General features: G+C 36.8%; 5 protein-coding genes and 1 non-coding gene across 7 annotated transcripts in view; 3 read left to right on the top strand and 3 right to left on the bottom strand.

Moving 5' to 3' along the window:
- The window catches only part of LOC132635781 (probable 1-deoxy-D-xylulose-5-phosphate synthase, chloroplastic), a 14556-nt gene extending 518 nt beyond the window's left edge, over positions 1–14038 (top strand). Inside the window, exons 2-10 of one of the 2 annotated variants that reach the window (XM_060352306.1) lie at positions 937–1056; positions 1138–1302; positions 1462–1594; positions 2103–2371; positions 4404–4680; positions 10380–10666; positions 12019–12297; positions 12996–13286; positions 13599–14038. In XM_060352306.1, coding sequence (XP_060208289.1) covers positions 937–1056; positions 1138–1302; positions 1462–1594; positions 2103–2371; positions 4404–4680; positions 10380–10666; positions 12019–12297; positions 12996–13286; positions 13599–13748 — 1971 coding nt within the window. In that variant the 3' untranslated portion in view covers positions 13749–14038. The remainder of the gene's footprint in view (positions 1–936; positions 1057–1137; positions 1303–1461; positions 1595–2102; positions 2372–4403; positions 4681–10379; positions 10667–12018; positions 12298–12995; positions 13287–13598) is intronic. The other variant, XM_060352307.1, reaches the window with a different exon arrangement.
- Positions 14039–18679: 4641 nt separating this feature from the next.
- LOC132637368 (uncharacterized) lies at positions 18680–20347 on the bottom strand. The gene is made up of 2 exons (XM_060354465.1): positions 19405–20347; positions 18680–19203 (listed from the first exon to the last, which is right to left on the bottom strand). The coding sequence occupies exons 1-2, from the start codon at positions 20345–20347 to the stop codon at positions 18680–18682; spliced, it is 1467 nt and encodes a 488-aa protein (XP_060210448.1).
- A 221-nt stretch (positions 20348–20568) lies between these two features.
- Positions 20569–21813, bottom strand: LOC132637367 (uncharacterized). The gene has a single exon (XM_060354464.1). The coding sequence runs from the start codon at positions 21811–21813 to the stop codon at positions 20569–20571; it is 1245 nt and encodes a 414-aa protein (XP_060210447.1).
- A 12656-nt stretch (positions 21814–34469) lies between these two features.
- TRNAR-CCU (transfer RNA arginine (anticodon CCU)) lies at positions 34470–34542 on the top strand. The gene has a single exon. It is a non-coding gene; the product is annotated as a tRNA-Arg (tRNA).
- A 568-nt stretch (positions 34543–35110) lies between these two features.
- On the bottom strand, positions 35111–37620 carry LOC132637365 (uncharacterized). Its single transcript, XM_060354463.1, has 3 exons — positions 36383–37620; positions 36210–36287; positions 35111–36092 (listed from the first exon to the last, which is right to left on the bottom strand). The coding sequence occupies exons 1-3, from the start codon at positions 37618–37620 to the stop codon at positions 35111–35113; spliced, it is 2298 nt and encodes a 765-aa protein (XP_060210446.1).
- A 17600-nt stretch (positions 37621–55220) lies between these two features.
- Positions 55221–61133, top strand: LOC132638338 (probable boron transporter 7). Its single transcript, XM_060355264.1, has 14 exons — positions 55221–55402; positions 55937–56048; positions 56154–56236; positions 56860–57052; positions 57141–57279; positions 57409–57574; positions 57670–57836; positions 58292–58465; positions 58566–58661; positions 58748–58864; positions 59299–59618; positions 59961–60216; positions 60518–60643; positions 60734–61133. The coding sequence occupies exons 2-14, from the start codon at positions 55945–55947 to the stop codon at positions 60761–60763; spliced, it is 1971 nt and encodes a 656-aa protein (XP_060211247.1). The 5' UTR covers positions 55221–55402; positions 55937–55944; the 3' UTR covers positions 60764–61133.
- Positions 61134–72089: the final 10956 nt, after the last annotated feature.

Genomic DNA, 72089 nt, shown 5'->3' with positions numbered 1-72089 from the left:
GAGTAATTGAGTGGAAGAGTATTATTTAGTATCTGATGGAAAATGGTGGTGTAAGAAGTTGGGTGGTTGAAAACATTTTTTTTTTTTAGACTCTAGTGTCCAAGTAAGCTCGACTGTTCCATCGGGTACTGTTGCCTCCTATCGGAGCAGGTACCAGGTAAATCTGTCCATCAAGGCTTAGTCAGAATGCGAGAACATCACCTAACGTCTTTTGCCTCTACTGGGGTTTTAATCCTTGTCTCCTATGATTTTCAATTAACCGCTAGGCCACACTCTTGGGTGCTGCTGCGGTTGAAACATTATAGAAAAGGATTTATATCTTTGACGGACAGGTCACATTTTGGTCTTAGAGTGGGAATGCATCTACAAGTTCTTGTTCTTATAGCCCTAGGCTCTTAGTTGTTAGCCTTAGCCTCAAGCTTAAATGTATCTCGTTGTATGATTCAAGTGGGATATCTCTAGGTTGGGTAGTATATTTGCATAGTTATGTGTGGGAAGACTTCTCAAGTAAGCATGATGAGGCTTCAATAAGAATGAGGATGAGTACTTAGTTAAGTGAAGTGATGGATATCTTGGTTGGATGCCAGTATAGATCAAAGTGGTTGGTGATTGTAGTCATGAATCAGAGCATAGAATCCTGATCGGTGGCATGCTTTAACCATATCATAATTGAGAAATTTTGTCAAAAAAGATAAAGAAGTTAGTACATATAGTGTGTCCTTGGAGAGGTATTTTATTCTACATTTCATGTATTGGATTTTCTAGGACTCAATGAAAATCTGTCGGTGTCTCTAATGCTAATGTTTGCAACACAATAATAACAGTCATCTGCGAATGCCTATGCCGATGCAATTTTAATACTCAATGTCATTGCTTGTCTGTATGCCAAAAGCTTTTGAATAACTGTTGGGTGGTCTTCAACTTTGCTTATTGCAGGATCATGTTGCTCAAGTACATTCTTTACCACATGCCGGTGATTTCACTGGTGAAAATGAGCCAACACCAGTTCTTGATGCAATTGAAAGTCCCATGAACCTAAAGAATTTATCAACTAAGGTCAAATAATTAGCATTTCTCCTCATTTGAGCCTTGAAAATTGAGGGGCCATATTGGCTGACTACGACCAACTTGATGCAGGAACTGAATCAACTAGCTGATGAAGTTCGATCGGAATTATCGTTTATCATGGCAAAAGCTCAAAGACCTTCCAGATCCAGTCTGGCTGTGGTGGAGCTGTCTGTTGCTATTCACCATGTATTTCATGCTCCTGTGGACAAAATATTGTGGGATGTGGCTGAACAAGTAAGATCCACTTGGTAATATACCAGAAAATGGTAGAGTTATACTAAACAACATGTGAAGCTTGGATGCTATGCAACTCCTAACAATTAAGCATTGTTTAGGCTCCAATTTGAGAAAGTTTTCTCATGGTAAAAATTTCTATTTTGACATTTTGGACAGACATATGCACATAAACTTCTCACTGGAAGGAGGCAAGTAATGCAAACACTTGGAGAACCAACACCAGATTTTGAGAGTGAATTTGACCCCTTCAAAGCAGGGCATGGTTGCAACAGCATATCTGCTGGACTTGGTAATATCCATGCTTCTGCTTTTCCTTTTCTCAGCTGAAAATATCCTACTTTTGCTTGTTTAATTATTAATCAAAATTCCTGACCACTGAAGGTTACTATAGGAAGTGGTTACTTGTTTTATACTGCCCCTGTCCCAATTTATGTGACACTCTCTCCTTTTTAGTCAATCCAAAAAGAGTGACACCTTTCTATGTTTAGTAACAGTTTAACTTTAAACTTCCCCATTTTATCCCTAATGAGATGATTTACCGCCACACAAATATCTAGGCCTTGTTTTGGACCATTAGTTTCAAAAGTCTTTCTTTCATTCTTAAACTCCGTGCTCAGTCAAACACCTTCACATAAATCGGGACAGCGGGAGTAATTTAATTCCTGTTACAAATTGTTCCACAAAAGTTGCCTGCTAAATCCATCAAAGCTTTAAAATGTTTGTCCAGTCTAGATTCGTATAATATTTTCATAAATCATGTAATATAGATACTTAGACTGGAGTGTCACCTTCAATAGGAATGGCTGTTGCCCGAGATTTTAAGGGGAAGCGTGATCGTGTAGTGGCAGTGATCAACAATGAAACAACTATGGCCGGCCAAGTTTATGAGGCAATGAGCAATGCAGGCTATTTAGACTCAAATATGATTGTGATATTAAATGATAGTCAGCATTCTTTACACCCAAAGCTTGAGGAGGCATCTAAAACACCTATTAATGCTTTGTCAAAAACTCTCAGCAAGCTTCAGTCAAGTAAACTGTTCCGGAGATTTAGAGAACTTGCTAAGGTATGTTCCTGTTATTTACAGAAGTAACAAAATACTCCTATCCATATTAACCAGAAAAGAGTTGGTTCAAATGCAAAATTTGGTATGCATGTTGCGCAAGTATTATGCCTTTTTCAAGCACCAAAAATAATAATTCAGGAATTAAATAGAACAGAAAGGCTATGTTCTGCTTTTCTTCATCAAATTTATTTTTCAAAAAGAGAGCCAGATAAACCTACTGTGGCTTGCAGTTAAGGTTATTAAGATAGGTTATACATAATAATCCAAAAAAAGACAAGGTTATACATCTCTTGAACTCACAAAATCTACAGAAAAGTTTTTCCATTTCCACCTCTTTTCCGTTTAGCAGTTCTACGCTAAAGCAATGTCAATCTTGCAGTTCTGTGCAAATGAGAGTTGATGGTAGTTATATTGATCTACTGATTCTGACAGAACATTTTCTCGGGGTTTTTCTTTTTGGTGACCGAGCAATCCGTTTGGAGCTTGCTCGAGAACATTCAATTCAGTTTCTCCTTTTTTTCTCTGTAACTTAAAGATGGTAATTGATCTCACATACTTATCAGAATAACTTAAAGATGGTAATTGGCTTGCAGTTTCTTTTTGAACGTAAATTGTCTACATATGCCCACTGTGATAGACCTTTCAGGAAGTGTCTGGTAGTTTTTTGGACAGTTGTGCTTGCTATTTATGTGTGGTATATTAATGAGATGATTTGAAACATAATTTATGTAACTTCATTGAGAAATTTTCTAGGTGTTCAACTGGTTGTCCTTATAGTTCTGTTTATTGCTACGTTACAAGGATTTTTCGTTCGTTTTATGTACCAATGTTGAACTGTGCAATAGTATTTCTTGCGGAATTTTTGAAAATACACTAAAAATTAGCAAAAAAGTAGATGTACCTGTATGGTTACTTACACATATACCAGCTAAGTATGTGTAGACGAGTCTCTTGGACATTGGTTATTATTATTGTTGCAAATAGAGATAATTTTTTGGCCAAATATATATGCAGCCCCTCAAACTTGTCCATATTTTTCATTGAGACACCTGACCGAAGCCTTGTTCCTATTGAACCCCTGAACCTATCCCCGAGTGTCCCTATTGAACACAGATCTCACAATTCTAAATAGGCTAAGGTGCGTGAGTCTCACTTCCTATGATCTGGCAAATATAACCAGTAAAAAACAGACACGTCGTTGAAGAGAAATGCCAAAATTAGAAGGCAAAAGAAAAAGAAAAAAAGGAGAAAGTGGATGAGTATGCCGGAAAAGGATTCCGGCATTTCCGGCAAGGTAGAGGAGAATTTGACCGGAAAAGAAAATCATATCTCAAAAATTTTCCGGCAAGGTTGGCGCTCGAATCTGAAGAAAAATCAGATTTTGGTCATCGGATTGGGGTCTCAAAGCGTCAGATCACCCAATGCACCATCCGACTAACCACTTCAAGATTTGCTCTCTGGTTCTTCTTCTCTACTTCTCCTACCAACATTTCAATTTAATTATCCTCGTAATTTTAGGCATTCTTGTCGCCTCACCTTAGCTTCCACGCCCCTTTGTTGCCCACAGAAGATAATTTTTTCTTTGCTATGGGTTTTTTGGCTTAAAAGAGAAAAGGAAGTCCAGGCGAGTTGAACACTGATTTGGCAGGTGATTGAGGCTTTGAAGAAGAAGAAATTGGCTGGAAATATGGAGAAGAACGGAGTTGAAAAACAAAGAGGCCGGAGATGAACTTTTCCAGTGAAGCTTTATCTCTTTGGCCATTTACGCGCCCAAGGTCATGTGGAAGACACACTGCTTTCCATGTCATCAAGATATGTCTATTAAATACACTTTGAGTATAAATTAAGAGTTCAATAGGAACAAGACTTAGTTTAGGTGGTGTCTAAATGGAAAAAAGGGGCAAGTTTGAGGGGCCGCCTATGTATTAGGCCTAAATTTTTCTTGTCTGTGATAAGGTTATAGTAGTAAAGTTCTTGTCTTGTCGTGTATTTCTACTAATGTCATTTTCCGAATATCCACTGCTTTTTATAGGTATTGACTAAGAAAATTGGGAAAGGCATGTATGAATGGGCAGCCAAGGTTGATGAGTATGCACGCGGTATGATTGGCCCGCCAGGATCAACCCTTTTTGAAGAGCTTGGCCTTTACTACATTGGGCCTGTTGATGGACACAATATTGAAGATCTAGTATCTGTTCTGAATGAAGTGGCATCTTTGGATTCAATGGGTCCTGTTTTAGTTCATGTTATAACCAAGGAAGAGCTGCAAGTAGCAGACAATCAAATGAATGCAAATAAAATTATGGAAGGTTTAATCCTGATCTCCTATTTTCCTTTCATTCACACTAAGGGATCGTTTGGTAGGGTATATTAGGTAGAATAGTGCTTGTATTAAATTTAGTACAATGTTTGGTTGCAAATCTAAGTCTAGTATAACTAATACCAGTATTACTTATACACCATGGCATTAACAATACCAGTACTGTTCTTATACGTATACACTCTATTCAGTACTACTCCCTCCGCCCCATAATAAGTGCCAGCTTAGGCAAAAAAATTTGTCCCATAATAAGTGTCACCTTAGGAAACCAAGACATAAATTGGCTAGTGTTTTCCAACTCTATCCTTAGACAAAAATTGACAAGTTAAAGTAACATCTAAATGATGATTGGAAAAGCCATATAGTAACTTGGGATTGTTGGATTCCCAATGTCAAAAAGGATTACTACTTGTGCATGCTCTAATCAAGACGAAAAAGTAATTTATTTTTATTATATAGGGGTAATTTAGTAAACTTCACATTGCATTATTGGTTTCTTAATATGCGTGTTTTTGGCGAAGGTGACACTTATTATGGGACGGATGGAGTATTTAGAAATTATGCGACGCATTATTTTTAATACACGAACCAAAGAGCCATAAAAGAATGCCAGCATAACTAATGCCAGCATTACTAATACACCCTCTTTATTGTTATATACCCTACCAAACGACCCCTAAGGAACCTGCTGGGGAACTCCTTTAATGCAGATGTAGTGGGAGAAAAATTGATTTAAGTTTTGAAGTTAGAAGTTATGTGTTCTTTTGGATAACTTTTGATCCAAAAGGTGCTTAGGTTTAGATTGAGTTCTACTCGAAGGGTAAACGTAATGAGCTCAATTAAGATTTGGGTTTGCTCTTAAAAGTTCTCCATGCATATTTCATATTTTATGGCTTTATATGCATATACATATCTCATTCATCAATTGTCTTGTATTATACTATTTTAATACTAAATAATTTAGAAGACATATATGAACTTAAGTGGATGGCATGGTCACTGAGGATTCATATAGCCGACTCCAACTTGCTTGGGATTGAGGCATAGTTGTATAATTTAAAATCATCATTCGGTCTGGCTTTTAAAAAATAATTTTGATCAATTGATTTTCGAAATAAGGGTTGAATATAATCCTGATTATCATCACCATTCAGGTCCATGTCACAGTAGATTTCTAGTAAAGGTCAGGTAAGATCTAATCCTGATAAACCTGACCCTTGTTTCTATCAAAAGTAACTTGAATTTCTACCTTTCCGTATATTTGAAATTGTATGTGAGTATTGTCAGGTGATGCTATAACGCTTAATGGCTACTAGCTGCCCTACCTTGACCTTTCAATAAGTCTTGCTTCTCCAAGTGACTAAGTTCCCTCCCACAAGTGTGCAATAACCAGTTGTAGACCTCCTATCATCTAGAGATCCAGCCCAATCAGCATCTGTAAAAGCTTCTATATGGAGGTGACCATGTTTGGTGAAAAGAAGACCTTTTCCAGGAGCAGATTTCAAATATCGCAGAATGCCAAAGACAGCCTGCATGTGAGAATCACGAGGATCATGCATGAACTGCTTACCATGCTAACTGCATATGCTATGTTAGGTCTAGTGTGAAAGATAAATGAGTCTTCCAACCAATCTCTGATATCTTTGTTTATCAACCGACTCTCCTATCCCTGCTTGTAGCTTATGGTTGCTCTCAATTGGTGTTCCTGCTGGTTTACAACCCAACATACCTGTTTCTTCCTAGAGATCTAGAATATATTTCCTCTGAGAAATGAAGATTCCTTTTCCTGATCTAGCCATTTCAATTCCCAAGAAATATTGCAGCTTCCCTAGATCCTTGATATCAAACTCGTGAGCCAAAAGCTTCTTTAGCCGACCCATCTCTTCTTTGCCATCACCTGTCATCACTATATCATCAACATAAACTATTAAAAGAGTGATCTTACCCTTGTGATGTCTTATAAAGAGAGTATGATCAGCATTGCTTTGTTGATAACCAAAAGAAAACATGGCTTTGCTGAATCTGTTGAACCATGCTCTGGGAGATTGTTTTAGCCCGTATAAAGCTTTCTTCAATCTACACACCTTTCCTTGACTTGTTTCATTATCAAATCCAGGAGGAAACTCCATATACACTTCTTCTTCCAAGTCACCGTGTAAGAATGCATTTTTTACATCAAACTGCTGCAATTCCCAGTCGAGGTTGACTGCACAAGATAACAAGATTCTGATTGTGTTCATCTTTGCAACAGGAGCAAATGTTTCTTGGTAGTCCACTCCATATGTTTGAGTGAATCCCTTAGCTACCAATCTGGCCTTGAACCTCTCAATCGAACCATTGGCTTTATGTTTCACAGTGAACACCCACTTGCAGCCGACTAACTTCTTGTCTGGTGGAGGAACAACTAATTCCCAAGTCTTATTTTTTGCTAGAGCCTTCATTTCTTCAAACATTGCTTCTTTCCACTTGGGATCCTTGAAAGCTTCCTTCCAATCCTGTGGAATAGACACAGAGGAAATGGACAAGGCAAAGGCTCTATAGGAAGGGGACAAGGAATCATAGGACACAAAGTTAGAAATAGGATGTTTGGTACAGGATCTGACCCCTTTTCTTTGAGCAATAGGTCTATCTAAATCATCAGAAGAATCAGAAATTAAAGAAGACTCACCAGAAGAGAAGGATTCTTGGCAGGGAGTAGGTTGCATGATGGCTTCTTGTCTCTTGTTTCTCCTTGAATATCTCATCAAATCAGGTTTGTCCAGACGCCCAATAGTCTCTTCGTGAACAATAGTCTCCCCCTGAGCAGTACGTCTTACATCCTCCTGAACACTCTCTATGATGGAACTCTCACCTAGAGTAATGTCATCAAGAAATCCAGAACTAGGTATCACCTCTTCTTTTTCATTATTCTCCCCCTGAAGAGGTGATTGGGTTCCATTGAAGTAAGGTTCAGATTCTCTAAAAGTAACATCCATACTTACAAAATACTTCCTTGATGAAGGATAGTAACACCGATAACCTTTCTGTGTTGGAGAATACCCAACAAACACACATTTAAGGGCCCTCGGATCTAGTTTTCCTGCATTCCTACTATGAACAAAACAAACACACCCAAACACCTTTGGAGGAACAGTATAGACATTATTCCCTCGTAAAATCTCTAAAAGACTCTTAAAATTGAGTGCTTTGAGAGGCATTCTATTGATAAGATAAGATGCTGCTAGAATTGCATCTCCCCAGTAAGGTTTTGGGAGATTCATGGTGAACATGAGGGATCTAGCACCTTCCAACAAATGTCTATTTTTCCGTTCAGCCACTCCATTTTGTTTACTAGTGTAAGGACAACTAGTTTGGTGGATGATCCCGTTAGACTCCAAATAAGTACCAAATCGACTATCCGTGTATTCAGTGCCATTATCAGTTCTCAAATTTTTTATCTTAGTTTCAAACTGAGTGCAAACCATCTTATGAAAAGATTGAAAGCAAGAAAATACATCACTTTTTGCTTTTATCAAGTAAACCCAAGTCATTCTAGTGCAACAATCAATAAAAGTGACAAACCATCGATTACCGGACAGAGAGGCTGTCTGAGTAGGCCCCCAAACATCAGAATGGATAGTCATGAAAGGAACTGTGCTTTTATTATTACTTGACGGATAAGAGTTTCTAGTATGTTTGGCATACTCACAAGCGTCACAAAACAAAGCTTCAACCTGAATCCTAGAAAACAAACTAGGATATAGTTTTTCTAAAATAAAGAAGGATGGATGCCCCAACTGCCTATGCCACCGTATTATTTCTTCATTGGCATTCTTATTTTCTCTAAAAAAGCCTTGACCTAGAACATCACTTTGATTCCTCTCCAACATATATAAGCCATCATGCACTCTACCACTGCCAATCCTCTTCCCTGTTTGAAGATCCTGAAAGACACAGTGATCAGGAAAAAACTCAATTTTGCAGTTTAGAGCTTTGGTGGTGGCGCTTACTGATAAAAGGTTAACTAGAAACTGAGGTACATGAAGTACAGAAGATAGCTGAATATTGGGAGCACAAAAAACAGAACCTGTTCCAGCTATCGGGGAAAGAGAACCATCGGCTATTCTAACATTGTCTGTTTTTAGACATGGAGAGTAGTTAAGAAGTTCTTTAGAGGAGCCTGTCATGTGTCTATTCGCACCAGAATCAATAATCCATGAATTAAGATGAGCAGTAAAAGTAGTACCTGACTTCACCAAATTAGATGTTGCACTGGAGGAAGAGTCAAGTTGTGACAAAAAGGACTTGAGATACTTGAGTTCACTAGGAGAGAAAAATTCACCAGACGTTGTCTCCTTAGATGACTACTGTCTCTGACAAATTTGCTTGAGCTCTCATTGAGTTGACTCGTTTTCATCCACGGCCTCTAGAGGGTCGACCATGTAACTTCCAGCAAGTTTCCTTGGTATGGCGTGGCTTCCCACAATAATCACAATGTAAGTGATCTTTATCATAATTGGTAGCCTTTATGTGCTCCCGAGAATCACTAGCGTTCGATCCAGACTTCTCAATTAGTATTGTGTAATCACTAGCAGTCAACCCAGACTTCTCTATTGGTGTTGTGTAGAGCATAGCACTCCTTCTGCTTTCTTCTTGCTGGACATAGGAATAGGCTTCCTCAAGAGAAGGAAAAGGGGTTTTACCAAGTACTTGAACCCTTATCTGATCAAATTCGTGGTTCAACCCGGCCAAGAAATCATAGATCCGCTCATTTTCAACAAGTTTCTGGAACTTTACTGCATCCTGAGTACAATCTGCTTGGAAGTCTTGATAATAATCTAGCTCTTGCCACAAACCACTCAATTCAGAAAAATACTGAGAAATTGACATCTCACCTTGCTTTGTGCCATGGACTTTGTTACGGATCTCAAAGATCTGAGCATCATTCCCCATGCGTGAGTAGGTGAGCTTAGTTGCATTCCAGATTTTTTCAGCAGTGTCTAGCAATAGATATTGTCGGGTAATCTGGGGTTGCATAGAGTTGATAAGCCATGACATGACAAGCGAATTCTCTGAGTCCCACTGGCTGTAGGTGGGATCAGAGGAAGCTGGTTTTTTCTTATCCCCATTAATGTACCCCTGCAACTTTCTAGCTTTGATAAATAATAAACTGGATCTAGACCAAGCGAGGTAAGTGGTACTACCATCAAGTTTCACAGGGCTAATCTGTAGGTGTGGATTAGTTTCTGACATGGTGGCAAGAAAAAGACTAGAACAGGAGAAAACAAAAGGAAAATCAGAGAATTTTTTTACAATGGCTCAATAGTGCGGGAGAGAGGAAACTCTATCTCCTAAAAAGGCACGAGCTCTGATACCATGAAGACTTTGAAAAAAGAGATTTTATTAATTCTCAAGTGTGTCTATACAACCAATTACAGAGGTATTTATACACAAAACTGAAGCCTAACTAGGAAATATACAATTAAGGAAACAAGATAAAATCTCTATAATAATGGAAACTAAATCAGATAATAATCTGTCTAATTATGATTTAGAATCTGATCATATCAAAATCATATCAGGATCTGATCCAATCTTAATAGAATCAGATTTATCAACAATTAGCAATTTTTTTTCTGAATGAAAGTTATGTATTATTTATTACTATAATTGCTGCAAATGGTTCAATTTTTTTAATGGTGAAAGCAGGTGCATCAAGCTCAGACACTATTCCGTGTGGCACTCGAACATATAGTGATTGCTTTGTAGAGGCCTTGATATCAGCGGCAGAGAGACACAAAGATATTGTAGCTGTTCATGCAGGCATGGGAATGGAGCCATCACTTCACCTGCTGAAGAATGTCTTTGCAGAGAAGTTCTTTGATGTTGGGATGGCCGAACAACATGCGGTGACATTTGCAGCTGGATTGGCCCGTGGAGGACTGAAACCATTCTGCATAATTCCTTCAGCTTTCCTGCAAAGAGCCTATGACCAGGTCTCTCTCTCTCTCTCACTCTCTCTCACATGCACACACACAGAGACGCAGAGGATAAGAAAATACACAAGGTAGCTAGTGCAAATGTCATAATAAATGACCTGGTTCTTTCCCCACCTCCCACGAACTAAGAGAAAGGAAAACGCATCAACAACCAACTATCACTTTTATTTGGCTGGGCACCTTTTTAGCTAAGGGTGTGTTCAGTATGAAGGAAAATGTTTTCCATGGAAAATTAGTGGGTTTCTTATTTTCTTGTGTGCGGTACGTAAACAAAAAAATATTATCCTAAAAGCATTAGTATATATCTAGACAAATACTATTGTTGGGGGGGGGGGGGGGGGGGGGCGGTAAAGGTGGGTGGAAGATGAGGTGTGTTGTAGGGTGGGGAGGACACAATCAATATGGAATGCCACTTGTGAAACTTGTTCTACCTACTTCACCTAGGGAAGTCATTTTCCTCATTTTTAAGGAAATTGTTTTCCTAGAGAATGTTTTCCAAAAATTTTGACCATGGGAAAATTGGAAAACATTTTCTGGAAAATGTAGGTCTAGTCATCGAATTGTAGGTCTCGTCATTGATTCATAGAGTTCACAATTCTCATTTTTTTTTTAAAATTTTAATTGACGCTTCCTATTATTGGAAGAGGAAGAGGAGAATTAAATAATGGTACTAACAAGCTAGTCCATAGGAAAAAACTTCACCCAGACATTTTTATTGAAGTTTCACATATATCATACTGAAGGGGGGTGGTTTATGCCCTCTTCTGGGAAGGGTTACCATTTCTTTACTATAAGCAGGACTTTGGTTTCCTAATGGTGATTGCAGTTTACCTTATAATTCTCTTTCAGTATTCGTGATATCTTTCTGGTCCTTCTGTTTATATGACTTAGAAATTTAATTGGAGATCAAGAAATGAGCAACTGAAGTAAGATCTTTGGTTGCGTTTGCAAATATTTCTTGCAAGTATTCGAAAATCTCAAGCAAATGCAGCCTACAAGTTCTGAACATCTAAAAATATGATTAGTTTACTTTTCCTTACTTATGTCAGATTGGTTGTGTTGTTTCTGTCCTGCATCGTTGACTTCCATGCATCATGTTCTTTAGTATTTGACGTATGTCCAGAAGAGTAACCTAAGACCGTCACTGCTATCTGGTAAAATTGATTCTGTTTTCTACGTGCCTACAGGTTGATAGCTTCCAACTTTAATTTTGTCCAGGCACATTAAATAGACAACTTTTATTTGGGGTTTCTAAGATATCTTGTACTGAAGAAATGTTTTCAATTTGAGCATCAGAGTGTTAAGATGAAGCACAATTTTCTAAAGTTATTTGTTACCGGCATGCTCAGGTCATCCATGATGTAGATCGCCAGAAGGTTCCGGTGCGTTTCATTATTACAAGTGCCGGATTAGTAGGATCTGATGGTCCTACACAATGTGGGGCATTTGATATAGCATTTATGTCCTGTTTGCCAAACATGATTGTGATGGCTCCTTCTGATGAAGTTGAGCTTTCTCATATGGTTGCTACTGCCGCCCTTATTGACGACAGGCCTGTTTGCTTCCGCTACCCTCGGGGCGCCCTTTCAGTGATGGAGCAATCATTTGGCAGTGGAATTCCCATTGAGGTAATAGTTTAGCAAAGAGATCTAGAAAGGTTCTGATGCATTCATGATAATGGTAATCAATAGTTTAGAACAGGTTTTGTTTGAATTATCACGTAATAGCGTCAGTTTCTTTTACTAAATCGATTTTGTGATTTATAATTGGCATTTCGTGTTTATTTTATAAAGATTATGAATTATTGCCCATATATTACTTTAAGGGATGTGATATATTTAAATAGTTTATCTGACATTCAATTGTTAGATGACGTGATTGGTCTACATAACACAATCAAAAGCCCTTCATATTTGAATTCTATTTCTATTAGTTAGAGGTGTAGCCTTGCTTGAATAGGTTTGAACCTAATTTGCATTTATACACTAAACTATCACCATTTTGCGAGTTTCATGGTAGTTTAGGGGGTTCTGTGAACACCCAATAGTTTAGGGTATGTAACTCACAAAACGGTGATAGTTTTGGAGGGGTTTTAACCCTTTCACTCAAAAAAACCCACGTGCACTGCCACTTGGAACTCTTTATAGGAGCTTTTGGAGCATGATGTTCATGTAGCATGTCATATTCCTCCAGGGGGTATTTTAATATGAGTTCATGGTAGTTCAGGGGGTTCTGTGAACACCCAATAGTTCAGGTATGAAACTCGCAAAACGGTGAAAATTTAGGGGGTCTTAAGCTATTCACTCTCTTTTATTTTGTTGTGGAGGAGCAGGTTGGCAAAGGGAGAATACTTAGAGAGGGTAAAGACATTGCTTTACTTGGGTATGGCTCCATGGTACAAAATTGTCTAAGAGCTCAATCTCTTCTTTCAAAGCTTGGTGTTGAAGTTACTGTAGCTGATGCACGATTCTGCAAGCCGCTCGACATAAAACTTCTTCAGGACTTATGCAAGAGCCATTCCTTTCTAGTTACAGTCGAGGAAGGCTCTATAGGAGGATTTGCATCACATGTAGCACAGTTCCTCTCACTCAATGGCCAGCTTGATGCAGGAATTAAGGTAATTTTCAAATCATTTCCGAATCATTTTGGCAAGATATATGTCACATTTCCACATTATATAAGCATGAGCTGTTTTCCTTTAACTCTTCTGAGTCGTGATTTAGTAACTTTCGATAGGGTGTTGACCTTAGATATCTCCTTCTCGTCTCCCCCTTTACCCAGCGCACTCTTTCCATACACTAAATTTGAATGGACATCTTCGACTTGGAATCTGTTTTCAAACTTCTATATCATCTTAAATATTATTTCATCTATTATAATATGGTCTGAGAGTAAAGCTTAAACTTCTTTTTTGATGATCTGTTGTTAGTGGAGACCAATCACTTTGCCGGATAACTATATCGAGCAAGCATCACCAAAGGAGCAGCTTGCTGTTGCAGGGTTGACTGGAAATCACATAGCTGCAACTGCATTGAGTCTGCTTGGCCGTACTCGAGAAGCTCTTCTTTTGATGTGCTAAATTTCATTTCTTTGTTGCTGTAAAGTGTAAATATCTAAGGCTACTAGGAAAAATACAGAAGGTAGGAGAAAGGGGGAAAAGAAGAAAATGAATGGAGGATGAGAAAGTTCATGACAGGAAAGAAGCAGTCTGTATTTCTGCAAATAGGTGCAACAATGTGCCATAGCCAGAAAATGTGATCCACTAAATATGTTCACAACACCCCCTGTCACCTTTGCACCTCTAATACTCCTGAAGTTTTTAGTGACAAATGGCCAATTGCTTAAAATGGTATAGTTTGCTTGTGTTTCTATCATGCCAGAAAGAAGATGGTAAAAGGAAAAGAAAATTGACGAAGCTACTGCCATAACAATGATCTCTTGTGGTAGGGCATTCTTGATAAAGTTATTGTCACTGAGACATTGGGAGGTTAAAATAAGAGCATCCGTCAAGTAATTTTCTAGGATAATTTTAAGTTAGTGTCCCTTGAGATTTTATACACGGAGCAAAACCATAAAATAAGTTTCATAAAATGTCCTCAACTAAGGTTAGGGGTGTATATGGATTGGGTTGGTTCGGATTTTTCAATTACCAAATCAAACCATTTGTGTCAGGTTTTTAAATCTATAAATCAAACCAAATCAATAAAAGTCGGATTTTTCAATATCGGTTTTTCTTGGGTTTTTCATTGTATTTAATGAAAAGCACCCTACAACATCTGCTTGATAATTTGCAAACTTCCCTCTCAAAACTACTTTCTTTGGATACAGAATATTCATATCAAAATAGTTTTTAAATCATTCAGGTCATTTGGATTAATATAATATCATGCTATATAATAAACTTGAAGTAAAAACTTGGCCAGTGGCCTTGTGAATATTCAAATATTAACTACATTCATATGAGCTCTGTGCAAGTACCCTTAAGAACTCAACATTTGCCTAAAACACCTTCTCAAAGTGCAGAATAATCTTGTTTTCAATCTCTACACCTAGTTCATTGATGGTAGCCTCCTTCCATTCAAGTAATTTGGGTTCAAACTTGATCTGATTCGATTTTAAAACACCAAGAGAAACAACAATAACTGCAGCATCAGCTACAAAAGTTCTCCTCACCCCAATGGCACCAGATGTTCTATCAAACAAAAACTAATGTAGTTTCTTCCATAAAATTAAAGCAACTACAGTTTTAGACAAAATGGAATGTTGTAAAAACAAAAATCCACATTAGAGTTTGAGTATACTCTAAATCATCTAGACTATTACAACTGAAGTTGTCTCAACTCTCAAGTAAACACAAGACAAATGTAACTACACACCCACCTTTTCATTTAGTTTCTTATTGGGTTTTCTGTGTATTCTTTATATGAGCTTCAAATATGGACCATTTCACAAATTAAGTCCAAATCTGAATGTAAAAATATAGAATTATGAAAAAATTTAAGATAATATTAATAAATTACATTCTATTCAATAGTTTTATGTATAAAATAATTTAAAAGTAGTATACATATAATCGGGTCGGTTTGGGTTCAGTTTGACTTTTTTTAGTTAAAACCAAACCAACCCTATAATGGTCGGGTTTTTTTTTTCTAACACCAAATCAAATCAAACCAAACCACTAGTCGGGTTTTTTTCCCGATTTGGTTTGGTTTGTCGGTTTGGTGCGGTTTATCAGTTTGGTTTGTACAGCCCTAACTAAGGTAAGGAAAGTTGTCTCTGTTCTCTACCAAAAAAAGAATTGTAATGTAAATAAGTTCCTGCCCAAGCCTTAGAAGGAGCTCAGGGTTCGTCTATTGTCCGGTCTGGTGCGTGCACATTCATGGACTGGGGCCATTTTTACCCCCATTGGTTCGAGACCGGTCAATTGGTCTAGGGAGCATTCCACCCCTTTTTTTTCTTTTGGGGGCCCACATCGGATCTGGCCTGGGCTTGGCTCTAATACCATATCAAATTAAGCATTTGGCCTAACTCACACCGCAAAAGCTAGCTCAAAGGGAGGAGGATTGCCCAAGCCTTATAAGGAGCCCACGGTTCTCGTCCGTCACTAATGTGGTATATTCTCTTCAGTTGTCTTGTAATTATATTCTTGAAATTATTGAACTCTTTTTGGTTTCTTGAAAAAACTGCAGTTTTATTATGCCATCAGTTTCTGGTTGTTTACCTTGAATACCTTTAAGAATGCCACAATCCATAGTTCCTTATTGGACTGAGTAATATTATAAGGTATAAATGTACAAAGGATGTGACTTCAATTCTGTGACAAAATCGAAATCCAACTAAGTGGAATAACATAGATGATGACACTGCGCGCATCATTGAGCATGACTCCTTAGATTTTATTATTCTCCAAACATGGCAACGACAGTACATAACAGACAAATATGATTACAACTTGAAACTTAGAATTCTTTGTGTCTTAGAACTCCTTGTGTGTCTGTCTTGAAGTTTGGAGTTCTTAACTGCAACTCCAGAACTGCCCTGACGTTCAATCTTTCCACAACTAAACTTCAGGACAATGTCTAGGAGTTTGAGAACCAGGAGGAGTCTAACAACTCTTTCTTTGTGTCTTAAAACTCCTTGTGTGTGTCCTAAAGTTCAATCTTTCCACAATTAAACTTCAGGACAATGTCATGAAGTTCGAGAACGAGAAGGAGACGGAGAAATACTTTTGTTTAAATCTGAGTTGTGCACTAAATTTAGGTTATTTGTGCTTGGAAAAATACTCCTTCCATCCCAATTTATATGTGGGTTGACCTTTGGAGAGTCTAACAGCTCTTTCTTTGACTACAATTTTAAACATAGATTTTTCGAGTATTTTATAATAAAATTTATATATTTGAGAACTACATAAAAAGTATTATAAGTCTACATAATAAATAATTCACAATATATGAAAAGAGTTGGAGAAAATCGTAGTCAAAGAAAGAGGTGCTTTGACTTCCCAAATAAGTCAACCCTCATATACATTGGGACGGAGGAAATATATTTTAGTTTATGGGCAAATAGCGATTTTAGTTCTTTAGTTAATGTGTAATTGTGGTTTTGATCCTTGTATTATCTGACTAATTAGCATTTTAAATCTTCAATTAAATCAAACATGTGATTTTGATCCTTGAGATTAACCGATGTTAAATAAACCTTTTGCTCAATAAATCCTGTAATTTCTCCTTCAACTACTTCAATTCGGCTTGTGAGAAATGAGCTTAAGGTGTAAAGTTCATTAGCTTGATAAATAAAATTTTCATGAAAAAGTATACAAAGTATTTAAAATTATTAATATATTGTATATATATAATTATATATATATATATATATTTTTTGGTAACAAATGTAAATATTACCATTAACATCAAAAACATTACACCTAAAGAGCACCTAATCCTATTAACCACCTTCCAGGAAGGGTGTTAATAGCACTAAGCCTCCAACAAACCATCTAATTACAAGAAAAACTTTTGAATCAATGTCCCGCAACTTCTAGCCTTTCTTGAATACCTCACTGTATCTAGTCTAGTTACAAAATCTTGTTTTATTTGTGTGATCACTGCTTCTGTATTCACAGGTGTTCCCCTATAGAGTTTCAAGTTCCTAGCCTGCCATATATTATATAGCATTGCACCCCAAAGTGTTGCTATAACTTCCTTGTAGAATTTCCTCCATCTCTTCTTTCTGATCCTTACTATTACCTGTTTTACATCTCCAACTGGCATTTGCACTCCAGTCCATTGTTTCATAGCATCTAATACTTGTTTAGTCCACCTACACTCAGCAAATATATGCATTTGTGTCTCTCTGGCCTGTTCATCACATAGACAACAGTCTAAATTGTTTACTGGAATTTGCAACCTTTGCAGCCTCACTTTTGTTAATAATCTCTCTTTAACAGCAAGCCAAGCAATAAGTCTATGCTTTGGTTGTAAGATTCTGCTCCAAATCAGCTCAGCCCCTCTCTATCTTCTCTGATCTCCCAACATTTGTGTATAGCTTGCTGATATAGAGTAGTTCCCATTTGATTTAAGTCTATATATCCCTTGTTGTGAGTACCAGTTCTTCATGTCCACTTTTAGAGCATTTAGTTTTCTCCAGTACCAACTACTATCCTGTGGAGGTAGATGATCCCATATATTATCATTATTCCGCATATACACACCATGTACCCATATGACCCAGAGTAAGTCTTTTTTACTTGCCAATTACCATAGAAGCTTACCTACTGATGCAATACTCCACAACTGGCAACCTTTGATGTTAAGTCCTCCAACTTTCTTTGGCACGCACACACTATCCCAAGCCACAAGTGCTATCTTTCTTTTTTCCTCTGTAGTGCCCCACAAATACTCTCTGCACTTTTTGTCCACTTCTTTGATCACACTTTGGGGCAGAATAAATACTGATCCCCAAAAACTATGAATTGAGAACAACACTGATATAATAATTTGCAGTCTACCTGCATAGGATAATTGCTTTGAATATACCTGAGTGATTCTGTGTGTGATTTTCTCTGTAAGTTGGCGGCACTCCATTTTGCTCCACTTTTTTTATGAGAGTGGAAGACCAAGATATCTTATAGGAAGAGAGCCAAGAGTGAATCCTGTTTCCTACAACAATTGAGCTTTAGTATTGTCATCCACCCCAACCAAGAATATACTGGATTTTTCCATGTTTGCCACTAAACCTGTGACCTTGCTGAAATGCGTCAAAGCTTCCATTACTCTAGTTACTGAGTGCATGTTTCCCTTACAGAATATCATCAAGTCATCCGCAAAAATTAAGTGGGTTAATTGGACATGTTTACACATGGGGTGGTATTTGAAGTCTGGTAACCAGCTCATGCATTTCAAGGTTCTGGATAGGTATTCCATCACCAGGACAAAAATGAGAGGAGACATGGGATCACCCTGTCTTAATCCTCTTTTCCCTGTAAAAAAATCCATGACCCTCTCCATTTACTCATACTGTAAACATTGGTGATGAAATACAATTCATCACTAACTCAATAAATCTCCTTGGAAACCCATACCCATTCAAAGCCTCCTCCACAAATTCCCAGCTTACCATATCATAAGCCTTCCTCAAGTCTATTTTCATCAAGCATCTAGGTGTTGTCTGCCTATTATAATGCCTCAGCAAATCATGACATATCAGAACATTATGCAACATAAATCTACCTTGGACAAAGGCAGACTGATTATCAGCTACAAAGTGGTCTACAACTGATTTCAACCTCATACAAATCATCTTTGTGATACATTTATACAGCACATTGCAGCATGATATTGGTCTAAACTGGCTAGCAAACTCTGGGCCTGGTATCTTGGGAATCAGAGCAATATTTGTAGTGTTGAGTTGCTTTAATAACTTGTCATTTCTAAAAAAGTCAAGCACTGCTTCTATAACATCCTTTCCTATTATCTCCCAAGCAGCTTTGAAAAACCCACTACTATATCCATCTGGCCCTGGACTCTTGTTGATATCTATATGGAAGATAGCTTATTTAACCTCCTGGCCTGTGTACTCTTGTAATAATGTAATTTGTTGGTCTGCTGTAAGAGTAGGCCCATTATTAAAAAAATATTTATGTCCAGTTATTCTTGTTTCAGCTTTCTTCCCTAATAAATCCATATAGTACTCCACAAAGATTTGTGCAATGGCCTCAGGTTCATACTGCCAGTTACCTTGATCATCCTTCAGCTGAGTGATTGCCTGTTGAAGCCTTCTATGCCTGATAACAGCAAAGAAATACTTGGTGCAATCATCCCCAAGCTTTAACCATGTTGCTTTACTTTGTTGTTGTAGAAACATCTCTGCCATATAAGAAGTGTGCCTATATTTTGTGTATTGTGCTCTCTCCTCCTGCTGAAGTAACATATTTAGAGGGTCAGCTTGTAGTTTCTCCTGAGCTTTGTCCAGTGCTATTTTATCTTCTACAGCTTCAGTCACTATATTTCTAAAATCCTGTGTATTCAGCTCCTTCAGGCTCTTTTTCAACAATTTCAATTTCCTTACTACTTTCCACATTTTGCAACCTTCAATTTGGGTGTTCCAGACTGTTTGCACCTTATCTTTGAACTGGGGGTGTTGGGACCATACATTACAATACTGGAATGCTCTCTTGACTCTAGTAGCCTGTTTGCGTAAGGATATTCTAGCAGGGAAGTGGTCGCTTATACCTTCTGCTAGATAAACAGCTCTACAAGATGGCATAGTGTTTAGCCACTCAGCATTAATAAACATCCAGTCTATCTTTGAAAATATTCTCCTATCACTGCTCCTATCATTCCATGTATACTTCTGCCCTTGGTGGGGTACTTCCAGCAATCCACTTGTATTAATACAATTCTGAAAATCAGTAACTTTAGGCAATGTCACTGGATTCCCTCCCAATCTATCATCCATATGCAACACAGAATTAAAATCTCCTAATAACAACCAAGGTTTCAGACAAGCAATACTTTGCATCTCTATTTCATCCCATAACTCCCGTCTCTCCTCCCTAGTATTATATGCATACACTATTGACACCCTAAAGGACAACTGAAGTGGAATGTATACCACATCACATGTGATCATCTGGGCAGAACTCGATACCACATCCACTCTATAATAGTCTGCCTTCATCCTACCACTATCCTACCACTATCCTACCATTGTAATGTGTTCCTAGATTGGTGGTGTATTGCCAACCTCCAAACATTTTATTCATTACTTAATTTATATTTGTACTCTTCACCTTTGTTTCTACCAATCCCACTAATCCAACTTGTTCTTTTTTGCAGAGGGCCATTACATCCCGCTGCTTATTAGGGCCATTAAGCCCCCGGACATTCCAGCATAAGAGATTAACCATTCCCAAGTGGAGGAATGGTGTGGCCTTCCACACTCTGGCCAGCATTTTTCACTACACCCTTATTACCATCAACCTTAGTCAAAGCTTGAAAGGAGTTTCTACTCACTCCCGTATTCTGTTTCAACTGCAATGAAGGACTTGTCCCTCTCATAGGAGTTATCCACAATGAACAAGTTGCAGCCTTCTGTTGCACTTGTTGTGGCTTCTTTACCTGCACTACTTGTTTATCACCTGGTTGAGTTGCTACAGGAGCTGCTACAGGATTTGCTACAGGAGCTGCTACAGGAGCTGGTTGCATCTGTTGAACAGACTTAGGCACTGGATTCTTCTTCCTGCATTCCTCTATAGAATGACCATACTTATCACGGTAACTACACAACGTTGGCTTCCAGTCATATATAACTTTCTGCTCTACCACATTGCCCCTTTCATTTCTAAATAACACAAGATCTGGCAGTTTCGCATCCATATTCACCTCCACCAGGATTCTAGCAAAGTTTAGCCCCTGTTTCTTCTCTGTATTCCTGTCCGCCATGAGAGGTTTCCCAATCAAGCTACCAATGTTACTCAGTCCTGCTGAGCTCCAATATTTAAAATCCAATCCAGGGAGCTTAATCCAAATAGGGACTGAGTACAATTCTGCCCTAGTGAATTCCATCTCCAGATCCCATGCCTTAACAATGAATGGTTTGTTATCAAAATGGTATATCCCCCCTTGCAACACTTCGTTCTTCCCCTCTATTGTATCAAATCGAACTAATACTACCCCATTTTTCATCATTGCAACTTTATTTAACCCATGTTTTGCCCACATTCGTTGTATGTATCCATTAATCACAGTGAAAGGAGGGTGTGCACCCAGTACATAGCACACTATCGTTGTTTTCCAGTAAATGATTTCAGATTCAATATCCTCTAAATCTATGTCAGTTATTGTAGACTCACCATACTTTCCTGGTTTAATATAGTCCAGTTTGAATCCAGCGCTCGATATCTTGGATATATGAAAGTTGTCCCAAATCAAACTTCTCTTTTCCGGCTGCTCTCTCTCCTCTTCTACCTCGTCCGCCCACGATTTCAGTCCGCTACCGGAAGTTGTGTTGCCCGAATTTACTGGGGAATTTACCTCTGCCCATTGCAATTGAGCTATATTTTCCTTCTCTTTAGCTTGTTTAGCTAGTAATTGCGCCTCTTGAGCTGCTTCCTTAGCCTTTTGAGCAAAATTTTGAACTGCCATGGTCGTTGCTTGCTGTCGAACTACTGCACTGTGAGGTTCGATCCGACTTGAATCGCTTCCTGTATCTCTAGTTGCTTCGTTTTCCTACCTCGAGTTGCCTGCGGTGCTCCGGCTTGTGCCATTTTCGCCTTCTCTGATGGGATTCGAGCTCTCTTCCCCATGGCCAGCGCACGTTAGTAACCTGCGCCTAGAGAGAAGAAAACCATCGAGAGTTTTTTATGTCATAAGTTAATGCATTATAATAATAATAATTATTATTATTATTATATTTTAAAAAAATATAATTTATCGGGTTTTTTCGATTTTTCCTCAATTTGTTTTTAATAAAACCAAACCAAACTAAATAGTATCGATCTTTTAAAATTTAAATCGAAACCAAACCAAAATAAAAAACAAAACTCGCTTTATTTAATTTGTTTGGTTCGATTTTCTATTTGGATCAGTTTAACCAAATCATGAACACTCCTAAACACCATCGGTTTAAAGTGAGAGAAATTGTGTTATGTTTTCCTATAAAACTGTATAATTGGTAATAAATGGGGCAAACCTAGAACAATTTGGCTATAAAAAGGTTAATCTAAGTCATTTATATTTTATTGTACACGTGGCTGTAATCCCAAGGACCATTGAACATTACCGGAAGGTTGATCACTAAAGGTGATCTCGACCCATACCAACGTTATTTTTCCTTAAGTAATCTCCTTATTACGATGAATAATTGGTAAGTTTCTATAGTTTTCTCCTAATTTGTGATAAATAAGTTTTAACAGGGAGCATTATGTATCTTCCCGATAGTACGTAACTTGTACTTTTACCATCTTTTAAAATTGAAAAGACAAATCAAATACTACTTGACAAATAAAACCTCATTGACTCATTTTTGGTAAGCAATCACATATATAGTATTATGGTAGTTGTGTCATATAGTGTTCTAAAAGATTAAATGCATGAATTGACCACTCTTTTAAGGTAAGAATTACAATTGTTTCAACTGTATTAACATATTATGTCTAATAAGACAAATAATATATATTAAGGCAAGAGAAGAACAATTATATGGAAGGAAATTTCAAAGGAATACCTAAATTGATTAAGTTACCAAAGTTAGAGATACACAACAACATAGCAATGATTAAACTACTTGTTTGTATTATAAATACTACGAGACAAAGGCAATTTCTTCTCCCTTTCTTGCAATTGTAGTCTTTTATTTTGTTGAATTGATACATACAATACAATGTCAACATCATCAGGAGAGTGGATGAGAGTGATAAAAGAAGGGCAAGCTTCTCGGGTTGTCCTGTCTTATGAGTTCATTGATAAGTTAAAGAAATTGAATTGGAATGATGTTTTGAAATGTGACTCCAATCTGATTCCTCCACATGAAAATAAACTTGAGCAGTTGCAGAACACATTCCATGTTATTAGTGACAGTGGAGATGATTTGTGTGGATCCCAACAAAAGAATACCCCAAAACCAGCTCATCAAGAGAACTGACCTTAAATAGAACTTTTCCAGTTTTTGTTTATATGTCAGATCCAACATTGGAAGTTGTCATTTAGAATTGCATTAACGTTATATATTTGTTGATTCATTGTTTTTAAGTCTATGAGAAAGTTCTTAAGTTTACTTCAATTATTTTTAAACGTGTGTAGGGCGCTGACCATAACTATCTCATGATTTAATTGATGTTGCAGTAATCAAACTACAATTATTTTAAATCACACACAACTTAAGTAGCAATTCTTTTCATTACTAGTACGGACCAAGCTGGTGCAATGAATATGATACCGAAATTCACACAATCTAAATGTACTTACCAACTCACCAAAGCTCATTTAGCATTATTAATGTTTACTAGTGCCGATATTCATTCCAAATTTGTATATCTAACTGCGTACTTTTCCTTGATTACTCATGTCACATGCATAAAAAGCAAAGTAACAGATTATAATACTCCCATGTAATGGTATGTTTCTTCTTACATAATAAAGTCATAAAACTAAACCTACCACATGAAGTATTGGAAACAACAAATCACATGCAGTAACCGTACTTAGTTCTCTTCACATCGAATGATCAAACCATGACGTTCATGCATGAAAAAGCAAGATTTGGATTGACCTTTTTCCTCATTAATCAGAGGCCAATTCAGGAATTAAAATTTATGCGTTCTTATAACGATCTCAAGTTAATATATAATAACACCTGCGACGTTCATAGTCAAGTATGCATAACGATAAGTGATACATATACTGAATCTGAACAAAAATTATTGGTTTCCATAAGCTCATATACTCTCCTTCCCTATTTTCTTTTCCTCTCTATACTTTAGTCTTTTATAATATTATTGTTAAACAATCTTTCCACTTCCCTATATATTTTCTTATCGAGTCCTGAGCCTTGCAAAGTGCAAACCATATTTCAAATTCTAATTTTCATGTTTAATTTAGAAACAGAATATTTACCCTTCAGTATTTTGTACCAAGGACTAAAAGGCTGAAGCTGAATAATAGTTTCATCTTCATATATCTCTTCCTTCCTGAAAAATAATTACTTACTAAATATATATTGCTTGCGTGTGTAATCTTATATACATCTTTAAAGCACATTGGGCAACTTGCACTATGTTCATGTAAATTGGATTTGGTAAAATGAGTTATAATTAAGTAGAAGAGAAAAGAAAAAAAAATAGAATGATCACTTTATGTACAAAATATTAAAAAATTGTAAATTCTCTCACCTAACACATTTGACTAGTAAAACATGCGTGAGTTCCTGGAGTATGTTTGGTTTGTTGGAGACACAAAGATGATTCATGTGATCGAACATTTCCTTGTCCAATCTATATTATATTCTTACTGTATTTAATGTGTTTTTATATAATTTTTCCTTAGAATTTGTTAATTAACTAATTAAGATCATGTTTTCAGCTTGAGTAACAATTTTCTTGTCTTCTCCCTGGAGTTTGCTCTCCTTTTTTAGCCTTCCATGAATGTAGTTACCACTACGACGGATATCGGGTGAGATTGTTTAATTTCCCCGAATTCTTTTCCTCATCTATTGCATAAATAGTAAGTTCTAGATCTGTAAGTACTTACTAATATTCTATGCATGCTTAGTAAGTTCTAGACCGGTAGATACTTACTTATATTCGGCGTTACGTAGAACTAAGCAATTTAATTTTAGCGGTTAGTATTTAAAGTGATACTCCCTTTGATCCTTGAATTTGGTGTTTTTATCTTTTCATTTTAATTCAAAATAAGTTGTGTTTTACATAATTAAGAAGATATTAATTTTATTTTTGTAAATTTACTCTTATTTACACATTTCAAATAAGTATTTTTTAGTTAAATTTTCTGTGAGTACAATTAAATAGATACTTTTACTGTTTCTTCAAAGAAATTTAATATGCACATAATATTATATCATATTGTTTCACACTAGATATGCGCGTTTGCTTAGTGTATGTGTTTATCATATATGCCTCAAATCTATATGCTATTTGTTCTTAAGATGCAAATTTTATTATGGGTAATTTAGTCAAATCCTTCTTAATTTTTAGGAGTAAGTTGTTTCTTAAGGGGTATGTCAAAAGGCAAAAACATCAAACACTACGGACTGGAGGAAGTAATATATATGATCAATTAATCACGATTAAGCGATAAATGCGTGGAAAAAAAATATGTCTTACGTTCGTTGATTTAAGGAATAATAGCAGTTTTGGTCCTTGGTTATTGGTAAATTCTGATTTTAGTCCTTATGATATTTGACTAAGCACATTCAACCTTTAATCAATTCAATTTTTCACTTTTGATCCTTTTGCGGGTGAACATTCACAATTTTTTTCATAATTATTAACCGCTCCACCATTGAAATTATTCATTGTTATGTTAAGTCTCTATTGTTAATTCATATTTGACGGTAATATTGTTCTATTACTAGTCAAATATAACATATTTTCTACCTGAAGAGACCAAAAACACACATTTTAATTAATTGAAGATTAAATATGCTTTCACAAGGACCAAAAGCTGAATTTACCAATAACTTAGGAACCTAAATGATATCATCCCTTGATTTAGTATACACACGAAATTCGAGTATATTTTTATCGCTTTAGGCTTGGGGTTTAACCGCCTGTTTGTCGCTATGTAACATGTTGATTACTAGTATTTTCAAATGCACAAAGAGGGACTAATTATATACTACTAGTATTCGTATTCGCGCGATGCGCGGACAAAATTAAAGAATATTAATCATATTAAAATGTGATATATGAGATACTTTTCACTTTTCGAGAGTCAATTTGATTAAATTTTGAAGCTAAATTGGAATAAATTAACTCAATATTTGAAAATTAATATTTTATTTGAAAACTACATGAAAAATAAGTTATAACTTTTATCATATCAATTTGGTAAGAAAATATATCTCAAGATGATGATCAAAATTCACGCAATTTGAATGTTGGGAAGCGAAAACTATACATAAATTGAGATAGAGGAAATATAAACTTTTGTATCCAAATCAAACATTCACCAGACTTACAAACTATCAACACTATGAATAATTCAAATCATTCGCGACAAATAATTTTCTTGTTCCAAACATATGTTGTGAATTTAGCGTTCAACCTCCATTAACTCTTATTTTGAATTAGTGATGTCCTTGAGAAAACTTCTCATCAACATTCTTAATCTCCTACTCTACCAAAACCTGGTGTTGAAAGGATAAAAAAGAAAAAGATCAAGAAAGTCAATCAACTTTATATCATAATTATGCAAAACAACATCAAATCAAGAAACTACACATGTAATACAAATTATAAACACTGAAAATTTTAAGCAATGAAAAGCAGAGAGGATGTTTGGAGAGTTGGTTGATGGCATAAATAGAATGACTCCAGAAATTTATCACCCCCATTTTGCTCAATAATTTGCACAAAAATAAATATACCATAATTATGTATCATTATAGATTGATATTCTATTATTTCATACCTTATTTATGTGCCCGCTTCATCATTTTTGTAACTTCCACTCAAATCCTTCTTAATGAAGTTCTCCTTAAATCTCTCTTAATTTTATGTAACTGATTACTTAATTATCTCCACAAATTTCGAGAAGATTTTCTGGACTCATATAAGGCATCGATTGTTTTTTCTAATTAGTGATTTTTTTTAATTATTTATTTAAATAATATATAGCATATTAATAAGAGGGAATGCAAAATAAAAATATATATAAATAGAGAAAAGCCGAAAAAGGAGATAGTTTTTTAACCATTTTTCCACAGAAATATATGGCTAACTACTTCAAATTTAGAATTTGAATTAAACATTTTAGAATTTATAATCAGTTATCAGTTTAAATATTTGTATTAGAATATTTTCTTTACATAGAAAGAGAAATATAGAAAAGGAAATCGATATTTATTTATAAAATTTAGTTCATCAGAGCCATAAAACTTGTCAATTTGATTCTGTTACTACCCTCGCTTGAAAGAAAATCTTCTTCTTAAAAGGAAGTACAAAAAAAACTTTGATGTGTTCCATTTTTTTGCTTTTAGGAAGGATAGTCATTTGATTAGTTTAAAAAAGGTAATTGTCTTTCAATTTAATTCAAATCCTATTTTTTATTTATTTATTTTAAGTTTAAATTGTTTTACATCTATATATAGTATGAACTTGGTTTAAAATTCAAAGTAGCATTATATTTTTTTTCCTGCTAATTATGCTAATATTGATTCGTTCTATTATTAATAAGAAAGGTGATAAAATCTAATTGTTGATATCTCAATTTCGTTTAGACTTATCATTTTCTATATTCCTAATAGATTACTTACACGGTAACATTTTAAAGTGAAAATATTAAACAATTGAATTTCAATCATGATTTTTTGATATATTTTAATTTTGATATTGCATTCAATTTAATAGTACGGGTACTCTTCATATGGGCTTGAATTTATCTTAATTGCAGAAAGTAATAAAGGACAATATTATATCTTACCATTTAAAGGAGCATTGTTGACTATAAATTAGAATCCAAGAATATCAATTAATAATTTTCTCCAATCAATACACCAAATTAGGTAAGTTCATTTAATAATGTCAATTAATTTCTTTTTAGAATTGATACAAAGTGGCTTGTTCATATTACGCCACTTGGCTTAATATTAAGCCAGACTGCCCTCCTTTTATTATAATATAGATATTATTATTATTATTATTATTATTATTATTATTATAATATTAACAACTCTACTACTATGTGTTGATAATATCGTATGAGTATATTACGTGAGTTCATTATTATTTTCATTATTATTATTAACAACTACTACTACTATGTGTTGATAATATCGTATGAGTATATTACGTAAGTTCATTGTTATTATTAGTATTACTAATTATTATTATTATTATTATTATTAAATTAGGTAATATTTTGAACTACAATTAATAACTTCTTTAATAATTAATGCAAATAGAATTTGTTGCCAAGTGGCTTGTTCATATTACGCCACTTGATTTAATATTAAGCTAGACTACTCTCCTTTTATACATATATAGATATAGATATTAATAGTAGTAGATTATTAAATTAGGTAATATTTTGAACTACAATTAATAACCTCTTTTATAATTAATGCAAATAGAATTTGTTGTCAAGTGACTTATTCATATTACGCCACTTGACTTAAAATTAAGCTAGACTACTCTCCTTTTATATATGTAGAGATAATAATATTAACAACTCTACTACTATGTGTTGATAGTATCGTATGAGTATATTAGGCGAGTTCATTATTATTTTCATTATTATTGTTAACAACAACTGCTACTATGTGTTGATAATATCGTATGAGTATATTACGTGAGTTCATTATTATTATTAGTATTATTAATTATTATTATTATTATTAGTAGTAGTAGTAGTAGTAGTAGATTATTAAATTAGGTAATATTTTGAACTACAATTAATAGTTTCTTTAATAATTAATGCAAATAGAATTTGTTGCCAAGTGACTTGTTCATATTACGCCACTTGATTTAATATTAAGCTAGACTACTCTCCTTCTCTCTCTCTCTCTCTCTCTCTCTCTCTATATATATATATATATATATATATATATATATATATATATATATATTAGTAGTAGTAGATTATTAAATTAGGTAATATTTTGAACTACAATTAATAACTTCTTTTATAATTAATGCAAATAGAATTTGTTGCCAAGTGACTTGTTCATATTACGCGACTTGGTTTAAGATTAAGCTAGACTACTCTCCTTATTACTATATTATATAAGAGCAAATGTGAGGACTTTTGTAGTCCTCACAATAATTTCCCACTTTTTTAAAAACTTTTTAATTAATTACTTTTATGTCCTAATCTTATTTATTTAAGTCAATTTTTTTGTTTTTTGTTTTTAAGGTCTACTTTTCAAAAGCTATCGAACCTGGGGACTTTTGTAGTCCTCACAATAATTTTCAATTTTTTAAAAAACTTTTTAATTAATTACTTTTAGGTCCTAATCTTATTTATTTAAGTCAATTTTTTTGTTTTTTGTTTTTAAAGTCTACTTTTCAAAAGCTATCGAACCTCCTACCTCATTTTTCATGTTCTTTGATTTTCTGATTGATGCTCGATATTCGCATTTGAGCCCAATTAATCCAGATAATTCACATTTATCGCGCCTATTCGGGGGGAGCGCTTCCTCCAAAGATTTTTTTTCCATATCCATGTTCGAACCCCTAATCCCTAATTAAGAGAGGAGCAGCTCCATCCGCTGCACAAGTTAAATTATGTATTTGTCTTAAAAGTTCATTAACTATGTATAGATTATTTATTTAGAACTAAATAACTTCAGAAAATTAGGATACATAAGTTATAAATGTCAAATTCTGGCTCCACATTTGATTTGAAGTAAATAATTTCATCAAAATGGAAGTTAAAATATTAAAGGAGTGAAATGAAAATTTTGCTTTCATATAACTACCCTTGTGGGACTACAATGGGTATATGGTTGTTGTTGTTGTTGTACACTTGTACTAACACAAATTATATTTCTTTAGTTAAAATATCTACTTTTATATCTTGAGTTTGATAGCCCGGGCCTCACATAACTAGTATATATATAGATATAGATATAGACTAGTTGGTATGGAAGACTAATGTATGTACAAAGAGAGACTAATATATACCACCAATACTACCATCGGTAAAGGGACAATGAAAAGAATTTATCTGAAAGGAATTTGACTTTTTTTTCCTTTTGAGGAAACTAATAAGTTCATTTGGCAATACCTTAATTAATGAATGAAAATCCACAATCCACGTCCCAATGGTCCCAATGAGTGCAACTTTTTGACCTTCATCTATTAGTTCATGAACATTCTCTTATGCAAACATGCATATCATATCCGAATGAAGCTAAAATCATTTAAATAATTTCCCTTTTCCAAGAAAATCATTGATTTTTCATTCATGAACCTCCTTATGAAGGTTAGATACCCAAAAGCAGCAATTGATCATGAATTTCTTTATAGGAGTACCCATCATTATTAAATGTAGTACTAACTGTAAATATAGGTTATGTTAAGATAGGAGAACTAGCTAGCTGATTTATTTCCTTAAATGAAGTATCTATTTTCACTCTAGCTGTTGTTGTTTGGCGCAGCTCAAAAGGAAAGTAAATCAGAGAACTTCAATAAGAGGACCCTAAAACTTCGAAATTGGGTGGATGGTTTCTTCACAAAGAAGTGAACGCTCCATTAGGTGCAGTGAATCAGTGACGGAGCCAGGATTTCACTAATTCAAAATATAAAGAAGTAAATATACAAACTAATTAAAAAGATTTAACATTTACTATATATACATGAAAAATAAATTTTAATTTTGTATATATGTACAATATAAATTTTCGAGGAAGGGGATTCGGATGAATCACCTTGCGATACCTTAGCTTCGCCCATCGTCAGTTGTTGTGCTGAATCATGATGCCCTTCACGCAGGGCCGACCCAAGGCCAAAGCCACCCCCAAATCTTTGGGGCCTCATTTTTTATTGAGTATTATGCTAATTTGTTTAAAAAATTATTGTGACTTATGGTGCTTTTATATAGCTTATAAATATATAAATTATTTTTCAGAAAACTTAAAGATTGTATATCTGAATTCACGATAAAATAAAGAAGTTGGACTCTTCAAATCCAAATTGTGTCACATAAACTGAGACAGAGGGAGTGCACAATATTTATGAAAGAAAAAAAGAGAAGAATTTTGTTTAGTCGCGTGATTGATTAGCTATATTGTCAGTTGAATTTTTTTCGAATAAATTGATTTGAAAAAATTGTTAACAACTTTGCATTGTGTTTGACTATTAAAACAGTAATTAATGACTTCGCACCTAAAAAAATAGAAAAATAGACTTTAAATAAAAATATATATGTCGATCTTTCTTTTTTTTTAAAAAAAAAAAACTAGGGCCTCTCTATGATGTTTGGTTTTAGGCCTCCAATCTTGTTGAGACGACCCTGCTTTCACACGCAGCGGGCAATACACATATATTGAACCTCAATGGAATGCAAATTCAGGATTTAATTTACAGCTCATAACTACCTCTAAGACTTATTTATTAGTAATAACTACCTTTTTCTAAAATTATTTTTGGTAGCTTAATTATTTATCAAATTACCATCTATACCTTGTTTTTGTAACTGCAGTGTATTTCCCTAAAAATAAGGTACCTCTCTCCCACTTACCCACAATCTCTCTTTTTTTTACTAATATTTTTCTCTCACATCTTCAATTCACAATCGTATTTTACTCCCATTATTCTTTACCATAATTAGCATGATTTCTTCTTCTTCTTCTTCTTCCTTATCAGTTACACAATCTCTATAGGTAACTAATTTTCGTTATGTTATTTGTTGTATTTCTCTTCAATTGTTCATAAATTTCATCGTCTTTACCTTCACTTTTCATTCAATTTTTTTATTTATTTATATTTTCAGTCATTGTTAGAGTATCTTCAACAAACTCTAACTCTCCATTTTAATGGCGGATGCTATACTCTAAGCAAAAATAAACCAGTGGCAACAAGAAAAGCAGTGGGGGGTCTCCAGCCAATGGTCGAAGCTCAACCATAACAATTCGTTTGCTAAATCTCCATGGATAGGCCGAAATAAGAGGAAAATCCTTCTTATGTTTGTTAATCATGTGGTGTTGTTTATCTTATGAGTGATGAAGAATAGTATTGATTATAGCAATATGATATTGTAACATCATCTAGGAGCAAGAGAATAGGTTGTTGTTGTAGAAACACCACTGATGAGAGTTGTGGAGCTTCATGCCCACCAAGTGTTTGATAAAATGTTTCAGTATATTTCAGTGTATTTCTGTGTATCAACAAACAGTATATCTAATTTTTCAGTATATTTCAGTGTATTATTTCGCTGTATTTAAATGTATTTATCTTGTTTTTGCTGTAAAGCCTATTTTTACTCCACTTTGTTTTCACGATTTTTGTATTTCGCTGTAGTTCAATGTATTTCTGCATTTTGTATTTCTAATTTATGAAATAGTTTCTGATATATTTCATTGTATTCCATTGTATATACGCATACTACAACTTTATATTTTTTAAACAATCAACCATATTTCATTGTATTCCAGCATATATTTTTTCATATTTGGAAGTTTTCAGATCTTTAGTGGTTTTTGAATTCAAAAAGTTTTGATTGTGATAAAAGTTGAGAGAGATTCGTGAGCTGTTATGGAATGCGTGAAATATGGTTGATTTAATTTAACTTACCATTTAAAAAGAAAAAGAAGAATCTGTTAAAAAAATATAGCCTATTTTTACTCAACCCGATTTTGTATTTCCGTATATTTAACTATATTTCAAAAAATCTGTTCCATAAATAGCTCCTGATTTCACTGGAGCGTGTTTACTGTTCATTGTATTTCTCTATATTTCAAAAAAAAATAAAAATACACGCGCTTTTAAAGAAAAGTAGTTACGCTTGGTAATTTTACATTTTATAGTTATATCTAGTTAGAAGCCAATAAAAGATAGTCATTTATGTAAATTTCACATTTAAAATTATTGATTCGAGTTCGAAATTTAAGTAAAACTTACTTGGTCCAAATGATTTTAGCTAATTAATGTCCTTCTATGATGAAAAATAATAATTAATGTCCTTTCTATCACTCGCAAGTGAGCGTCAGCCATTCCTGGGAGGCGTGATAGCACAAGATCATAGTCCCTTCATTTGAACTTGGATGGGACGTCTATTGGAGAAAGTGTGAGGAGTGACAGACCACTTCTAATTATTAACATTTGGATATCACATGACTAATTAAGCAATAAGGACATTTTTGGAAAGCCACCTGGTAATTGGAATTGGTGTAATTACCAGGGTAGTATGCAAGATCTGTTTGTTTGTCATAATGTAATTATAATGTAATTACAAGCGTGATGTTTGATTGCACAAGTGTAATTACACAGTTAGTTTAATTTAAAAATAAAGTTTAATTATAAAAAATTTAAAATTAATATTTAAAAAATATTTACCTTTATAAATGATATTAAATTAGTTATTTAATAACACATTGTTTCTTGAAAATATATTAATTAATAATCATATATTTGTAACTAATATTGTAAAAAATAATTGATATATATTTTTAAAATTAATAATATTTAATTTTAATTAATTATAAAACTTAAAAGAAGACTTTTTTTGTGAGAATGTTATGGATTGGATGTTTGATAAAAAAATAATAGTTATAAATATAATGCTATAACATTATTCAAATGTTTGACACAAAAAATCTATCAAATGTAAATGAAAAATAAACAACATGCAATGTGAGAGTAAATAACTTAAAATTGAAAATATAACCTAAATTCAAAATCCAAATGAAAAAGTTTAACATAATACTCTTATGTCAAATTCCAACATTACGTAAGTAAGTTCCAACGTAACTTAAGTGAATAATTCAAAAGAAAGAGAAAATATAAGTCTATAACCTCATTCACAACGAAATTCTACTTTAATAACGCCACTCGTTATATGCCAAGTTTTTTAATGACTCATTCTTTTCAATATTAAGAGGTGTAGTTTCAAAAATTAGAATAATAACACGGTTATGCTAAATGAATAAAATAAAATTAAAATAAAAAATACAAGCAATCACATGGAACCACAAGAAATAATGGTTGGGAATGACAAGAATGGAAATGAAAGGTAAATAATATAAAAAGAAAAATACATTTTAAAAATAAAAATAATTAAAAAGTAAAAATAAAAAGAAAAATAATAGAATAAAAAATAAATTAAAAATCAAAAGAAATTAAAATAATAGAAATAAAAAATAAAAAAAAATAATAAAAAAAAAAATAAATAAAAAGAAACAAACTAACACCCAATTCCAATTACCTGGGTGCCTTTCCAAACAGGCCCTAAACGTATCCAATCTTTCCTAGGGACTAAGTGACAAGGTTTATATATTGTTGGTGGATTATGAGAAGTAAAAGAAAACATGATGAAGAGAATGTTCCAATATCTTTGACTTGTTTTGTAGATTGAGACGTTATTAGTAGCTTTTCTTCAGTATTATAATCCAAATAAATAACAATGCGCCTGTAGCTCAGTGGATAGAGCGTCTGTTTCCTAAGCAGAAAGTCGTAGGTTCGACCCCTACCTGGCGCGCGATTAGAGCTTGTATTTTTTTTTCCCTGACCAAAACAAAAAATATCATGTCAAATTAAATCGGAAGCCTCCATTGCAGAATGATGGAATAATGTTCTCAAATAAATTTTGCACATATAAAAGGTACTATAAATTTTACTCAAGTTACAATTCTTTTTATCATGGACAACGTCTGTTTCCTAAGCATAAAGTCGTAGGTTCGACCCCTACCTGGCGCACGATTAGAGCTTGTATTAACAAAAAATATCATGTCAAGTTAAATCGGAAGCCTCCATCTGCAGAATGATGGAATATTGTTCTCAAATAAATTTTGCACATATAAAAGGTACTATAAATTTTACTCAAGTTACAATTCTTTTTATCATGGACAAAGAGAAAGAACCTTTTTTTTTTTTGGTAAATAAAAGATTTCATTACCAAAATTGATAGACAGTACATAACAATGATCTAACTGAGTACTGGACATTGCCCCAATACTTCAGCCATACTACCATACTTTTAGACTATACTAAACGATTACAAAATAATGCACCATACATTCTACTAACTTTCCTCCTCTGCCAGGCAACTAAACAGGATAGAAGTCGAGTCTGGTTAGCCATTGAGCAACTGTTGGTTTCCTGTTCCCCCTGAAGTGTATTTCTTGAATAACCATCCTTACCAAATTATCCACCGACTGTTTTTTGTTTTGAAAGCATCTCAAGTTGCGTTCCTTCCAAATATGGTCCACAGCAGCAGCAATAGTCATCCTATACACTTCATCTCTAGCAGTCTTTCCTTTGGCATGTTGAGTAGCTAATGCAAGTTCTGCTTCCCAGTTCAAACTGCTCCTCTGTATGCCTTGCCAACACAAAAGTTTCTGCCATAGTTGACTAGAGTATCCACATACAAAAAATAGATGAGAGTGGGATTCATCCATATGTTCACATAGGGGACAAGCTGTAGCATTTGTGATTCCCCACTTGTGTAGTCTATCTCTTGTGTATAAATTCCCGTGTGCTGCCAATCTAAAACTGAATACCCATCTGGGAAGTCCCATATTATTACATACTAGTTTTCTCCACCCAACTTTTGGAAAGACACCTCTGATTCTTTGATAGAATTGCTTTGTAGGGAACCTAGTCATTTGTTGGAGTTCTTGCACTGTATAGCTTGCTGCATTCACATGTTTGCTAGCCTTCAATATTTTTTGCATGATCCATGATGCCTGCTTTGGTATGTCCTCAAGTATGTTCCTTCTGTTCCCATAGTAGCAGTGGAGCCATTTGATCCACAGTTTGTCATTTTTATGGCAAATATTGCACAGTAGCTTGCTAATAGTTACCTTATTCCAAGAGCTGATGTCTATTACGTTCAACCCACCAGCAGTTTCAGGCTGGCATACCCTACTCCATGCTAGAAGTGCCTTCTTTGATAATTCTGCTCCCCCAGTCCAAAGGAAACTCCTACATGTTGCCTCAATGGTTTTAATCACTTTCTTGGGCAAGATGAATACTTGGGCCCAAAACACTTGGATTGAGAATAGGACTGCTTTGATTAATTGAATTTTGCTGGCATAAGATAAAAAAATTGTGGTCCAAGACTTAATCCTGTTAAGGATCTTGTCTATTAGGGGCTGACACTGACTATAGGACACTCTCTTCGTACTCAATGGAACACCTAGATACCTTATACCCTTTGTGAAGCCAAGTAGCTCTAGGATTTCACTTTCTTCATCACTGGACATGCCTCCAAAATATACTGAGCTGCATTGGCAATTAGGCCTGAAGCTAAGGAAAAGCTTTGAAATTGTTCAAACAGTATCTGGACAGACCCAACATCCCCCCTACAAAACAATAACAGGTCATCTGCAAATCCAAGGTGAATCAAGCTTAATCTGTCACACTTTGGATGGAAATTGAAGTTGGGATTTTTACCAAGCTGTTTTAGTGGTCTACTCAAATACTCCATTACTATGACAAACAATAAGGGGGACATAGAGTCCCCTTGTCTTAGCCCTTTCCTTGCTTCAAAGGGTGTTGTTGGTGTCCCATTTACAATGATTGAATAGGAAACTATCCTAAGGCATGCCATTATCCAGTTCACAAACATTTTGGGGAAATTCAGTCCACCTAGTACTTGTTCTACAAACACCCATTCTACTGAATCATATGCCTTTTGCATATCGATTTTGAGCATACATCTTGGGGATAGATTTTTCCTACCATAGCCTTTAACTAGTTCATAACTCAGCAGTATGTTATCAGTTATGACCCTCCATAGTACAAAGGTTGCTTGACTTTGGTCTATCAAGTAGTGCATAACATGTTGCATTCTCCTTGTAATTACTTTAGTTATAATCTTGTATAACATAGTACAACAAGAAATGGGTCTAAATTCTTTAATAGAGTTAGGAGATCGTACCTTAGGAATCAGGGTGATAGTAGTGCAGTTAATAGCTTTATACATCCAGTTCGTTTGAAAGAATTGTTGCACTGCCTTTGTAACGTCATCACCAATGATGGGCCATGCCTTTTTGAAGAAGCAGGCATTAAAACCATCACACCCTGGTGCTTTTGAATCATCTATACCCTTCAGTGCCTGCTGCACTTCCTCCTTTGTGACAAGTGTGATGAGGGATAATTGTTGTTCTCTATTGAGCACTGGTCCATCAGCTATGACACTTGGGTTTATAGCAGGTACAACATCAGCACTACTCCCCAGCAGTCTCTTGTAGAAACCAGTTATATCTTCTTCCAGCCCACTTTCAGAGTTAATGACTACACCCCTCTCACTGGATAATCTTCTAATTGTATTCTGAGCAATTCTATTTTTGAGGCAGGCATGAAAGTAGGCTGAGTTAGTGTCCCCAAGTGTCATCCATTTAACTCTGGATATTTGCTTGAGTATACTATCCTCCACCAATATCCATTTTTCTAAAGCCAATTTGAGTTCCTTTTCTGTTGCATACAGGTCTGGATCATCATAACATTCCTTTAGCTTTTCCTGCACCTCACTTAGCTGTTGTCTAGACATCTGAATTCTTTGCTCCACATGTGAAAATTCATGGTTGTTCAGCTTCTTCATCTCTTTCTTCATTAACTTAAGTTTGTTCCATGTACTAATCATGTCCTTCCCTTACACTGGTGTCTCCCACACTACTTGTACTGCTTCTAGAAACCTTTGATGTGTGGTTAGATGGTTTAGGAACCTAAATGGGGTATTCATTCTCCTCTGGTCACTGGAAAATGTAATAGAAAGCATAGAGTGATCAGAGATGTATGGGTTTGTGGCTTCAGCTTCTAGGTGTGGCCAACTACTTATCCAAGCAGGATTGACTAGTGCTCTATCAATCCTGCTATGAATGTAAGAGTTAGTCCATGTATAAAATCTCCTCATGGTCTTCAGTACTGCTAGGTTTGTGCACTCCAGCAGATGCTCAAAATCTACTATTTCTGCATCATGCAACGGACTACCTCCTCTTCTATCATCAGCTTGCAAAATGGCATTAAAATCACCCATCACCACCCAGGGTAGTTGTATCCCAGGTGCTAGACTTTGAATACCTTGCCACATGCTCTTCCTATCAGTAATGGTATGAAGCCCATAAATTGCAGTAAATTCAAATTTGATATCACTATTACTCTCTTGAACATGACAATATAGCATCTGGCTGGTGGCATGAGTTACATGAATGTCTACAGTCCCACTATCCTAAACTAACCAAATTATTCCCCTTCTATCTGATGTGTAGTTGCTCTGCCAGCTCCAGTTTGGAAATACTTTCTTGATAATATGTGGTGCTTTACTTTCAGATACCCTATGTTCTATGATGGCTAATACTACTATCTTTTCTTTCTTTATTATTCTACTCAACTCCTTATGCTTATGAAGCTTATTGAATCCCCTTACGTTCCAAGTTGCAACCTTCATTTGGACTTTGTGTTTGGATCAGGAGGTCTGGCCCCCCTCCCCCCCCGGCTTGTACTGCTTTGGCTCCTCTGTACTAAGTTGAAAGCAGCTTCAAACACCTGCTAGAAATTGTTTTCCTTCAGAGGGGTATAGCCATTATTAGTATCCACAATATATTCACTCTCTTCATCTACTTGTACTGGATTTTTATTTTTTGATTTCCCTTTCACTTGTGTCCAATCCTCATTCTCCCTTGCCTTTGTTTCATCCACCCCAGGCCCTTCATCTTTGTTCACCTTTGTGGCCTTAGTAATGTCCAGTGGTTCACCTTTTTTACCTTGCCATACCTGCTTGTTCCTCTTCGGTGGATTCTTTGGATGTTTAGGTGGTTGTTTCTTCTGTGGATTCACTTTGCAGATATGTCCCACCTGGCAGCATACAAGGCAGTATTCTGGCCAACATTCATAGTCAATAAATTGCTCAAAGGTCTGCCCATTAGAGTCAAGTATCTTCACTGATGTTGGTAAGGGAACTGTAATATCCATTTCCATTAGCACCCGAGCATAAGATATTCTTTCCATCTTAGAGGTGCAATCATCAGCACACAGAGGATTACCAAGATCACTAGCCAATCTACTAAGGGAATCTGTTCTCTGATAACGTCCAAATCCACCCTATTAATTAGAATGGGCACGGTAGTATGCAAATATATTTTACCCAACTATGAGTCGGGGTCGATCCCACAGGGAATACAATGAAGAAATATACTCGATAAGTGTAACACCCGACTATTAGTCTATATTTCAAGAGGAAAGGAAATATAATAAAAGTTTGATTGTTGTTTGTTCATTAAAAACTGAGAATGGTTATGGGATGTAAATAATAGGTAAATGGGACTAAGGTTGTGGTTCCAATGGAGAGTAATGCGTTTGGGTATCAATTCAACTTATTTATATGCCTAGGTGCATTAAGACAAGGGTCACGTGATTCTTGCCAAACGTTTTCCAACCAAATCAGCAAATTTCATCCTAAGCTTTTCCAAGCCCTAGGATGTTTTTATAAGAAAGCACCCATGAAGCCTCAACTAGCTTTCCTATTCCTAGCTCAAGCTATTAGATGGATTTAATGACCCACATTGTTGCTATTAACTCTTTTCCTAACCTCTACTTTCTTTTCCAAGCAAAGTAATGGTATTAAGGCACAAGTAATGTTGTACACCATCACAAAACATTGATGCTTGAAGAGTTAATAGAAAACACCATTAGCATATAAATATAGTATGAATATGAAACCCAATCACATAACTAACACATTGGATCCCACAACCTTAGCTGAAAGATTAGCTACTAATATTCATTAAAAGTAAATCAATCAAGTAAAATGTATTCATAAAGCTTACAAAAGTGTTGGATGAAGAAGATGACAAAGCTAAAAGAAATCTCTTAAATGCTTCAACAACCAACAGTAAATGACTCCACAAGAGTTTATGCCAAAAACTGCCGGATAATCTAAACCAAAACCCTAACAAATCTATTTATAGCATGTCCAAAACGGGAACAATTTCCAGACAAAAATGCCCCTGTGCATCATGTGCGAATCGCACTTAGTATCGCAAGTGCAACATGCGAGTCGCATGTTGCACAAAATCATCGCATGTGTGACATCTTATTCATCAGTTGAGCAGCATGTGCGACACCAGATGCGAGTCGCATGTGCAACATGCGACTCGCATGTGGCGTCGCATGTGGTGTCACACATGGTTTCTTATTTAGCCTTCTCTGTCAGCAGATACTGCGTCAGATGTGGCGTCGCATGTGGTGTCACACATGGTTTCTTATTTAGCCTTCTCTGTCAGCAGATGCTGCGTCAGATGCGATTCGCATGTAGTACATGCGACTCGCATATGCTGCCTTTGTTCAGTTCAGCTGACTTTTTGCTTCATTTTCCTTCATTTTGCTTCCAGCTACTTCCGGCACATGTTTTTCTACAAATTGTCCCAAAAACACGAGAAACGACATCAAAAGTACTTGGGGATGTACAAAAGACTAAGTAGTTGGTGTCGAATATGCCGTAATTTCACGACTCATCAACACCCCCAAACTTATACTTTTGCTTGTCCTCAAGCATTTAAAACAGAACTACAACATATGCCAATTGCTAGGTACTACAATGATGATCGTGATCAGTCAAAACATAGTTATTCAAAAGACGAGTTCCCCTCCCTCTTGTTGCGAGACTTGGTGCCTTTCCTCAAAGGGTGGGAATTAACCAACTGCTGCACTTGATGACACAAGGTTACTCTATCTTTTAAAAGAAACGGCTTCAAATGAAGCGTCAAGAAGTAATTCTTTCGTTGATCTTAGTAATCCACATGCCCTCACAAAAAGACCAAAGAAAGTCCCCCACACATATATTCACGAATAGCAACTGGGACAAAAGACGAATAAGGAGAGAACCACTCACACTCAGAAAAGAACATGTACAAGTACAAAAAAATGTGGTGCCATAAGCTTGCCCTTCAAGTATTTCTCCACTAATGTAAACACACTTGTTCAAAATCAATTAGGACTTGCGGGTTATAGCTAAGGTTCGGGGTTAAGGTGGGGTGAAATTTGGGTAGGAGTGACTTGACGTCTCCCTAAGCATTTTCGAGCACGCTCCCTTCACCCAATCCGTACCTTCTTTATCATTCAAGCATTATCCGCCAATTTGTGACTCCTTTTGCCATTATCGTTATTGCTTCTCTACTTTCCCACTTATTCCTTACATCACAACCATTATTCACACCCTTGCGTTCACTGCTAAACCTACGATTTATGTGTACATATACACACCTTTCTTTACACAAATATCTACATATATATATATATATATATATATATATATATATATATATATATATATATATATATATATATATATATATATATATATATATATTTTGTTAGCTACCACCCCCAAACTTATGCGTTTTAGCCTATTGTAGCGTATTCGATTTGCTTTGGGAGATAGGGTGCTAAAAGGTGGATAAACAAGGGTAAAAGGAATGGGGCCTGTCACATGGTTGTAATGAAAGAAAAGAAAAACAAAGTTACGGCTCAAAAATGGGTTAACTAGGATATCAATGCAATGGGTAGGAATTTTTAGGTTTAGTGGCGGTCCAAAGAGAGCCTAATATCCTTTTTCAAACAAGTGTAGTTTAGTATTTCGCCTTGAGATACTTTCCGGGCAAGTTCTAGATCACAATTATGCACAAGACTTGGAACAATGACCTTTCACACACATGGCACATGGATTACTTTGCTAACTTCTAACTACTTCTCAACCCATCATTCTAGACTTGCAAAACATTTGTGTGTCACCAAATGAGTCATGTTAGTGTTATTCCCCCTCTCTGAGTACATATGCAAGAATTTTGGGAGGGGTGTTATCAAAATATGATGGAAATGCGTAACAAGAAAAATTTATAAACTGATCAACCATCACTATTATACTTGGCAATGACAAAGTACAAGTGTACAAACTTAAACATGAGCTATCCTAAAACAATAAAAACAAACATATGCTACGTGAGTTGTCCTACCCCCAACAAAAGGAATATGCAGTGTCCCCAATGCATCAAATGTAGTACAAGGGATGAGTAACTCACGATGGACGCCTGGCGTCCGATGGTGTCTGATCAGCAGGGAGGACCTCCAACGGAGGTATTATCAATGGGAGCGTCGCAGCATCACCCTCCCTCCCGGGTGTCAATATGTCAGGCCCCACACACAGAGGAGCGGTGGATGAACTGGCCTCACCCACTTTCGGGGGTCGAGAGGCCCCCTGGATTTTCTGCTCGCCTCAAAGGACTGCTGCATGGCCACATATGTGTCTATCTCGTCTTCCGCGATACCAGCAGCTCGGGCGGAAGTACGTGCCTCCTCAACAGCTGGGTCAACCTCCAGCTCCTCATCAAACTCTTCCTCGCTTTCTTCCCCCTCTTCTTCCTCTTCTTCCTCAGTTTCTTCGTCCTCCCCAGCTGACTCCTCCACCCCTTTTCCCGAAGGCATGGCAGGAGCTGTGGGTCCAGTGGAGACTAAGGAGGCACCGGATGGTAGAATGGGTGCACTGAGCTCAATGTCATGGGCTTTCAATACCCGAATGTCCTTCTTGACTTTAGCTAGGTCCGCCCGAATGGCAGGAAGGCCGCCTGCACTGCCCCCCTTAATCTGCTCCAACCGACGATCAATGAGGCGAACGTGCTCCTTAATTATGTCCTGCTCCTTTCTAATATCTGTGATCGCCTGAGTGTAGGGTGCCATTGCTGCCTCAATCGCCTCCTTCACAAAATTGGGGAGCCGCTCAACCAACCAATTAACTTTAGCATCTGCTGCCCGGAGCACTCGCATACCCTCGGCAGACACTCCACGAGCTGCTGTGGTGGATGGCGGGACCGTATCAGTAGGAACTGTAGTGGAAGAACTCGGAGGGTCAGACCTCGGTGCTCGAGGGGCTGTGCTAGGAGTGGTCTCCTCATCATCAGTGGGCAAATCTTCGGGCTCAAGTATATGAGCATCAAGTGGTGGCCCCGAAGCTCTTGGCTCTGTGCTCACCCGCTTTCGCTTCCTAGTTCCCGGTTCTAATTTGGTGTAATCAATCATTTGATCAGCCGGTACATTTCTGTCCACCCGAGGAATATCACGAACCTCTGTCCGGCGGCATAATTCAGTGATCAAACAGGGAAAAGGGAGCGATGTGCCCTTTTGAGTGGACGAATTCTTGATATGGTCTCGGATAATTTCCCCCACATTGACAAGATGCCCCGACATGAGCGAAGCAATGAGAATACACTTTGCAATAGGTATGTTGGTGTTGTTCTTAGAAGGAATCACCCGCGATGATACGAGAGATAGCCAAAACTTGGCTTCGCGGTTGAAAGTGTTCTTCTCAATTGTGACCGATGGATCTAGCCATGGTGGAGTCCCAGAGGCAATCACTGAAGCAGCCCATTCTCGATGCTCCTCCGGGTTCTCCATCTTCAACTCATATTCCGAACTCACCGGAGGCCAACCTTCAACAGGGTCTGTTTCGCTGCGTTGCTTATATAGGATCGATGTTATGGTATCGGTAGCACAATCAACCTCTTTTCCCCGAACCGGAACCCAACACAAATGTGCCAAGTTTTTCTTTGGTTGGCGGCGCGATAGCTGCGCATTCAATGTGGCTGCATAAGCTGCGTAGAATTCCATTACCAGGGTCGGGCAATATACAGCGGGCTCCATGAAATAATTCCATCTCAAAGTTTCAAGCTTGCGAATGATGCCCGGACATTGGTCGTGCAGCCCCTGGAGAGTGACTCTCTTTTCAACGATGAAGCCCCGAACTGGATTCCCATCGGGCTTAATTGTATTCCAGGTCTTATATAGTTCCCTAGATCCAGGCACGGTGAACCGTTGCTCCATTGCTTCCCTCCGTTGACCTCTTGTGACAGCATCCTCGGGCTCAGGAGAGGAAGCCCCATGTGTCCCCTCTTCAGACTGGGGGACGGGATCAGCAGATGCCTTGTCTTTTCGTCTTCGTGTTGCTCGTTTTCCTCCACCTTGAGGTTGGTTTGATCGAGCCATTCTGCACAACATACAAAAATATACCCATTATTTATGGTGTTCCTTTAGCAATGACGACGAGGTATATAAAAAGAAACCAAGCATTGAAGGAGTGGCACCACATGCGAAGCACAACATGCGAGTTGCATGTGTGACATGCGACTCGCATATGATGTCGCATATGATGACAGTGAGATCACTACTTGTGAGTCTCACTGTCACCACATGCTGCAGTATATGCGATTCGCATGTGCAACATGCGCATCGCATATGATGCTCGCATGTGAGTCTCTACGCAGTTTTTTTTTAGCGCATTGTCCCCCATCTATCATTGGAAAAATCTATTTAATTACTCACACACACCTATGTTAGATTATTGTTCTTCACAACAGACAAGGACAAAAGCATTATGGGTCCTATTTCACAGGTAATGTGCCATGGGTACTCAAGAATTCCCCATTTTGGCGAATGGTCATGTTTCCTCAGCATCCAAACATTCAAAGGGTCATTTAGGCATTTAATCAAATGAGTTGCAAGCGAGCCTGAACTAACAATTCTTACAACAAATGGGTACTCAAGAATTCCCCATTTTTCATCAATTTCCATAAACCCACAAAATCACATAAGATAGATCTACCCAACTAACTAAATACAGCGAGTGATACAGTACTACGGTATGATAATGACATGGGATTGAGCAAGTAGTGAATACCATCTAATGTACGGAGGAGAAAAGTCGACATACCTTGAAAATTAATGAAAGTAGGAAACCTTGAAATCCTTTGTTTTCAGGGGAAAAAAAGTAAATACCAGTTAGGATTTAGGGAAGTGATTAAAGATGATTAGAGTGAAATGGAATTATGGGGTGATATAGGAGGAAAGAAGGAGAAGGAGGAGAGGGAATCGTGATTATTGTAACTGAAAAACAACCGTTACCTTTTTATTTAAAACAAAATCGATTCCCGCCGGGTCGGGTCGACCCGCGATTTTTTTTTGACTTACCTGCACAACATGCGACTCGCACATGATGTCGCATGTGTAACATACGAGTCGCATGTTGTGACACCCCGTCGCATATGCTGACAGAAAGTTTGGTTCTCATTGCTTGAATTTTGGCATGAGATGCGAGACGCATATGCCATAGCAGACACCACATGCGACTCGCATGTGGTGTCGCATGTTATGTCAGTTGGCATTTTTCCACTTCTTCTTTCTTTTTGCACACTTTATTCCTACACACTTGGACACACATCAAAACATCATAAAAGTAATAACAATAAACACATGAAAATGAAACTTGGGTTGCCTCCCAAAAAGCGCTTGATTTTACGTCGCAGCACGACGTTGATACCTGTTTAACCCTTTTAAGGCTCGTTGAGGATGAAGACCTCGATAATTTTTGCTTCATTCTGAGATCGCCAGTAATGTTTCACCTTTTGCCCATTCACTTTGATTTTATTACCACTTGGGCAAACAAGTTCAATTGCTCCAAATGGGAACACTTGTGTGATTTCAAACGGGCCGGACCATTTGGACTTCAACTTTCCGGGAAACAACCGGAGCCTGGAGTTGAACAACAATACCCGATCTCCGATGCTGAACTCTCTTTGCAAGATCTTCTTGTCATGGAAGTGTTTCATGCGGGCCTTGTAGAGTGAAGAACTCGCATATGTCTTAAGTCGAAATTCATCAAGTTCGTTAATCTGCTCCAGCCTTAAGTTTGAGGCATCACCCCATTCTAGATTCAACTTTTTCAAGGCCCACAATGCCTTATGTTCGAGTTCCACCGGAAGATGACAAGCTTTTCCAAATACCAGTTGATATGGAGACATGCCAATTGGTGTCTTGTAGGCTGTTCGGTATGCCCATAGAGCATCATCCAATTTCCTTGACCAATCAGTCCGGTTAGCATTCACTGTTTTGGAAAGGATGCTCTTAATTTCTCTATTTGAGACCTCAACTTGGCCACTTGTTTGGGGATGATACGGGGTGGCAACTTTATGCTTAACCCCATACTTCTCAAGAAGAGTGTTGAATAATCGATTGCAGAAATGAGAGCCCCCATCACTAATGATTGCTCTTGGAGTTCCGAACCTTGAAAAGATAACCCTTTTCAAAAATGCAGTGACACTTCTTCCTTCATTGTTGGGGAGCGCGACGGCTTCCACCCATTTGGATACGTAGTCTACTGCCACAAGAATGTACTTATTGTTGTAGGAGCTTACAAATGGACCCATAAAATCAATGCCCCATACGTCGAACAATTCAACTTCGAGAATCGGTGTCATTGGTAGCTCGTGCCGTCTTGATATGCCCCCATGCCTTTGACATTGATTACAAGCTTTCACAAAGTCATGAGCATCTTGATGGATTGTCGGCCAATAAAAACCGCTCTAAAAAAACCTTAGCCGCCGTTCTTGAGCTACTATGATGACCACCCACCGGTGATGAGTGACAAGCTTCGATGATGGGCATCATTTCTACTTCAGGTATGAACCTCCTTATGATGTTGTCGGCGCAAACCCTGAATAGATATGGCTCGTCCCAATAGAATTTCCGGGCATCTCTCAAAAACTTCTTCTTTTGGTGGAAGTTCAAATCCACCGGCATGATGTCACTTGCATGGAAGTTAGCAAAATCGGCATACCAAGGGATCATGTCATGCGACCCCGCCATTACCTGCTCATCTGGGAATGACTCATTGATTTCTAGGCCATCCAATAAACGCCCACCCTCTTCAAGACGAGACAAGTGGTCCGCCACTTGATTTTCATACCCTTTTCTATCTTTGACTTCAAAGTCAAACTCTTGCAAGAGGAGGACCCAACTTATCAACCTCGGTTTTGCATCTTTTTTTTTTCATGAGGTAACGTAGGGCTGCATGATCGGTGTGAACAATCACATGAGTGCCCAAAAGATAAGCCCGGAACTTCTCGAAAGCAAATACAATAGCCAGCAACTCTTGTTCTGTGCCAGTGTAATTCATTTGGGCACTGTTCAGAGTCTTGCTTGCATAGTAAATTGGGTGGAAGAGCTTATCACGCTTTTGGCCAAGAACAGCCCCCATGGAAAATCCACTTGCATCACACATCAACTCAAAGGGTTGAGACCAATCCGGGGCAATGATGATAGGAGCCGATGTGAGTCTCTCTTTCAAAACCTCAAATGCCTTTAAACAAGCATCATCAAATACAAACTTCGACTCCTTCTCCAACAATTTGCATAGAGGATTGGCTATTTTCGAGAAATCCTTGACAAATCTTCTATAAAACCCAGCATGCCCAAGGAAGCTACGAACACCTTTAACGGAAATTGGAGGAGGAAGCTTAACAATAACCTCAATTTTAACCTGATCGACTTCAAGCCCCTTTTCCAAAATCTTGTGCCCCAAGACGATGCCTTCTCTAACCATGAAGAGGCACTTCTCCCAATTCAGAACCAAGTTTGTCTCCTCACATCGTTTCAATACTTGGGCAAGATTCTGCAAGCATTCATCAAAGGAATCTCCAACCACGGAAAAGTCATCCATGAAGATTTCAATGGACTCCTCAACCATATCGGAGAAAATAGACATCATGCAACGTTGAAATGTTGCGGGTGCATTACATAACCCAAAAGGCATTCTTTTGAAAGCAAAGGTCCCATAAGGACAAGTGAAGGTCGTTTTCTCTTGGTCCTCGGGTGCGATGGTGATTTGGTTGTACCCGGAATACCCATCAAGGAAGCAATAATAATCTCTGCTCGCAAGCCTATCAAGCATTTGATCCATGAATGGCATTGGAAAGTGGTCCTTTTTGGTCCACTTATTCAGCTTCCGATAATCCATACAAACACGCCATCCGGTAACCTTGCGAGTGGGAATCAACTCATTTTTATCATTCGCAACCACGGTGATTCCACCCTTTTTTGGCACGCATTGAACCGGACTCACCCATGAGCTATCCGAAATGGGGTACACAACCCCGACGTCTAACCACTTGATTATCTCAACCTTTACAACTTCTTGCATGGGAGGATTTAACCTCCTTTGATGTTCAACGCTTGGCTCACAGTCTTCATCAAGCTGAATTTTATGCGTACAAATACCGGGTGGAATCCCTTGAATATCCGCAATACTCCAGCCGATTGCTTTTTTGTATCTTCTCAAGATCACCATCACCCTCTCTCTTTGCTCATCAGTCAAACGGGCCGATATAATCACAGGCAATGTGTTGTTGAGTCCAAAAAACTCATACCTCAAATGTGAAGGAAGAGGTTTGAGTTCCAAAGTAGGAGGCTCAATAATTGAAGGTTTTGCAGGAGGAGTTGCTCGGTTTTCCAAGTCAAGATCGAGTCTCTTTGGATTGAGATGGTAAGACCCCATTCCAATCAGTGCATTGACCATCTCCTCAAATTCTTTTTCGTCATCCCATTCATAATTCATTATCACCGCAGCCAACATATCACCTATATGCTCATGTTCTATGGTTGTCTCCATTGCTTCATCAATTGTGTCAATAACCGACACAACACTCATATCCGCCGGTTGTTTCATTGACTTGCAAATATGGAAGCTGATCTCTTCATCATTCATTCTAAATTTCAGATCACCTCTTTCCACATCCACGAGGGCACGCCCTGTGGCTAAGAATGGTCTTCCCAAGATTATGGGAACTTCAAAGTCAACTTCACAATCCAAGATCACAAAATCGGCCGGAAAAATAAATTTATCCACTCTTACAAGCACATCATAAAGAATACCGATGGTCCTCTTTACGGTTCTATCCGCCATAAGTAATCTCATCGTTGTAGGATGGGGGTGCCCAATCCCAACTTGTTGAATATTGAAAGCGGCATCAAATTGATGCTTGCTCTAAGATCACATAAAGCTTTAGCAAACTTGTATTCACCGATGGTGCATGGAATTGTGAATGCTCCGGGGTCTTCTTTTTTGTGCACCAAAGCTTTGGTGACAATTGCACTACAATGATGAGTGCCCCCCCAATGTTTCGATGCCAGGACTCCTTCTTTTGGTAACTAGATCTTTCATGAACTTCGCATAACCGGGCATTTGTTCAAGTGCCTCAACCAATGGGATATTTATTAAGAGATCCTTTAATCGTTCGATGAACTTGAGGAACTTTCCATCTTCCACTTTCTTTGCCAATCGTTGGGGAAAAGGGGGGGGGGGGGGGAGGCCTCATAACGGGCGGTGAAGCCCTTGGCACCTCCTCCGCCGCTTCCTTGCTTTCCGAGGCATCATTCATTTCCGGAAGGTCCTTGTTAACGATGGGCTCTTCAATACCAGCCCGCATGTTCTTTGGGTTTGCTTCTTCTTCAATAACCATGGGTTCTTCAACCATTTTCTCTTCATTACCCAACACATTTTCGTTCGCCAACTCCTTTTCCCCAATTGTTTTGCCACTCCTAGTAGTAATTGCATTGCATTTATGTTCACCATCGTTCCTTGGATTAGCAACTGTGTCACTAGGGAGTGAGCCTTTCTGCCTTTGGTTTAGGATTGCCGAGATTTGGCCAAGTTGAGACTCCAACTGTTTAATGGAGGTGGAGTGTCACTTACAACTTGACCCATGGATTTGACCTCATCTCTAGTTTCCTTGCAAAAGGTGTCGGTGGACTCCACTTTCCTCAGTACCTTTGACAACATATCTTCAATTTTTGAATTAGAGGAGTCGCTATTTGGCGGTTGACCAGAGCTTGGTTGATTTCCCTTCGGAGGGACATACGGATTTGTGCTCCGATGATTGTTGTAATTGTTATTGTACCCTCCTTGATTGTTGTCATGATTATCTCTCCAATTAGAGTGACTTTGTTCTTTGTTCCAACCTTGATTCCCTTGACCTTGCCGCCAAGATCCTTGATTTGGACCTTGGTAGTTCGGACGGGAACCCTCCCTCAGATTGTTGACATAACTCGCCTCCTCATCATACATTTGGAAACATTGCTCATCCGGAGGACCCCCTTCGAAGGATTCTACCGCATTCACCTTTTTGCTTCCGCCACCCATGACATGTTTTGTTAGAAGGTCCATTTGGGTGACAAGTTTGGCCATGGACTCATCTCTCTCTTCCTCCTTCTTAATCATCTCACGAGTGAGCACATGTTTGGAGGAATTTCCTCCACCCACTTCCGAATCCCTAGTGTGCCATGCTTCATTAGTCTCGGTCAATTTATCCAACAATTCACAAACGGTGGCATAAGAGTTATCCATAAGAGACCCCTCTGCAATGTTGTTCGCCACTGATTTGGTGACCGAATCTAGAGATCTATAAAATGTTTGTAGAAGCACACCATCGGGTAACCCATGCTTGGGACAGCTTTTGACTTTCTTTTTAAAACGAGTCCAAGTTTCATGGAGAACCTCATCCGGAAGTTGACGAAAGTTGTTGATTTCGTCACGGAGTTGCAACATCCGCGATGGAGGGAAGAACTTTTTGAGGAATGCTTCGGTCAGTTCCTCCCAAGTAGTGATGGATGGACCCGGAAGGAAGATCATCTAACCAAGCCGTGGCTTCCCCCGTTAGGGAGTACGGGAAGAGCCGTAGCCTGACTGCTTCAATTGAGATGCCCGGATGCACATTGGTAGAACATACCCCAAGAAAGTTCCTAAGGTTCCTATTCGGGTCATCTTTGGGTAGACCCCTGAATAGGCCCTTAGTGTTGAGCAGGTGCAGCATGGTGTTGGTTATATGGAAACTCGAATTTCCAATCAAAGGTGGGGGCTGAATTGCAGCTGCATAGCCTGCCCCCACAGCTTCTTCACCAACCGCTATTGGTGGGTTTTGGACTTGGATACCTTCCTCCTCCATATTGCCTGCACAACACACAACAACAAAAAGGAAATAAGAACTGAAATAAAGACTAAGAGTAACGTTTTACACTAGTTAGTAAATTTCTAGACCGTACTCCCCGGCAACGGCGCCATTTTTGATAACGTCCAAATCCACCCTATTAATTAGAATAGGCACGGTCGTATGCAAATATATTTTACCCAACTATGAGTCGGGGTCGATCACACAGGGAATACAATGAAGAAATATACTCGATAAGTGTAACACCCGACTATTAGTCTATATTTCAAGAGGAAAGGAAATATAATAAAAGTTTGATTGTTGTTTGTTCATTAAAAACTGAGAATGGTTATGGGATGTAAACAATAGGTAAATGGGACTAAGGTTGTGGTTCCAATTGAGAGTAATGCGTTTGGGTATCAATTCAACTTATTTATATGCCTAGGTGCATTAAGCCAAGGGTCACGTGATTCTTGCCAAAAGTTTTCCAACCAAATCAGCAAATTTCATCCTAAGCTTTTCCAAGCCCTAGGATGTTTTTATAAGAAAGCACCCATGAAGCCTCAACTAGCTTTCCTATTCCTAGCTCAAGCTATTAGATGGATTTAATGACCCACATTGTTGCTATTAACTCTTTTCCTAACCTCTACTTTCTTTTCCAAGCAAAGTAATGGTATTAAGGCACAAGTAATGTTGTACACCATCACAAGACATTGATGCTTGAAGATTTAATAGAAAACACCATTAGCATATAAATATAGTATGAATATGAAACCCAATCACATAACTAACACATTGGATCCCACAACCTTAGCTGAAAGATTAGTTACTAATATTCATTAAAAGTAAATCAATCAAGTAAATTGTATTCATAAAGCTTACAAAAGTGTTGGATGAAGAAGATGACAAAGCTAAAAGAAATCTCTTAAATGCTTCAACAACCAACAGTAAATGACTCCACAAGAGTTTATGCCAAAAACTGCCGGATAATCTGAACCAAAACCCTAACAAATCTATTTATAGCATGTCCAAAACGGGAACAATTTCCAGACAAAAATGCCCCTGTGCATCATGTGCGAATCGCACTTAGTATCGCAAGTGCAACATGCGAGTCGCATGTTGCACAAAATCATCGCATGTGTGACATCTTATTCATCAGTTGAGCAGCATGTGCGACACCAGATGCGAGTCGCATGTGGCGTCGCATGTGGTGTCACACATGGTTTCTTATTTAGCCTTCTCTGTCAGCAGATGCTGCGTTAGATGCGATTCGCATGTAGTACATGCGAATCGCATGTGGCGTCGCATGTGGTGTCACACATGGTTTCTTATTTAGCCTTCTCTGTCAGCAGATGCTGCGTCAGATGCGATTCGCATGTAGTACATGCGACTCGCATATGCTGCCTTTGTTCGGTTCAGCTGACTTTTTGCTTCATTTTCCTTCATTTTGCTTCCAGCTACTTCCGGCACATGTTTTTCTACAAATTGTCCCAAAAACACGAGAAACGACATCAAAAGTATTTGGCGATGTACAAAAGACTAAGTAGTTGGTGTCGAATATGCCGTAATTTCATGACTCATCATTCTCCAATAGCTCAGTGGATGATTTGGAAACATCACCCAAAGTGGAATAGTTTTGAGGATTTCTTCACTAAAGTTGAATTTCGCACTCCATGGTTTGACAATCACTGGTTTACTATTAATCATATGGGGTCCCGACATCATAACCTAGTCTCTATCGCTACAGGCATGGAATTTTATGACAAAATAACCATCATTGTGGTAATAGATGATAGGTTTGACTTCAAAGGACCACTGACTAGTAAAGAATCTGTTTACAGCCCCTATAGTTGGTGTATCACCAACTACATACAAGATTAACACAGCTTGCCACATTTCAGACCCTTTTGTCACCTCAGTCTTGTCAAATTGTACCAATGTAACCCCATTTTTTATTTATTACTGGAGCAATAAATTTCAGTGGCATACCTTTCGAAGCTAGTTTTGACCCAGTGAACAGGTTCACCCAGGTTTTCTCTTGTGCCGGTCCAATTGGAGGCTGGTTGAGTTCCAATCTCCGGTTAGCAGTAGTCGTTCCTTGTGGTTGTGTATTTTGTTTCACTACTGGTAGATTCGGCTTCTCCGCAACTTCCTTCGAACCCATCCCTTGTGTTTCATCTGCCTTCGTTTCTCTTGTGCCGGTCCAATTGGAGGCTGGTTGAGTTCCAATCTCCGGTTAGCAGTAGTCGTTCCTTGTGGTTGTGTATTTTGTTTCACTACTGGTAGATTCGGCTTCTCCGCAACTTCCTTCGAACCCATCCCTTGTGTTTCATCTGCCTTCGTAGTTGTCCCTTTTGGGGTTACACCTTTCATCACCATAAGATTTGGTGGTGTAATCATAACCCCTAGCCTAGCAAGTTCCATCTAAGCTTCTTCCATTGTAATGACTCCAGAGCTTGTAGAAACACCCCTCTTTGCGGTCGCTTCTTGCACTGTCTTACTCGTCACCTGTTTCCTTACATTCATCTTGACCATCTGGACATCCTCCTGGACGTCTTGTGTCTTTCTTGGCCGGCCTTGCGCCATGGCGACGGCGGCAGAACGTAGTTACACTACTATCGTACGCCTTTTTAGGTTTTCTTATCGTGCGCCGCGAGAGCTTATTTCTTTATTACACTTTTAGAGAAAGAACCTTTTGACTTCTTAGATAATGAATGTCACATAAAAAGGGAAATCTAAGTATTTGTTAGGTAGTTCATAGCAGAAATACAAAGTCATTTTCATTAAGAATATCTTTAGCAATATTATAAGTTCATAAACAATTATGGCAAAAACGAATTATTAGTTTGATATACACCCAAAAGTGGAATTCACAAAGAAGATAATGCTTCATTTATTTTTCCTCTTTCACAACAACATTCACATTATATCTTACACGAAATCCCAAAACAAAATATGCACTCGTTTGCTTATGGGGATGACTGTACATGACCAAGTGCAGCTAACTTTTTTATGCACTTAAAGATGTGTGCTTTTAAACTGCAGAAAAAAAAAATGAGTGCATTTCAGTTATATGTTGTGACTTTTCAATTTCGAAAAAAAATAATTATAATTTTAAATGCTAATTTTGCTATTTTAGTCATGTACGTCTGAAGTTATGTTTGACATTGTTGGATCGATTCCATTATTTAATAAAAAAACTTTTGACACATAAATCAACTTTCAATGGATATCAAAACTGTCCTTGTACCAAAATAATTTGTGTTACACCGCATATTTTCCTTTTATCTGGAGTTTCGATCAGAAGTATAGTGGAAAGTAATTTTAAATTACAGTTAGAAATACATGAATAATCATAACAACAACAACAGCAGCAACGTACTCAGTATAATTCTATAAGTGGGGTTTAGGGAAGGTCGAATGTACACATATTTTACCCCTACCTTTATGGGTAGAGAAGTTATTTCCGATAGACTCTCGGCTCAAAAAACACAATCAAAGCAGCATAGAAAGGAAATAACGACAGTAAAATAGGAAGATAAAAAAAACAATCGAAGTAACAAGTTGTAGTAAAAATGAAGAATAAGATATTGTGCAAATACTAGAAAAGACTACTAAATAAGGAGAAGATGAGAAGAGACGACTAGCTTCCTGCTTCTCCCTTATAAAAGTACTAAAGCAGATACAATCAAACAACTCTATAACAACATCATTGGTTCCGAAACTTTTTGGTTGCTATAGCGAGCTGCTATTATACACCTAGAACAACATTCAACATTTAAATAATATTTGTCTGTTATAAGCAAAAACAACTTCCAAATCGTAAGCTTTATCAAACTTTCCATAAAGAAAGAAAACTTTTTAATGATGGAAATATATATTTCATATAATATTCTTTGTCATAAATAGTGTACTATTAAAATATCAAAATATTTATCCAAAATCTCTAGACTTATTGTTGGCAATCTTAGAGATTCTGTTTTTATAAATATGGTTAATTAAGATATTACCAAAAAAGAAGATAGACGTTATAGAAGGGTAATTTTACAAGGAGTTTACTGTTATAAAGATGGTTATTGCTGTTATAAATAAAATGTCGTTATAGAGACATAAAACATAACATAAACAATTCATTTCTAGAAAAATTAGGTATTGTTATATAAAGACGTAGTTACTTTATAAAATAGTTTGCTAACCATAAAGGTATAAATGACTTTTCAAAGTATAAATACATTTACACCATTTTTGCCAAAAGGAAAAATAAGGCAAAACAAAGAGAAGGAAATGAATAATCCAAGTAAAGGGGGACCTACACGAATCGCGCGCTGCCATGATCATAAAACAGAGTTATTCAAAACAGAAAGAGCTCGAAAATAGGAAGGGAAGTGACGGATATAGAGAGAGAGAGAGAAATAAGAACGAATTGCCCTCTTTAATTTCCTTGTCATACATACTTATATCATTTACTTATTAGACCCCTTCCCATCTTCTTCTCCAGGCGGCAAGTTTTGCCGCCGGAAAGGAATTAATATTACTACCCTTTTTTTTCTTCATTCTTCTTTATCTTCCTCTTCTGCATTACCCTGTCATTTGGTAATACTATTTCTCTTTCATGTCAACATCAATTATTTATGTGTTGGCTTGGGTACGATGTGAACATGCGATTTGGTCTTTTCCATTCCGCCGTTTGGCCAACTTTTGAAAATAAGAGAAAGGGGAATGTGCTTGATCATTTTGTGTTTTTGTTTTGAGTTTAAAAATAAAAACCTCCCGAAAAAGCAGATTTGAAAATTGTTAGTAGCACAAAATTTCTAGACAACACTTTAAAATATATATATATATATATATATATATATATATATTACTCGTCTCTGTTGTTGCTATTGTCGTTATCGTATTTTTTTAAAAAATTATTGCAATATATGAAAATAATCTCAATGGACAAACGCCGGGAACTAGAGTAAACACCATATATGATTTGTTTGGGGTGCGTGGTAGTGTCGAAATTTTGCATGTTGAAGCCAAGTTTAATTTAATTAACATTCTCATGAAAAATGAAGGGATTTAATATGTTTCATGGTTATAATACTAGTATATGTTTAACCTGTTAAATTTCTTATAATGCAGTTTCACCTATGGAGAAACCGAAAACTCCCTTAAAGGGAGTCCTTGATGATATTAAAGGAAGGATAACATGCTACAAACGCGATTGGCTTGACTCATGTGGCACAGGCGTAAGGTATTTTGCAATATTTTATCTTATGTTTGCGCTGAACATGAATTAATTTATCACCCACCTATTGATGAAAAATGTTGATTTTCATGTGTATATATATTCATATAGGATACTGGCTCCAACAGCATACATTTTCTTTGCTTCTGCTCTTCCTGTGATTGCTTTCGGAGAGCAATTGAGTAGAGAAACAGGTCCGTCCTAGTATCTTTTCATGCTTGATTACTACTCCCATAGGCGAATTCAGGAGGATGAGTTCACCTCATAATTTTTTTTTTTTTTTTTTTTTTTTTTTTTTTTTTAAAAGATGCAAAAGTGCATTTAGTAGGATTCAATCCCACAACCCTGATGGATTAAACCCAGCACCAAACCAGTACTCCACTCAGTCTAGTTTGACCATGTGTTCCTTCAATTAATATTAGTTATATTTCAAGGAATATACATATTATACCGAGTTTAGTTGGGTGACCATGTGTTCACGTGACCCATATTTTACACATGGATTCGCCCCTGACTGCTCCCTCTGTCTCAGATTATTTGTCGTGTTTATCTTTTACACTCCCCTTAAGAAAAAAATTAATTAGGAGGGGTTTATGACTATTCTACCCTTGTTTGTGTCTTAAGATATAATCTCTCTTAATTGAATATTTACGCTGTTTATGTGCCATCTTGAGGTGCTTGCAGTCGTCAAGAACACTTTCTTGTCTTGAACTTCTAAAATGAGAAAATATTTGAGAAGGAGGGAGTAAGTATTTAGCACATGCAATAATCATGTAATACAAGTTGGATTAATTTGTTGGTGTATTGATATTGACAGATGGAGCTATGAGCACAGTTGAAACACTTGCTTCTACTGCTATATGTGGAATCATCCATTCCATTTTGGGTGGACAGCCTCTGTTGATCTTAGGAGTTGCAGAACCAACAATTATCATGTATACCTACTTGTACACTTTTGTTAAGGATAGACCAGACATGGGGCCAAAGCTGTTTGTTGCCTGGGCAGGATGGTATGGAATCTATTTTATTTTATTTTTCCTTTGTCTTCTCCAAAAGGAAAGCAAATGCATAAATGTTACTAACCATATTGTTTGACAGGGTTTGTATCTGGACCGCGTTGATGCTGTTTCTTCTTGCTATATTCAATGCTTGCAATATCATACCTAGGTTTACGAGGCTTGCAGGGGAACTCTTTGGCATGTTAATCACAGTTCTTTTCCTCCAAGAGGCTATTAAGGTACTTGTTCCTAATATCCCTCCCAAAGCTACAAGCACTAGAATGGATTTCCATTTAAAACTAGAAGAAATCCCATGTTCATACCTTTGAAGAAATCCCATGTTCATACCTTTGTTTTTCGAGTCACAGGGAGTAGTGAGTGAATTTACTATTCCAAAAGGTGAAGATCCGGAACGAGAGGAGTTCCACTTTCATTGGCTCTACACGAATGGGTTACTGGCAGTTATTTTCTCGTTTGGTGTTCTTTTAGCTTCTATTAAAAGTAGAGGAGCTAGATCATGGCGTTATGGAACAGGTATGTGACTATATCTGCTTTATTGAAGGGTGAATTTGGAGATATTGTTGTCTGTTAAAAGTTAAAATCTTTCATTCATTGACTATTATGAACAGGTTGGATGCGAAGTTTTATAGCCGACTATGGGGTTCCCCTTATGGTTGTGTTGTGGACAGCAATGTCTTTTGGTGTGCCTGGAAAAATTCCCTCTGAAATTCCTCGAAGGCTCTTTTGTCCTCTCCCTTGGGAGGCTAAATCATTATACCACTGGACTGTGATCAAGGTACTATAAATTTCACAATGAGACCTTATTCATCTAGGAAATCATCTGTAACTTCTTGAGTTCTCCAGCTGGACTGCTTCTATAGTCTGCTCAGAGCAATATCTTGCTCCTTTAGTTGAGCTTTCATAAAACGGAATGTTGTAAAATAAAAGGAGACATTAGAATTCATTATCAAGATCCTTTGTTTTTATATATGCTCTTGCATAGGATTGCTAACATGATATTCTTCAACAAAAAGCTTTTGAAAGGGGGCCAAACAAATAGCTTGTGGCACATAACTTTCTCCTATAGTAATTCGGAAGTCAGTATTATACAGGTCAAGATATTGTCAGGCACCTCTTTGTTATTTTTCTGAAAAAAGAATTTTGAACCAAATTTATGGTGAAACTTTATGTACGTCAATCAAGTCAGAAACATTCCTATCCGTCTAATTTAGTTTGTGCACTTAATGGCAGGATATGGTAAGGGTCCCAGTGTTGTATATCTTTGCGGCCTTCATTCCAGCTCTCATGATAGCTGGTCTATACTTTTTCGATCACAGTGTTGCTGCACAGATGGCACAACAGAAGGAGTTCAATCTTAAAAACCCATCTGCTTACCATTATGATTTGTTTTTGCTTGGGGTCATGGTATAGATCTTCAGAACTTTTTCTATGTACAGGCATAAGCATAAATTCACTTCAGGTCTTTTACTCTGGCTCATTCTTCATCCTGAATTTATGGTTACAGACTTTGATATGCGGATTACTTGGAATTCCCCCTTCTAACGGGGTACTTCCACAATCACCAATGCATACAAAGAGCCTTGCTGTACTCAAGAGACAGGTAGATAATACAACAACATGTTCTCTGTTTATTCTCGTCTGCTTGTTTAATAGTCTTATTAAGACTAGTTGGTCCTTCATGAGCAGTTAATTCGGAAGAAAATGGTGAAGTGTGCGAAGGAAGGTATTAAGCAGAATGCAACAAAATCAGAGATATATGGAAAGATGCATGCCGTCTTCGTTGAGATGGATGCTACATCAAAGGTAAGAGATGCATAGGTCAATGTCCATGTGAATTAGGTGCCGTTTGGCCATAAATACCAAAAAATATTTCACTTTTTTTTGGAATTTTGGAGTTGGAGTTGGAGTCGTGTTTGGCCATAGTTTTTGAAGTTGTAGTTTTTGGTGAAATGTAGTTGTAAAAAAGTGAAAAAAGTGATTTTTTTTTTAAAAACAAGTTTTTTGAGTTTTTGGTATTCCGGAATACAACTTCAAGTTGTATTCGGAATTTTCATGGCCAAACGCTAATTCCTGAAAAAAGTAAAAAAAAAAAATCCGGAAAAAAGTGAATAATTTTTATGGCCAAACGGCACCTTAATCATTTATAGGAAATGTGTTTATTTATTTTCAATACCTCCAATTAGTTTGGGTTGAGGCATAGTTGTTGGATTATAAGAAATTTTGTTTATATTATGCAGCGCACGGCAGATAAGGAGTTGGAGAACTTGAGGGCAGCTGTTATGAAACAGGACGATGGAGAAGATGGAACAGAAGAAAAATTTGACCTTGAGAAGCACATTGATGCCCACTTGCCTGTCCGAGTAAATGAGCAAAGAGTTAGCAACTTTTTGCAATCTCTACTTGTGGGATGCTGTGTGCTTGCTATACCTGTGATCAAGAAGATACCCACCTCAGTCCTTTGGGGATATTTTGCATACATGGCTATTGACAGTCTCCCTGGTAATCAATTCTGGGAGAGGCTGCTGCTGCTTTTTATTCCTTCTGGTAGAAGATTCAAGTAAGTCATGAATAAACTATTCCTCAAAACTCTCGGACATGTTCACATTAACACCTGGCTATCTTAATTGTAGGACTTCTGTGTTGTTACCTAAGTACACTAGCCAGCCACCCTAAACTCTCATTTTCCCTGTTAAGTTCCTATTGGAAATAGAGATTCAGAAAAGTGACATATATTTTGGCATTGGGATCCTGACATATCTTTATATTGTTCTTATTTGTCTCAAACTGCTGTTGTAATTTACTTTTATGGACGACCAAGTCATAGTTATATACATACGATTATTCAAGTGGTAGTTATTGATTGGTTAACAGTAGCATCTTTTAACTGTCATTTTGACAGGGTCTTCGAAGGGCTACATGCCTCCTATGTTGAGTTGGTCCCATTCAAATTCATTGTCAAGTTTACAATGCTCCAGTTCCTGTATTTCTTAATTTGTTTCGGAGTATCATGGATACCTATCGCTGGAATACTATTCCCTTTGCCTTTCTTCCTTCTCATACCTATTAGAGAGCATGTTCTTCCCAAGTATTTCCCACCCGAGTATCTTAAGGAATTAGATGCAGCTGAGTACGACGAATTTGCTGGTGTTCCAAAGGTAAATTATTTTTCCTACCTTTCCTGCATTCTCCCGTGTAAGTGTAATTGTTAATTCATGCAGGTGGGCTCTTATGTGCTTTTGTACCTAAGTTACTCGGACTCTTTGAAAGTGTTGCCGCACCCGTGTCGGATCCTCCAAAAATATGCTACTTTTGAAGGATCCGACAAGCACCCGACTATATTTTAGGAGAGTCCAAGTAGCATTGTTTTGTACACATTTTAATGTATTGTTAGATGAGAACTTTGAGGGTCTTTTAGGATACCAGTTCTCACAAGGGTTAAATGTTATCTATCTGCAGGAGAGAGAGATAGCTGATGAAGAAAATGATGATGATTTCTCTGATGCTGAGATATTGGATGAGATGACAACACACAGAGGTGAACTAAAACACAGATCTGTCAGCCTTACCGAAAGGCAACATCAGGTAAATTGGCCTGCCAAATCGTCCAACATTTGCAGCTTTCATATTTTTAGGCCGGAAGAATGTTTATAATGACCCGATTTTTTATGTCAGGTTTATCCACACGAGACTTCTGAAGTGTAATGTTAGCTGATGCATTGATGTAAATGATATAGTGCATTGTGATTCCCAACCAGAGTACTATCGGGGAGGTCATTAATTTTCACAAATCCTCTCGGTTGTGGAAAATGTGCAGTAGAAAGGATACATGAAAAGAAAGACGAGAGTAGAAAAAAGCGGGAGATGGAGATATTATAAAAAGAAAAAAGCACAAGAGATTCTATACAAACTTTATTTTTCTTTCATAGTACAGAAGCTAAAGTAATATAGAAGTTTAATGCTGACTGAAGATTGTGTATAATTGTTGATGCTTTTTTTGTGTTATCATTTTATTTTTGGCAAACGTTGAAGATGTAGATGCCTTTTGTGTCAATACAAATGGGTCATTTAGGAATCTGATAACTTGCTTCTAAAAAACTACTTCATACTCTTTAAGACATCTGAAAATACATTGATAGTAAAAGGCTATGTAGTTTAAATGGCTCGATAATGGAGCACGGATTTTAGCTCCGATATATGATTGACAGAAAAATTATCAGATTTGGAGGTATATGCTCGTCTCTACTTATACTTGGCTGTCCAACTAGTTTATGCTATTCTGAATTCATATGATGTGCTTGAGATCCCAAAAGGTTCAAGGCCCCAAAGATTGTCCTATTTATATAATTGAAATTATTATTACTTACTATTAATTACAAATAAGGTTTTCAATCATTTATTGCCAGCTTTAGAGGTGTGCAAATTTCAATGCGACCGATGAATCCAAAAAAAAAAGAAAAAAAATGTATTACTACCTGAGTTCCCCTGGTTCGAAAAAGATTTTGTATTTTATGCTATTGGCTTTCGTTTCAGTTAATAGTTCTTTTAATATCCTTAATGATTTAACTGACAACCCAATAAGATTTGTTAAATTTACCCTTTTTACCCTAATAAGTTAATTTTGTATCACCTTCCTTAAACTACGTTTACAGATACTTTGTTGGTTTCGAATGGATTATCTATTAATGTGCTAAGGTTCTTCTTTTGGTTTTAATTCTCCACTATTGTTATGTAATCCACAACACTTGGTACATACTTGCTTTCTTTCCTCCTCACTTACTTCAGACTTCGAGGACTCAAATCTGATACCTACTTATTAATTACTATATCTATTGCAGGCATTTGAAAATTTTAAGTTACTCCATTAGTTCATAAATCAATAATCGAATCGTTAACGATCCAATTAATCGATAGTCAATAATTTAATATATTAATGGTTTGATTTTCAATTTAACATGTTTACAAACCAATAAACTGAACCAATAACATTTAAAACCAAACCAAACGGACAGATAACTCTAGCCAACTTTTTATCAATCATAAATCACCCAGTTCCAACTTTATGAATTATGATATTCTTAGGAATTTAGTTGAAGTAATTACAGAGTAAAGTGGGAGAAATATAAACCACAAATAATTCGTCTTCTTTCCTTTAAATCAGTAAAACTTGAATCAATTTTCTTTCCAACTTTGGTTCGTATTCTTTCTTCTTTCAAGGCGCGGCAATGCTCCGAATTGAATTTAAAAGTGCTAAAAGAAATTGTATAAGTAGAAAAAAATATTGTATAGTAATAAATATACTCAATGGACCTGTTTGGCCACGAGAATTATTCACTTTTTTCCAAAAAATTTTCTTCACTTTATTTGAAATCAACGTTTCACCTGGAAAATTCCAAATACAAATACAACGTAAAGTTATATTTGGAATTTGGAGAATACATAAACCTTGTGTTCTCTTTCAATACATTCAAACAATCAAATATTTTTTACAAACACTATAACCACACACCACTCCAACTTCAAAAATTCCAAATAAAGTGAAAAATATTTTGTTTCTATGGCCAAACGCCTAATCAAATAAAAATATTTTATTTTTATAAATGCTTATATTAATTATAGAACTAGTTTCTTTGCACATGCATTGCACGTGTATGCCAAGTCATGTAATATTCAATTTTATAAATAATATTAATACTATTAAAATTAATATTAAGTAAATAATTATACATAAAAGAATAAGATAAAGTTTTTGTGGATGATCAATGTGGATTGTTGTGGTGACTTGTTTGTCGAGGTAAGCATGATTCGATATTGGACATCATCTAAACCAAAGAAGTTGAACAATCAAAATTTAATCAGATACATTAGGTTTTCTTTTATGACGTACATACACATAGTTAAGCGCATCTCATCTATTAATATTTTGCTGAAATTGTCCAAACCGTAAATTCATCGAATACTCCAACAGTAGCTGCTTAATTAAACGTATAATCTCGCAGCACTGCAGTTTGATCTGTGCATATAGCTATAAGAATATTATGATTTACATGTAGTCATGTAGACGTCAAAAGAGAGGAGAAAACCCCTAACCATTGTAACATTGAGCTTGCTCAGCAAAGTTGATGGTGTATACAAAATTCTCACAGTTTTTTTTAGAGGAAGTCATTTTCCATCTCTCTGACAAATTTCTCCTATGAGTTGAATATCTAGTGCTTTAGCACTGATATTTCAGCAATTATACAGCAGAGAAGACACATTAAAAAAAAAAAAAAAAAAAGTATGTCGAGTGAGTAAAATGCACTTTTCCTATCTGGACATAGATCAGTTTAAAATATCTTTTTATATGATTTTCCATCAATAACATCATAAATATTAAAGTAGTTACATATCTTTTAAGATTACAAGCATCAATATCTACCTAATAGTTCTAACTGATATTTGGCTGTGAAGCTGAAAAAGAAGAACAATTAAAGCTTAATAAGTAGTGGAAGATATAAGCCTAATCATGCATCTGGTTTAGTATATCAGAATTACTCATTCAATAAAAGTTTTTTCTCATTTTTTTAGGGAAAGACATTTTAACTCGAAGGCATTTCACTTATAATATAAGACTAGTTGCTCAGCACGTGCATTGCACGTGTATACCGTGTCATGTAATATATAGTTTTGTATAATAATGTTAATGTTAATATTATTAAAGCAAAAGTTTGAGTAAATAATTGATACGTAAAAGAATAAAGTATACGTTTATGTGAGTGATCACTGTGGATCGTCATATGACACGGTAAGTTGTTTGTTGAAATCACGATGAACGAATATCGTCTGATCCTACGAAGATGAACAATCAAAGTTTAATTCGATACATGTAATTTATATACTTCCTTTGATTTTATGACAATCGTATAATGAAACGCTTCTCACCTAATAATACTTTCTTGTATACAAAAGTTTTGTCATATTTCTTTCCGTTGTTCCAAGTTCCAATGACAATTATATAGGGTTGGCGTTGTCTTCGTCAAAATTTAGCAAGATCTTAACCTCTATATCCACATTTTTTTTAGGATTGGAAAAGTCTTCTATTCATAACCGGAACAGAATTACAATAGGAGAAGCAACTCTCACACTCAACTATTACAAAAAACCAATCCTAAACTGAATACCTATATCTCACTCAAGTGTTTTCCTTACTGTTTTTCTCTCTTGCTCTTGGTGATGCTACAAATGATAGAAGGCTTCCCTATTTATAGGGATGAAATGAACCTATTGATGTCATTTGTGACTCAAGCAAGCATTTGACAATTTGCCAAATACAAGGAAGATGTTTTCTTCCTTAAAACAAGGAATATGTTTTCTTCCTTAACATGAGGGAAATGTTTCCTTCCTCAAATTATGAGATGGACCCAACAAATCTCCCCCTCCAGTCCCATACACCTGAAGGAGGGTACACTGACTTTTAGTTTGAGTGTATGCCGACAAGTTCTTTGCACAATTCGAACTTGTCTCTCGGTACCACCTTGGTCAGCATGTCTGCAGGATTGTCGTTTGTCACTACTAAAAAAACTGGATTTTCCGACCTAAAAAAAAGGGCAATTTCCGACCTCATGAGGTCGGATTTGGGCAAAAACCGACCTCAAAACCGACCTCAGAATTAGGTCGGAAAAGAGTGGGTCGGAAATATTACCGACCTCATGAGGTCGCAAAAAACCGACCTCATGAGGTCGGTAATATTTTTTTAGTCGGCTATTAATTATTTAAATTACCGACCTCGTGAGGTCGGTAAATTATATTAATAATATAATGATATTAGTTTACCGACCTCCTGAGGTCGGTAAGTTATATGAATATATATATATATATATATATATATATATATATATATTGTTTTAGATTTCTGTCATCCTGAGATCGGTATTTCTCAATTTTTGCAAAATATTTGTCGAAACCCGACCTCATGAGGTCGGTAATTTGCTATATGTTGGATAATTTTGCAGAAAACCGACCTCATGAGGTCGGTAATTTGCAATTTCTGGGAAACCTTTCCAGAAAACCGACCTCATGAGGTCGGTAATTAACAGTTTCTGGGTAAATTTTGCCCATAACCGACCTCATGAGGTCAGTATTTTGCAAAATAAATTGTAGCACCTAGCTGTTATTCCAGCTGCCTCCCTGTCAAGATGAAAATAATTTTACTTTCAACTAAAACGAGCCCAAATAGCTGCCAACAATACACCAAACTACTATAAATACATAAAACAATAAGCTACTATTACAACACATATATTACAACCACCAAAACATCAAATTCAATTCGAAATTACTTCAAAGTTGAATAAAAACGTCAATCAAACAATCACAAGAGACATTAATTAAGCTACTTCAACCTTCGCAAACATCAAAACAACATTAAACTACTTCAACATTTGTAAACATCCACAAACATTAAACTAGTCTACACTAAGGGGATCATGAGGCAATGGAGTGCCGCGTGGTGGAAGACATGGCGACAGGCTTCTATTTCTAATCGCAAGGTTTTCTGGTGGTCTTCGGGGAACCGCTGTCTCGTTAGCCTTCTTTGTTTTCTTACCCCTCTTTTCACCTGCCATCTATACAATAATATATGTAAGTATCGCAAATATAAATTAATAGAAAAGGGACAGTAATCAAGGGCCAAGAACAAGCTATGTAGTATGATAAAAGGGGAAAGGGTCATGGATACTATCACAATAGAGGAAGAAAACCAGCAGACATGGAGTAATGTTGGCAGGAGCACTGGTGGCAGACAGACAAACAGGCTAGTCATAATTCATGTAAAAGAACAGGTCGTGGCAGCCTCTGCATAGGTAGATTAATGTAGGGAAGGACAAATAAGGATAAGGCCAATGCATGTGATCAGTTACCATAGCCAAACACAGATTGCAATACATCACAAAACTCAGAAAAAAGGGGACTGATCATGAGGTCATAAACTAGCAGAGATAATCTGCACACAGAGCAGTCCAAATTCCAAACACATATCAAAGCACTATCCTATCCTCATGTCAAGGTACAGACTGTGGTATGCACATATGGTCAAGCATGAGTCAAGTTAGAGTAACATAAGTATGGTCTGAAATAGGAAAGCTATGACATGGTTTCAGAGGGACAAGATTGGAAAGTAGTGATTAAAGGAGAAATAGGTACAACATCAAGCAAAGCCAAGTAGTGTACAAATAGGCACAAGGTCAAATAGTTTTTTTCAGGAAAAAGAGAGCAGAAGAAAGAAAACAATCATAGTGACTGAATTCATGAGCATATGAGGGATCAAAGCATTTTTTTTAAAAAAGGGAACATGATGTTGTGTATAGGCAGATAGAAAGCTTGGCAAAACATTTCTTTTTAAAAAAAACAGTATCATTCTTGTATGGTGTTGAGTCCAGATCAGAGCAAAATGGGGGTGCAAACAGGAGATGCCATAACAGTCAGCTCACATTAAGGCATACATAAGTGTGTACCACATCTAAATGTCATATGGGGGGGGAGAGAGAGAGAAGAAAAAGGGTTGTACTCAGCCATGAATTGGCCAAAACAAGCAATGTACCATCTTCAAATAGTATGAGACAGTTAATTAGTATGCAAATTGGTCAAAAAGAGATTAAGCTTAGCAGAACCTTGTGTAGGTGATTTAAGCAAGATGCAAGTCATAGATAAAATGAATTAGTCATAAATCAAGAGGCATGCTGGATGCACAGGGCTAAATGGGCACAGAGGATGGCACAAACAATGTACAGACATCTTGGATACACATAGACATGAGGGAGAGGAAAAAAGAAAAGGAATAAGAGCTTGTTGGATGGCTGAGGGTAAATACAGGATAAGGATATCCACACAGCACACACACATGTCCCTCAGAGAAAGCTTATCAATAAAAGGAAATTACACACATGGGCAGTAGTATACACATAAGACATCAGTGATCATCTTTCAAATATACACACCAATGCAAGCAGGCATAGGGGAGAGAATTGAAACAATCAGGAATTTAGACAATATGGATTATTGCAACTGTTTTCAACAGAGACCCAAGTCACCAGTTGCCTTATACCACATTACATAAATCATATAGAGCGTCATTTCAGTCTCATAAGTTCCATTTCGTTACCGCTACCAAAGTTCCAGTGGCACAGGCCTACTGAAGATGCAGAAAGAACACTTCTAACAACGACACCAAGTGTAGGATCAGCAAAAAGGGAACACACAGTATGAACAGGATTTCTTGTTAACCCAGTCAAAGATTCCACTGGAACAGTAGTTTGACGCCGATCAAAGTGCAAAACCATGCCATTTTGCAAACACGAAATTAAAAATATGACACATTAGTCAAGAGAAAAAAGAAGAAGAGAGATAGTAATTGTTTTCTTTTCGATAAATAACAATGGCGTTGCTAGACTTGAAAGAGAGACTAACTAATTCAAACAAATAAATGTTCCGACAATACCAACTTGGTTGTCACTTCAGATTTTATGGTGGTCCACTTGACAAATTTTCCGAGCTAACTTAGGTATATATTCACTCATTTTTTGAACATCAGATACTTATAAACTACATAAAAAGACTACAAGTTGTAATTTTCTGCCATGTCAAAATAATGAGAGAATAGATTCAGAATTATTAGTCGAAGATTATTTTGTTGGACTCGCAAAAAACAAAAAGTGGAACCATTTTCCAACAGATGGATTATGTGTTAGGACCTGTAATCCAGCATATATGCTATGCGACATGTTGAGATCCCACGAACATGACCAAGGAACAGCCTGCACATTCCGAATAGATTAAAAAAAAGGAAGAATCAAATTAACTTTGGCCAATGGCATTAGAAGTCTAGAACAAAAGTGATACTCTATCCATTAGCATCAAACCCATCCTATAACAGAATTAGAAAAATAACAATAGTAACAAAAGGATTATTATCATGAAGTACACTACTGAGAGTGTAACAGTCGATGATGCAGCAATTGAATCTAGACAATCATAGAAGCAAGGCATTCGGAGGCATGTTATAAAGGCAGTGCTTTTTGCAGCTCAGGAGATGCATCTTTTACCTTGTAAATCTGTTAGAAATTCCATCTCTTTTTTTGAATATCCAAAAGAACCACCTCAATATTTTAAAAAGAGCATTCCTTTTAAAGTTTTAAACATGGAATTGTCTTTGATGATTTATGAAATTCCCCACAGGCTCTTAAAACTTCTTTCAATTACTTTGACAACTTACAGAGATTTAAATATAACTAAAAGCAGGCTTGGACTTGACAAACTCCTAACCTGCCAATGAGACTTGGGAAATTATGCAGAAATGTTTTACTATTTTTTTGATAAAAACAGAAATTTCTTCCTATTTTTCCAAGTAAACTGTCGGTGCCCCATCAACATCTAGATGACAGGGAGAAAATGCAACCTCGCCATCCAGACAAATTATGAAGCAGGCAGGAAATATATAACTTTGAAAAATTCAACAGTCTTTAGTATTACAATCAACAACAAAGATCAGATGGAAAAAAAAAAACCAGAAACTACAACAGAAATAAGACAAGCAATAATCAGTACTTTGCACATAATTTTCTGCTGCAAAACAATATGACTGAGATTTGTGTTCTATGTATTAGGAGGGTAGGGTAGAACCAAAGCTAATTGCTATTTTAAAGAAAATTGCATTTTGTCAAGTCTCAAGTTGTCATTAAAAGTAGCACTTCCTAAGATTGGCTTCTGATGCTGATAGTGAAGGTCCACCCGAATCTAGTAGTCGCTCTGTAAATTTAACTGTGAAAATAAGGGACCTATGAGGCCTTACCAGTTACCATAAAGTGTGTACAGAGTACAGAATAATTACTCCACAAGAACTCCAATCGACAAACATTCAAACAGAAGGTTTCTCATCCAGAGAGCTTATCAACTAAAATAAAATATCTAATACATTACCGAACAACTCTGCGAGCAATTTTAGCTTTACACAAACTTAAGCAGTGAAAGCAAAAAGACAACTATAAAAGAAAACCTAGAGTTATTACCGGTAAGTCGTATGTCAGAACAGTATGGTTGTTTTCAGCTCGGACAACAGAAATAAAGAAAATGCAATTCTTTTCCAACTTCAGCCCAAGTTACACTACAGATTCATACAATCCCAGTTATCTCCCTTACCCTTTATCCCGAAAAAGTTAGAACAACCCTAAAAGTTAACAAATTTAAGATGAATATCGAAAAAAAAAAACATAACTCAATATAGATGAAATACAAGAATTTGACATAAAGCGAGTAAGGAAAACAAAGAGAAGTAACCATTGTTGGAACTGCTACAACCCTAAAGAGAAGAAATAGTCTTCAAAATTACAAAAATGGCATTCATCCAAAATTGTATTAAGAAAAGCGTACAGAAAGAAAGAGGGGGTATGTGAGATTACCATCATTTGATGATAACTGGCAACGGCAGCGGCGGTTCTGGGAGTGGACGACGATGACGGTGACTCGCACTGTTGGTGACGTCGATGGTGTATAGGTTTAGAGAGAGAGGGATCTGAAAAACGTGAGAGGGAAAGAGAGAGAAATGAGAAGGGTTTAATTGGAGTTAGTTTTAATTTTATTTGGCTAATAACCGACCTCACGAGGTCGGTATATTTAATTATTTTATTTTTAATTTAAAAGAATACCGACCTCATGAGGTCGGTTTATCAAAAATTATTTTTAAATTATTTTTAATAAACCGACCTCGTGAGGTCAGTATTCATTTAAATTTAAAAAAAATTATAATATTTATCGTTAATTAAATTTCCGACCTAGTGAGGTCGGTACATTATTTTTTAAAATTTTGATACAATATTACCGACCTCATGAGGTCGGTTTATTTAAAAAAAAAAAAAAAAAATATTACAATTTTACCGACCTCATGAGGTCGGTTTTTTTCCGACCTCAACTGAGGTCGGGTTTTTGAGTTCTGAAAATCCAGTTTTTTTAGTAGTGTGTGTTGATCTTGGAGAGCTTCAGTTCATGTTGCTCGACTGCTTCTCTGAGCTAGTGATATCGAACGTCAATATGTTTTGTGCGTGAGTGGTACCTCGAGTTTTTGCTTAGATCCATAGCGCTTTGACTATCACAATGAACTGTGTATTCTTCTTGTCGGAAACCCAGTTCTTGAAGGAAACGTTTCAGCCACATAAGCTCCTTCCCAACTTTAACTGCGGCAATGTATTCGACTTCTGTGGTTGATAGTGCTACACACTTTTGTAACTTGGATTGCCATGACACAGCTCCCCCTGCAAATGTGAATGTATAACTCGAAGTTGATTTCCTGCTATCATAATCTCCTGCCATGTCAGCATTAGTGTAACCTTCCAAAATCGGCTTAGCTCCCCCATAGCACAAACATAGTCTGGATGTACCCTTCAGGTACCGTAGTATCCACTTGACAGCTTCCCAATGTTTTATTCCTGGATTTGATAAGTATCTGCTCACAACACCGACAGCATGAGCAATGTCTGGCCTTGTGCACACCATTGCATACATCAAACTTCCAACTGCTGAAGAGTAGGGCACTGTTTTCATCTTCTTCTTTTCTTCTTCGGAAGAAGGACAACTTTCCTTGCTCAACTTGAAGTGATTTGCTAGTGGAGTATCAACAGGCTTGGTATTTTTCAAGTTGAACCTTTTGATCACGCGTTCAACGTATTCCTCTTGTGACAAGAACAACTTCTTTGCCTTTCGATCACGAATGATTTTCATGCCCAAGATATGTTGTGCAGGGCCTAAGTCTTTCATATCAAAGAACTTAGACAAATCTTTCTTCAAGTTGTTGATCATAGTTGTATCCTGGCCTACTATCAGCATATCATCTACATAGAGCAGAAGGATGATAAATTTTCCATCGGGGAACTTCTTCAAGTACACACAATGATGTGCAGTTGTTCTTTTGTATTGATGTTTCAGCATGAATGAGTCGAACTTTTTGTACTATTGCCTTGGGGCTTGTTTGAGACCGTAGAGACTCTTCCTTAACTTGCAAACGAGATGCTCTTTCTTTGGGATTCGGAAACCATCGGGCTGCTCCATGTACATTTCTTCCTCCAAATCACCATGCAGAAAAGTTGTTTTCACGTCCATCTGCTCAAGTTCAAGATCCATACTTGCCACCAATCCGAGAACCACTCGGATAGACATCATCTTCACAACCGGCGAAAAAATCTCATCAAAGTCGATTCCTTCCTTCTGTTGGAAACCTTTGACTACGAGCCTTGCCTTGTACTTCACGATATTTCTGCTAGCATCTTTCTTGAGCTTGAAAACCCATTTGTTCTTCAAGGCCTTCTTTCCCGGAGGAAGTTTCACCAACTCATATGTTTGATTCTTTTGTAAAGAATTCATTTCTTCCTCCATGGCCTGTCGCCAATTGGATTTTTCACGATGAGATTGAGCTTCTTGAAAGCTCTCTGGCTCCCCCTCGCTGGTAAGAAGGATCCATTCTGTTGGCGAGTATGACCTTTGAGGGATTAACCCTCGTGCAGAACGTCGAACTTGATTATTTCCAGCTGCGTCTTGGGGTCCTGCTCAAGAATTTCTTCGTTTTGATCATCATCAACATCTGTCGGATCAATGTTTTCTTGTTCATCATGGACATTATCATGAAGTTCCTCGTTGTTGAGAGGAATGTGTGGTGATTCAGGGACATCATCTGGAGCATGATAACTTCGTTGCTTGTTGACTGTTGAAGCACACTCATGAAACTGGTTTTCATGGAACACGACATCTCTACTTCGAATCACTTTCTTCATTTCGGGATCCCACAGCCTGTATCCGAACTCTTGATCTCCATAGCCAATAAAGATACACGGAGTTGATCTGAGATCAAGCTTCTGCCTCAACTCCTTGGATACATGCACAAATGCCTTGTACCCGAACACTTTCAAGTGAGAATATGAAATATCTTTCCCAGACCATATCTTTTCTGGAACTTCAAAGTTCAATGGGACTGAAGGTGACCTGTTTATAAGATAACAAGCTGTCAGAACAG

Source organism: Lycium barbarum, chromosome 4 (genome assembly GCF_019175385.1).
Source record: "Lycium barbarum isolate Lr01 chromosome 4, ASM1917538v2, whole genome shotgun sequence".
Taxonomy (NCBI): domain Eukaryota; kingdom Viridiplantae; phylum Streptophyta; class Magnoliopsida; order Solanales; family Solanaceae; genus Lycium; species Lycium barbarum.
This window is presented reverse-complemented; position numbering and strand designations above follow the sequence as displayed.

Coding starts and splice junctions, on each gene's coding strand:
- LOC132637365 (XM_060354463.1), bottom strand. CDS start 37,620: ATGAAGAAAGAGATGAAGAAGCTGAACAACCATGAATTTTCACATGTG. Junction 36,288..36,382: donor CTTGGATTTGCAGATGACCT/GTTATTGTTTTG, acceptor TTGCCAATGCAG/CTCAGTATATTTTGGAGGCA. Junction 36,093..36,209: donor GGCTTCACAAAGGGTATAAG/GTATCTAGGTGT, acceptor ATCTTATGCCAG/CAAAATTCAATTAATCAAAG.
- LOC132637368 (XM_060354465.1), bottom strand. CDS start 20,347: ATGAAGGCAGACTATTATAGAGTGGATGTGGTATCGAGTTCTGCCCAG. Junction 19,204..19,404: donor TCAGCTGAAGGATGATCAAG/GTAACTGGCAGT, acceptor TCTTCCATATAG/ATATCAACAAGAGTCCAGGG.
- LOC132637367 (XM_060354464.1), bottom strand. CDS start 21,813: ATGGCAGTTCAAAATTTTGCTCAAAAGGCTAAGGAAGCAGCTCAAGAG.
- LOC132638338 (XM_060355264.1), top strand. CDS start 55,945: ATGGAGAAACCGAAAACTCCCTTAAAGGGAGTCCTTGATGATATTAAA. Junction 56,237..56,859: donor GCAATTGAGTAGAGAAACAG/GTCCGTCCTAGT, acceptor TGATATTGACAG/ATGGAGCTATGAGCACAGTT. Junction 58,865..59,298: donor AGATGGATGCTACATCAAAG/GTAAGAGATGCA, acceptor TATATTATGCAG/CGCACGGCAGATAAGGAGTT.